At 42.9% G+C, this 72,089-nt stretch overlaps 1 protein-coding gene across 1 annotated transcript; it reads left to right on the top strand.

Moving 5' to 3' along the window:
- The first annotated feature begins 19,056 nt into the window (after positions 1–19,056).
- LOC148021924 (thioredoxin-like protein YLS8) lies at positions 19,057–60,257 on the top strand. The gene is made up of 3 exons (XM_087697461.1): positions 19,057–19,353; positions 56,844–57,201; positions 57,565–60,257. The coding sequence occupies exons 1-2, from the start codon at positions 19,234–19,236 to the stop codon at positions 57,150–57,152; spliced, it is 429 nt and encodes a 142-aa protein (XP_087553587.1). The 5' UTR covers positions 19,057–19,233; the 3' UTR covers positions 57,153–57,201; positions 57,565–60,257.
- Positions 60,258–72,089: the final 11,832 nt, after the last annotated feature.

Here is a 72,089-nt window from a genome sequence, read left to right as displayed (position 1 = left end):
GATCAGTGAAGATAGAAAGGTGGAGGTGGCAGCCATCTACTTGGAGGAGGATGTTGCTAGTTGGTACCTGCTATTGGAACAAAAGTAGGGTCACACACCATCTTTTCATGGGAAGAACTCCAGAAGGAACTTGAAGATTACTTCATTCCAAAGATGGAGAAATTCAAAGTTAGAGATGAATGGAGAAACCTCAAGCAAACACAAGGGAAGATGAAGGAGTACATCAACAAATACATACAAATCATGCTACAACTACCAAACATGGACATTGACACCAAATTGCATGGATTTTTATTTAGGATGCAAGAATGGACCAGAAGAGATGTAGAGAGATAGGAGCCAACTAGCTTAGTAGAGGCTAGGAGAATGGCCGAAAGGCTAGTAGACTTGGAAGGTAGGAGAACAACCCAAGGGAACCAGAATAGATTCAACACCAACCTCAACAACAATTTCTGGACCCCAAGACCCAATGCCCCTAGAGGCCCATTCACAGACATGCAAAGCCAAACTTCCACCATAACACTAGCCGCACCACAGTCCGCATTAGTGCCAAGAGGAGTAATAAGCAGATGGGGGAACAACCACTACAGGCCAACTCCCAGTGCATCATATGGCCCCACAGGATCAAACACATCATGGTGAAGACCCCCAAGCCCAACCACAGGGATCAGATGTTTAGAATGCGGGGGACCACACTATCAAAACAAATGCCTCATGGATAATACATCCTCATCAAACGGGTCGAGGGTGAATGATACTAGCGTGTATGGAGGAGAGGAACCACAACCCCTGCACATCCAAGAAATCCCAAGCAGAAGTGATGAAAGCATGGACCACCCAGAGTGAGAACTGTCATTGCATGACCTCAATGAATGGCGTCCTGTGTAGCAGCAGTCCATCACCTATACATCAAAGGCAGACTGAGTGAAGGGAACCAAGCTATCATGGTGGACACATGGGCCACTCACAACTTATCACCTCAAAGTGTGCAGCTAAATATGGATTGAAATTGTTTAAGGCCCCAAAAGGATTAACAGTAACATTCGCACAAGGAGAGGCCAAAGAAGTAAAACAGGTCTTTGCAGTACAAGTAGAAGTTGGAGAATGGAAAGCAAAACTCAACTTCTTAGCAATCCCCATGGATGAATTTGAAGTTATCCTAGGCTTGGAATTCTATGACAAATATGTCATTGCAATGTTTGGAAAGGGAGTTAATGAGATGATGCTAGATATGCAAGAAGAAGGCGTCAGAGTACCCTGCGAAAGAATGCAGTTGCCAGGCAGGACACCAATCAAAGTGCAAATGAAGGAGAACAAGCCAGGAGTCTCATGCCAAATAGTGAAGTCAAGTCCGAATCAACCAAGAGTGCCAACCTAAGCAACCCTGAGTCAGGGGAACCTTATTAGGCCACACATCATGACGTGCAGTGCCAAGCAAGTGGAGAAATCAATCAAGCAAGGAGACATGGTTTACCTATGTATGATTCAACCCATTGAGCAAGAGGACACCAAGGTGTCACTAAATTGATTGCTTATTACGCATTCTCTATTTAATAATTTCATGTCAATAAATTAATGACTTGCTTTTCTTTAAGTGTTGATGATGATCTAGCATGGCCCTGAGACCATTTAGAGACCAGCATTTCTAGTGTATCACTTAATGGGGTGATCAAGGCACTATGACGGGGATATCTAGAACAGGCAGTACAAGTTATGAAGGGGGAAAGAAGTGTCTGCCAAGTGTAAGAGTGTACATAAGAACCAAGGAGTTACACATAAATGAAGATGGATTGAGTTTTAAGAAGAGGAAGTGCATTAGCATTGTGTTATGTATTTATGTGTGCATCTAGGGACACATGGGAATGTTTTACTTGTGTGTAATGAGCATTGCATTCATTTGGGGTCATCCTCTCCCCTACAAGTCAAGGTTTAAGGTCTTTTCTTTCATTAAGAAAGACAAGAGAGGGAATTCTCTCACTAAAAAAGACGAGAGAACGTAATCCTCTGGAAGTGAGAAGAGAAGTGATTTTCTCTTTCTAAGGTCTAAAATGACACAAGATTTTGTGTGGAATTCAATCTTAAGGTTGAGGCCCAAGGTAATCTAATGAACTCTCCTTATCTATGACTCAAAGTGGTTACATGGACCACAAGTTAAGAGTACAGTTTAAAAAGCTACTTTTTGGAAAATCCATTTTTAAAATATCTCATAATAGAAAAACAATCTCTAAAAATAGGTCATGTGGGTTATCGGAAACAACGAGATCTACAACTTTCGTGTTGGACGTTTTTTCATCCAAACAAGGCACAAAGAGATATCTCAAAATTAGTGTTGCAGAGTGGAACAACCACATCTTGCATGAAGAACAACTCAACTCTCTCTCCAAGAAGAGAAGCTCTTGGATGCCTATAAAAGAGGAGACTCTCTTTGGGTGTAAGGGAGGGGTGAAGGAAGCATCACTTTGCACATATCCAAGAGGAGAAGAGAAGGTGCAAGTATTGCGGAAGCCCTGTTGAAATCAAGTGTTGTGGAAACTCTAGTGAAATCAAGTTCCAAGAGGAGAAGAGAAGGTGCAAGTGCTGCGGAAGCTCTGCTGAAATCAAGTTCCAAGAGGAGAAGAGAAGGTGCAAGTGCTGTGGAAGCTCTACTAAAATCAAATTCTAAGAGGGGAAGAGAAGGTGATGCGAAAGCTCTGCTAAAATCAAGCGCTAAGAGGAGAGCCCTACACATATTGTGTAGGAGAGAAGGAGACTCAAGAAGGATCAAAAGGTGCCAACTTCCAAGTTGTGCAAGTGTTAGCCAGTTGTATACCGTGCAAGGAACCGTGATCTTGTTTCCAAGGTCTACAAGTAAGAACTGGCTTATGTGTAACGGAGGAGCTTGCTCCTTGTCAATAATATAACTCCACAAGGGGGGGGATTGGCCCATCTTCCAGTCCCTAGTGTGTTGCCAATTTCTCTACCTCTCTCTCTACATCTTTCTTTTCTCTTATCTATTCTTCCTCTGTGCCAACATAATATTCACCATATATATTTTAAGTATATAAGAAAGTCGAGTGTGTATCTCAGATTTTATAACAGTGGTATCAGAGTAGGTCTCTTTGCTTTTCTCAAAGTAAAGGTGATCCTTGCAAGAAGAAGGTAAAAATGGCAACTGATGAAGCACCCACAAGTGAGCAATTACATGCTCAATTGATAAAGTATCGTAGCTTGTTGGAGATTCCCGAAGTACATCAAGTGATTGACAGCTTAAGGGCAAGGGAATAAGCTACTTATGAAGGACCGAATCCACCAAAAGATGGTGATACTAGAGGAAACACCATTGCACCAATTGATGGTGAAGATGCAAAGCATCCATTTGCTGAGAAGCTTCCTAAAAGGAAGAAGGATTCTCCGGTGAAGAAGAGTAAAAAGACCTCACCTCGAGTGAGGTGGATAAGGAGGGAGTCATCTCCCTCAGCAACCAGCTACTCCCATAATTACTCGAGCTCCTCCTCCTCCTCCTCATCTTCTAGTTTATACTCTATTGGTTCTAAGTCTCATGTGATCCACAAACGGACAAAGAGGGACCATAAGAGGAGCAAGCTTAAGAAGACTAAGACTTTCAAGTCTGGGGATAAGGACATATAGTTTGACTCTTACTCCAGTAAGAGAGATCCTGCTAAGGCATTAGCCTTTGTCAGGCAATTTGAAGTTGCTTTTTCTGATGGTAATTTCTCAGAAAAGTCCAAGCTAAGGCAGGTAGGCATACACTTGAAAGACACCGCTAGCAATTGGTGGTTGACTCTCATTTTGGAGGGAAGGAAACCTACGACTCAAGAAGGAGTGGGATTGGCTAGGCCAGAAAGAGCATGAAAAGGTCACTAGTTATGTGGACAAGTTTTGGTCTACTCTTCTCAAGGTTACTCCTTTCATGGAAATCAGCGATGAAGAGAAGAAAAGGAAGTTTGAAGCTGGCCTACTCCCTCATTTACACAGAACCATGAAGGTGTATCCACATGAAACCTTATCTCGCATGATGGAGTCTGCCATCATAGCTGAAAGTTTGCATACACCAGGTACATCTCGAAAGTTGGAGATGAGTTCTTATAGAGCTAAACAAGAGCAGCTCTATGATCAACCAAGAGACAGGACTAATCGAAGAAGACCTACCTTTACCCATGACCAATATTCAAAGCGAGAGGGTAACAAGAAGAAGTGCAAGTATCTCTCGCCATTTGAGATACAAAAGTACAAAGAGGAAGGAAGGTGCTTTCTTTGTGGTGAGTTAGGGCATATGAAGCTTGATTGTCCTCACAAAAGGAAGGAAGCAAATGTGGTTAAAGATCCTCCTCCACCATCCTCAAATTCTGTTCCAGATGTGCAAGCTAACATGCATTCAAATGAGAAGAAAAGACAATTCTTAAAGGGTTGGGGGACACTCAACAATCAACGAGTTTTTGATACTCTTTGATCCAGGGTCCACAGATAATTTTGTATCAACAGAGACTGTTGAAAGGCTACCAATTCCATCGGATCAATTGGGAATACCAATTGGATCAGGTTCGGCATTTGAAGGACTTACAACCAATTCTACTTCTATTAAAGGGAAGTTGAATCTTAGAATTGGGGATTACCGCGACCAAGAATCTTTTCTACTTGCACCCATAGGTAGCTGTGATGTTATCTTAGGCATGCCTTGGCATTACAAGATTAGACCTCTTCTAGATTTTGTTAAGAAGACCCTTGCATTTCAATTCAAGGGTCGGAACATATTATGCATTGCTGATGCTCGAGATTGGCCTGTGCCAATGGTTAGTCATGTTAGCATTTCTAAAGAAATGAAGAAAGTTATTTCTGCGTACATGATTTTTGTGAGAGAGTCAAAAGAAACTAATGATTCAAGGGTACTTGGTGCCTCTAATGAACACACAATACCAACTAATGCTTCTAAGTCTCAGACTTTAAAAGAACCCCTCTCTTTAATTGACCAAGCTAGACATGATTTTGTTAAACAATATGAAGATTGTTTTAGTGATTCACTCCCAGGAGAGTTACCTCCTGAGCACCCAGAAGATCACACAATTGATCTTATCCCAAGCAGTTCACCACCTAACCAACCCCCTTACCGAGTAAGTGCAAGTCAGCAAGAGGAGATCCTAACACAAGTAAACAAATTATTGGAAAAAGGGTTAGTTCAACCTAGCTCTTCTCCATACTACTCTCCAGTCTTACTTGTTCAAAAGAAAGACGGTTCTTTCCATATGTGCATAGACTACAGATCTTTGAACAAGATCACAATCAAGAATCGTTTTTCTATCCCAAGGATAGATGATATCTTGGATAAGTTGCAAGGGGCTAGTATCTTTAGTCGCATTGATCTTAAGAGCGGCTATGACCAGATATGGATAGCACATGAAGATGTTCATAAGACAGCTTTTTGTACAACATTTGGACTATACGAGTTCTTAGTCATGCCATTTGGTTTGACTAATACACCTGCCACATTCAATCGAATGATGGAGAGAATTTTCAGACCTCACTCAAAGTTCACAGGTGTCTTCTTTGATGACATTCTAATATTTTCACGGTCTGAAGAAGAGCATAGAAAACATATATCTATTGTTTTTCAAGAGCTTTGCAAGCATAGACTACAGGTCAATGCTAAGAAGAGTGAATTTTTTCTTTCGGAAATTCATTACTTAGGCCATATTGTTTCTCACAATTTGGTGAGAATGGATCCTCAAAAGATTCGACCCATTGTTGAATGGCCTACACCTACTTCTGTACATGAAGCTAGAAGTTTCTTGGGCCTATGTTCATACTATAGGAGGTTCATATGAGGTTTTGCATATGTTGCATCTCCTCTATATGATCTTACTAAGAAGTGAATGCCTTTTTGCTGGGGATCAAGGCAACTACAAGCCTTTGAAAGAATTAAGTTTCTTGTGACTCAAGAACCAGTTCTCATAGTTCCAGATCTTCAAAAACCTTTTGAAGTTCACTGCGATGCTTCTAGAGATTGCATTAGAGCTGTGCTTAACCAAGAGCATCATGTAGTAGCATTTGAGAGCCGATGCCTCAAGGATGATGAGCTACATGCTCCAATATATGAGAAAGAGCTTATGGTGGTGGTACATGCTCTTCAAGTATGGAAACACTATTTACTTGGTGCAGATTTTGTTATCAAAATAGATCACCAAAGTCTAAGATACTTCCTCACTTAGAAGAAGCTCTCAGAGAAACAGATGCGTTGGGAAAATTTCTTATCTATGTTTCATTCTCAAATCTTTCACACATATAGAACTAAGAATGTGGTAGCAAATGCTCTATCACGGTGACCTCGAGTGAATTCAATCACAACTGTTTACCATAACGAGTTCATGGATTTACCCAAAATGTATACAACTGATTCCAACTTCTCAACCATATGGGATCAGCTTAACTCAGGTTAGTCGATTATACCTTATTCGATTCGAGATGGTTATTTGTATCATCATCAAGCAATTTGTGTAGCATTACCATTGCGACACAAGGTAATGGATGAAGCACACACATCTCCATATGTTGGACATAGGGGTATTCTATCCAGTACTCAAGCATTGGAAATATATTTCTTTTGGCCCACTCTTAGAGTTGACATTGAAAGATATGTCCGCGAGTGCAAGATATGCCAAAAAGTAAAGTATGACATACATAAACCAACTGGTCTATTGAAGCCATTACCTATTCCCAATGAGCCTTGGGAAAGTATAGCCATGGACTTTATCATGGAGCTTCCTCGCACACAAGCAGGCAATGATGCAATTTGGACTATCATTGATAGATTCAGTAAGCAAGCTCACTTTATACCTGTGCGAAAGACAATCAAAGCCGATCATATGGCTAAGCTATTCATTGCTCATATTTTCAAGCATCATGGCATGCCTAACTCTATTATAAGTGATCGAGATCCCTGCATGACCAACCTCTTTTGGCAAGCTCTCTTCGAGAACCTCGGGACAAAGTTAAAGTTTTCATCCTCTTATCATCCTCAAACGGATGGGTAGAGTGAAAGTGCTAATTCTATTGTTTTGGACCTTTTGAAATCCTATGTCTCTAATAATCAAAGAGAATGGGAAAAGTATTTGCCTTTAGTAGAGTTTGCATACAATAATACGGTGCACTCTAGTACTGGCAAGGCACCCTTTGAGATTATCTATGGTAAGCCTCATTTACCACCCATTTTTCTTACGAAGGATAAGATCTTTGCAGCAGATGAGCTTGTTAGAGACATTGATACAACTTTCACTCAAGTAAAAGTTGCTATCCAAAGGACACAAGAGAAGCATAAACGCGAAGCAGATAAGCATCGTCGTAAGTTAGATCTCAAGTTGGGACAATGTGTTCTTCTTAAGTTTGTGAAGGCTCGCTTGAAGAAGCAGAAATGTCAAAAGGGTAAAGTGGTTAAGCTTTCTAATCGCTATTATGGCCCTTTCAAGATCACAGATAAGATAAGCGATGTGACTTTTTGTTTGGATCTACCAAGTCATTGGAACATTCATAATGCTTTCCATATAAGTTTGCTATGTCCCTATATTGGAGAACCTCCAATGGAACCAATCAAGGAAGATTTACCTGACATAGAAGAAATAGAAGAGTTGCTTGTGCCTGAAAGAATTTTACACCATCAGGACAATACTCTAAGGTCAGGTAAGGTATTATGGAAGTATCTGGTTAATTGGACGCTCAGTTTATGATAGAGAGAACTACAAGACTTTCCATATCTTCTTAAGGACTATGTATCCCCTCTACAGTTGAGGTTAACTATTTAGAAGCCAGAGGGATGTCACTAAATTGATTGCTTATTACACATTCTCTATTTAATAAATTCATGTCAATAAATTAATGACTCACTTTTCTTTAAGTGTTGATGATGATCTAGCATGGTCATGAGACCATTTAGAGACCAGTATTCCTAGTGTATCACTTAATGGGGTGATCAAAGCACTATGACGGGGATATCTAGAACAGGCAGTACAAGTTATGAAGGGGAAAAGAAGTGCCTGCCAAGTGTAAGAGTGTACACAAGAACCAAGGAGTTACACATAAATGAAGATGGATTGACTTCTAAGAAGAGGAAGTGCATTAGCATTGTGTTATGTATTTATGTGTGCATCCAGGGATGCTTGGGAATGTTTTACTTGTGTGTAATGAGCATTGCGTTCATTTGGGATCATTCTCTCTCCTACCAGTCAAGGTTTAAGGTCTTTTCTTTCATTAAGAAAGACGAGAGAGGGAATTCTCTCACTAAGAAAGACGAGAGAACGTGATCCTTTGGAAGTGAGGAGAGAAGTGATTTTCTCTTTCTAAGGTCTAAAATGACACAAGATTTTGTGTGGAATTCAATCTTAAGGTTGAGACCCAAGGCAATTTAATGAACTCTCCTTATCTATGACTCAAAGTGGTTACATGGACCACAAGTTAAGAGTACAGTTTAAAAAGCTATTTTTTGAAAATTCCATTTTTAAAATATCTTACAATAAGAAAAATGATCTCTAAAAACGGGCCATGAAGGTTATCAGAAACAGCGAGATCTACAACTTTCATGTTGGATGTTTTTTCATCCAAACAACGCACAAAGAGATATCTCAAAATTAGTGCTGCAAAGTGGAACAACCACATCTTGCATGAAGAACAACTCAACTCTCTCTCCAAGAAGAGAAGCTCTTGGATGCCTATAAAAGAGGAGACTCTCTTTGGGTGTAAGGGAGGGGTGAAGGAAGCATCACTTTGCACATATCCAAGAGGAGAAGAGAAGGTGCAAGTGCTACGAAAGCCCTGCTGAAATCAAGTGCTATGGAAGCTCTGGTGAAATCAAGTTCCAAGAGGAGAAGAGAAGGTGCAAGTGCTGCGGAAGCTCTGCTAAAATCAAGCTCCAAGAGAAGAAGAGAAGGTGCAAGTGCTGTGGAAGCTCTACTGAAATCAAGTTCCAAGAGGGGAAGAGAAGGTGCAAGTGCTGCGAAAGCTCTGCTAAAATCAAGCGCCAAGAGGAGAGCCCTACACATATTGTGTAGGAGAGAATGAGACTCAAGAAGGATCAAAAGGTGCTAACTTCCAAGTTGTGCAAGTGTTAGCCGGTTGTATATCGTGCAAGAAACCGTGATCTTGTTTCCAAGATCTACAAGTAAGAACTGGCTTATATGTAATGGAGGAGCTTGCTCCTTGTCAATAATATAACTCCACAAGGGGGGGGGACTGGCCCATCTTCCAGTACCTAGTGTGTTGCCAATTTCTCTACCTCTCTCTCTACATCTTTCTTGTCTCTCATCTATTCTTCCTCTGTGCCAACATAATATTCGCCATATATATTTTAAGTATATAAGAAAGTCAAGCATGTATCTCGGATTTTATAACACCAAGGTGCCCAAACATCAAACCAGCAGTATAGAAGTGGCAGAGATACTTGACGAGTTCAAAGATAATGCTAGCAGAGCTACCCAAGGGTCTACCACCCAGAAGGGATGTGGATCATAAAATGGAACTTAGTCTAGGATCTGCCCACCAGCCAGAGCACCCTATCGCATGAATCACACTGAACTCATGGAATTGAAGAAGCAGTTGCATGAATTAGAAGAACAAGGTTTCATCTGCCCCAACAAATCTCCCTTTGGTGCCCCAATGTTATTTGTTAAGAAGAAGGATGGGGGACTTAGACTGTGTGTAGATTATAGGGCCCTTAACAAAATCACCATAAAAAACAAATATCCCATGCCCCTAGTGGAGGATTTCTTAGATAGGCTACATGGAGTCAAGTACTTTAGCTGCATAGACCTTAGGTCAGGTTACCATAAGATTTGCATAGCAGAAGAAGATATCCCTAAAATAGCTTTCTACACCTGATATGGTAGCTTTGAATGGTTAGTCTTAGGATTTCGCCTAAGCAATGGGCTAGGCACATTTTGTGGCCTCATGGATGGAGTCTTTAGACCCGAAATAGATGTCTTTGTCATTATCTATATTGACGATCTACTAGTCTATAGCAAGACCCTAGAAGAACACAAGCAACACTTACACTTAGTCTTTGAGAAGCTGCGGCAACAGAAGCTATATGCCAAACCAGAAAAATGTGAGTTTGCAGTAAAGGAGTTAGAATTTTTGGGCTTCATTGTAGGAGCAGCTAGTATCAAAGTGGACCCTAAGAAAGTGGAAGCTGTCCAAAAATGGCATGTACTGAAGACTGTAAGGGAAGTGCGGGAGTTCCTCCGCTTCATAGTATTTTGTAGAAGGTTCATCAAGGATACAGCCTCATCATCACCCCACTCTCCCACCTCACCAAAGAAGATAACACTTTTACATGGAAAAGCGCACAAGAGGAAGCTTTTGAACAGACGAAGAAATGCATGAGCCAAACCCCATCTTGAAGGTATTGAACTTCACCAAACCCTTCGAGATCTCCACATATGCATCTGATTATGGCATTGGGGGCATAATGGTGCAAGAAGGCCACCCCATAGCTTATGAATCCAAGAAGTTCACAGATGTTGAAACTAGGTGGAGCACACATGAGAAGGAAATGCTTGCAGTCATCCATTGCCTCAGAAAATGGAAGCATTATGTTCAAGACAAGTACATAGTAGTCTTCACCAACAACATCTCCCTCAAACAGTTTCGATCCCAACCCAAGCTATCGGCAAAACAAGCTTGTTGGCTAGACTTCCTAGTTGGATTTGACTTGGAGATAAAACACAAGCTCGGCTCCACCAATAAGATAGTAGATGCCTTAAGCCGTAAAGGTGACTTGAAAGCCATTAGTGTGGTCAGTAGCAACTTTTTGGAGCTAGTGAAGGAAGCCTTGGAACAGGATCAAGACATGCACAAAATTATACAAGATGTGGAAGCTGACAAGACCCCACATGGAATGTACACCCTCGAGAAGGGAATCCCATTTGCAGGAAAGAGATTGTATATCCCCAACAATGTGGAGCTGAAGAAACTTCTCCTACATGAAGTACATGATGGAAAACAAGGAGCACACAAAGGACAGAGCAAAACCCTGGAGGCCCTTAGGAAGCAATTCTTTTGGCCCAACATGAAAGAAGAAGTCATTGACTACATCAAGACATGTCCTACTTGCCAACTTGTAAAAGCACCATGCTCAAAGCCAATGGGATTACTTCAACCTATGCGCATACCAAGCTACCCATGGGATTTAATCAGTATGGATTTCATTGTGGAGCTCCCCGAATCCCATGGTTACACCATCATTTTTGTAGTGGTGGACTATTTCTCTAAGAAAGCCCACTTCATCCCTACCAAACCACCATTGAACGCCAAGGAGGTAGCCCGCCTCTTCTTCACACACGTGTTCAAACTACATGGCCTATCCTTAGCCATAGTGTTAGATAGAGATGGAAGATTCACGAGCAACATGTGGAAGGAAATCTTCAAGAATCTGGAAACACAATTGAGATTCTCATCATCCTTCCACCCTGAAGCAGATGGACAAATAAAACGAGTCAACCAAGGCATTGAAGATTACCTCAAGAGTAATGCCCGGGTGGATAAAAAAGATTGGACATTGTACCTTGATGTGTTGGAATTTCACTACAATAGCTCCATCCACTCTGCCACGGGTTACACACCCTTTGATTTGGCCTTTGGAAAAGAAGTCATCACCCCACTTGCCTTAGCATCTGGAGCAGCCAAAGCTGAAGATCATGATGCGGAGGAATTCTTGAAGAAATGGAGAGATCAGAATGTGGTGGCCAAGCAGAGCCTAGAACAAAGCAAAGTCACCATGACTGAGTAAGTCAACAAAAAGAGGAAGGCCATACTATTCACTAAAGGCGACATGATCCTAGTCAGCTCTAAGAATATGCCACTCCCCAAGAATATGAGCCCCAAGTTTAATCACTGCTACTATGGAGCCTATTGTGTCACCCAAGTGCTGAATGAAGTCACCTACAAACTTGACCTGCTAGAAAATGTATGTGTTCATAATGCTTTTCATGCTCGCGTCTTGTGCATAGGTTCTATCCCGACAACCAATGGGGATGGCATGTACCAATGCTCCATTCCAACGGTCCCTTCGAAGTAGAAGCAATTCCTCGACACTGGGAACAAAAAGGATATCCTGAGTATCTCACCAAGCGGTGCAGGTGTCCCCTCAAGGAAGCCACTTGGATTTTAGAAGCAGAGGCATGTAAGTGTAGCAAAGACGCCTCCATCATCTGGCTCAAGGAGAACCCCACTACTCCTTCTAATGTCCCTTGAGCCTCTTCAAATGAATGGTTCTCAATCATCGGCCCAATAACACCTCCACTCCTCAAATGTACTTGAGTCGAGGGTGGACTCGCGTCGTAACCCCAAAAAACAATAAACTCAAAAGATCCCTACTAAGTCTACATGGGCATACACTGACTAGCTTGCTAGAAAAAATTGTGTTAAGACCCCCAAGTCCTAGTGCGGCAGACACTGACCAGTCTTATAGTATAGACTGTGTTAAGATCCCCCAATCATCTCACCAAACGTCCTAGACCGGAAGACACTGGCCAACTTGTTGGAAAAAGCTGTGTTAAGACCCCGGATGAGTCAAATAAATGCTACCCTTAGATTGCTAAGGGTATAGTAATCTAGTAAGTGGGAGTGAGTGTAAGGGATTTGTAGCTATACCATGCCGTTATTATCGAAAACACCTATATAAGGAGTAGTAGTGACTTTGATATCTGCTTGGTTTTCACTCTCCGTGTGATTCCCTGTACCCAGTGAACCCTCTTATGTGCTGTTAGCCTGGTCTAGTTCAGTGTCAGTCTGTCATCTCCTGGTTGTGAGCTCCTGTCAGAGTCTGGCAGGAGATAGAGGAGCTCTGTCAGATTAGTTATAGCTGTTTCTTGTGGCAGTCAGCCTTTAGAGGCTACTTGTTGGTGCAGTCGGCCAGTTTGGCCAAGTCGGCAAGCTTTTTTGGCCAGTCGGCCAGATTTATGGCTCGGGGGCTATATATAACTGCCCCCCTCATCAGCCATATACATTGTTTTTCAGGTTTAGCGCAGTCTCTCTCCTCTCCCACTCCGGCATCGGTTCTGCCCTTGTTGCCAGCCTAATCTGGTGCCCTCACTGACGCTTCAGGATGCGTGCAAGGACTGATCAGTCCATTTCAGAGTATTCAGCATCCATTTCAGTCAGTGCAGATCTTCTTCCTTCATTCTCTGCTTTCACTCTGTCTCTCCTCTATGTTCGTGTTTTCTTCTTCCGTTGCGCACTCTCACATGGTATCATCGCCTAATTGAGAGCACGGAGGATCTTCCCCGACAGAGAGACACCATCCCCTTCTTCTGCTGCTGTCGATTCCTTCCCCACAGCCAAGGCGGCTCCTACTAGCGGCTCCAACTCTTGCGTTTGCTGTAGGCGACTGTTTCTGAGGCTGCCACATCATCAACACTCCTCTCCTAGGTGCATTTTCTGCCCGCTGGCCATCTCTACAGCTAGGCGACACTACTCCAGGCTGCGTTGTTTCACTTTTTGTGGGCCATTTTCTTGTTGGCGGAAATCTCCTAGGCTTCGACTTATGTTTGGCGGTTTCTGTCTAGGTGATCTTCATCAAACATCATTGCGTTTTGCAGCTCCAGGTGTTTGTCGGCCTCCACAATTTACGTTTTGGTGGTTGGTGACCCTTCTGCTAGTCATCCTTCGGCATCAGCAAAGATTTCTGTGGTGTATTCGGTGTTTGCACATTTGGAAGATGTCTCATTAGTTTTTAGGCTTTGACGACTCCGAGGATGAACTTCTTTCACATCATTCCTCTGAGCGGAGACGGGATTATTAGGAGTTTCGCAATTGATGACAGGAGGAGTCTCCTTGCACCTGTCCTTCTTCAATCCATGCATCTCAGAAGGTTCCATTGGTGAAGACTTCTTCAGATGTCCGCATGCCTTCCTTGATTCCCTCGATACAGGTGCCCATACTTCCTTCCTTTCCAAAGGAAGACAAGTTGGATGGTTCCCACTATTCCCTCTGGTCATGCAAGGTGGAGTGCATCCTCAATACATTCGACCTATGGGAGCTTGTTTCTTCACCCATCGACCAGCCCCCCGTGGATTCGTCCGATGGAAGTTCTATGGACCGTGCAGCCTTGTGGGATCGGCTCAACTCTAGAGCCCGTTCCTTTCTCTTTATGAGTCTTCACGACTCGGTTCTTGTTCATGTTCACAGGTTACAGACGGCGACGACAGTGTGGAAGAAGCTTGCATCTTTGTACCAACATAAGACGTTCGCCCACAAGATTTCTTTGGAGAAGAAGTTGCGGATGCTCAGTCTTGATGATTCTTCTTCCATTGTCTTGATGATTCTTCTTCCATGAAGGAGCACATCACGAAGATGGAGGACATGCGAGGTGAGCTAGCCTCTCTTGGTCGGGTGATTTCATCCGAGGATATGGCGATGATTCTCTTGACTCAGTTGCCGTCTCCCCGATATGATGTTTTCTACACCAGCCTCATCACCTCGAGGACCCGCGAGAAACTTCTAGGGGAGGAACTTTCCCCGCTTGTCTTGGAGCATGACGAGCGTCTCAGAGAGGTGGGTGCCAGTGGCTCCACCAAGGCTTTTACTGCCGGTACCAGTGGCGGCAAGAAGTAGAAGCACCGAAAGGCGAAGGCCAAGGACAAGAAGGCAGAGGACGAGAAGGATGCGAAGGAGAAGAAGCCCAAGTGCCCACACTATGGGAAGGGCACTCATCCCAAGGAGAAGTGATGGCAAAAGTACCCCCATCTGAAGCCCAAGGAGAAGGACTCCAAGGCGGCCCCAGCCACGACAGAGTCTGCTTTTATGCGTGTCTTTGTTGAGGAGGATACCACCCTAGCTTCTACCACTTAGGAGAAGCGTTGGCTCGTGGACAGCGGAGTATCTTCTCATATGACCTTCAAATCGGATTGGCTTCAGGATCTTCGTTCGAGAGGGGGCACTGTCACCATTGGTGACAACTCTACAGTTCCTATTCGCGGCATGAGGACTTTACCTATGTTTTTTGATAGGCAATCTTCTTCCGCCAAAGTTCTTTATGTACCTGATTTGGGTTTTAACCTATTGTCTGTGCATGGTCTTACTCAACTAGGTACCCAAGTCATTTTTACGCAGGATGCACTCACAGTGGAGGATGCTTCTACAGGTGATGCTCTTTGGACAGGTACACAGAAGGGTGGGCTCTACCAGCTCACAGCCTTGGCTGCGAGGGCCTCCCATGAGCTTGGGCTGCTTTGGCATGCTCGTTATGGGCATCTGAATCTTGATTATATTCGACAGGCTTCAGGGAGGAAGATGGTGGAGGGACTTCCCGATTTCCCTTCTCTCCACACCTTATGCCCTAGCTGCTTGAGGGGCAAGCAGCATCGGCAGCCTCACCCATAGGTTGCTTCCAAGAGGGCTTCTTCTCTGCTTGAGTTGGTTCACATTGACCTTTGTGGACCTATGGGCACGGCCTCCCTTGGGAAGGCCCAGTATTTGATGCTGATTGTGGATGATTTCAGTCGTTATGTGTGGCCTTATTTTTTGGAGTACAAGAGTGAGGCGTACTCCCGTTTCTGTGAGTGGAAAGTTTTTGTGGAGACTCTAACAACTTCAAAGTTCATGGTGTCCGAGCTGATCAAGGTGGCAAATTCACTTCTCACCTTTTCTCTCAGTTTTGCAGGGATCACGGCATTCAGGTGGAGTATTCCCATCCGAATACACCATCAGAGAATGGTGTTGTAGAACGTGCGAATCGGACTATGGTGGAGATGGCCCGAGCATCGGAGTCTTCCTCATTTCCTTTGGGGTGAGGCGGTGGCTACAACGGTGCATATTCACAATCGCTCTCCGACTTCGGCATTGTAGGACATGACTCCCTATGAGGCTTTCTTTGGGAGGAAGCCTTCAGTGTCCCACTTTCGCATCTTTGGTTGTGCTGCTTTTGTCCATATGGACAAGAAGAAGAGAAAGTCGAAGCTCGCCTCTAAGCCGCGAAAGCTTATCTTCATGGGCTATAGCATGACCACGAAGGGATATCAGCTCTACGACCCGACTACACGGAAGATTGAGGTGAGCAAGGATGTAATCTTCAATGAGGCTTCGGCCTCTGAGGATCCGATTGATGGATCTCTTCGAGGTGCTTCTTCGACATCGACAGACCCTCTCCCCCCTTCTCTCCCTTCCCTTCCTTCCAGGATACCTTTGGGCACCCCTCCTTCTTCGGCTCTCCCCCCCCCCCCCCCCCCCCCCCCCTTCCTCCTACTTCAGCTTCTCCTCCCCCTTTGGCGGAAGTGACTCCTTCTTCTTCGAGTACTTCCACCCCTTCAGCCTCCCTTTCGGAGTCTTCTAGGGATCCACAGCCATACGATGGGGAGCCTTCTTCAGATGAGGAGGATCTACCTTACCCTGGTATAGGGGAGTCCCTTTCAGAGACGGGTGCTTTACAGGTTCCGGAGGCTACTCAGTCTCCCTCGCAGGAGGAGGAGTCTCTTAGGATTCCTTTGTGGTTGATGCCAGGAGGCATATTCCACGGTGGATTCCGTGAGGTTTTACGGTGGATTCCGTAAACTTAGATGACCGGGGCTCATACACAAAGAGGATTCTTTGTGCGAGAAGTTGATGGGGACGCCTGTCCTTTTCGAGCATTTCATTAATTTAGTGTGTACGTGGGTGATTCCATAGTGGGTGATTCCGCAAAATGCATATTAAATTAATAAACGTTTATGAGTTTAGAGTGCGCACTCGTAATAAATTAAGGTTAGGATTTATTTCTAACCAGTTGATTTATTTATATAGCTGAAGACTGCTAGGTATTCACTTTTGTCGGCTTAATTGTATTATTTTACTAACGATTGTGAATGCTTCAGTTGATGTGTAGAGATAGCAGCAGTGGCGGAGGAAAGCATTGGAGTTTAGCGAGTATTCGACCTTTGGACTATATTTTGATAGGCGCCACGCCTATATTTTGTTATGTCTATTGAGACATTGATTATTGATTATTATTTTGTATGCGCCTATGCGCCCGGATATGTTATTTCTATTTGGACATTGAGATTGGGCGTGCCAGACTCTATGGGCACCGTCCATTAGCTTTATTTTCCTATTTTTGTAGAAAGCAAACTCAAAAGCTAAAAGCTTGTCATATTTTTGTAATTGGGCTATTATTGAGCATGAAGATTGGAAATATACATAAAATACATGCTTTGTGAAGCGCTCACACAAGGCATGGGGGAGATTGAACCCAATTTGTCTCTTGCCTCTTGTCGTGCATGCTTTTACATTGTTTTTTGTGCAAAAAGGTAGAGTTCATTGTTCTTGGGGACCTTCAGGGATTCACTACGTGAGCTATCTGCGACCGATCTGCGCACCAGTGGTATCAGAGCGGAGCAGAGATCAAGAGCTTCCAATCTCTACCAATCTCGGGCGAAGGCGGAGCTCCAGGAACAAACGGGCTCTACAGTCAATCTCATCGCAAACCGTCGATACAGGCAGACTTCTGGCGATCAAGAACCCCTGTTTCTACTGTCAGATCGCGAAGGACCAGGCTCTGCAGGCGGAGGACCACTCCTACATCCTCACATACAAGTCGTGAAGAAACAATGAGAAAAACTCTTAATCCTCTTAATCAAAAGCTTAATCTTAAGCTTATAAGCCTTAAAGAAGCTTAATAAGCTTCATAATTCAAAATCGTGGAGAAACGGCATCATTCCGTGATTTTCGGCACAAAAAAACGCGCCCCCCCCCCCCTCCCCCCGAAAATTTGACGTCGCCCTGCTTATCTTCATTAAGCTTATTAAGCTTAAGCTTAATCACTTAAGCTTAAGTTATTAAGCTCTCTATAAGTCTGACCAGATACACAAGTTGGCAAACTCCAGGTCCTGCACTGCAAAAGTCAAGTTCAGTAAGTCAAGTGGAATCAAGTCCTGTAAGTTCTGCAAGTCGGCCTAAGTTCAGCAAGTCAACAACTCTGCAAGTCTGCTAAGTCTGCAACTCTGCAAGTCAGACTAAATCAGAACTGACTAGTGCTTAAAACTCATAGAAGACTTGTTCGTATGCAAAAACTCTGAACTGGCAAGTTTGGCCAAGTCGGCCAGCTTTTGGCCAATCGGTCAGCTTTTTGGTCATTCGGCCAGCTTTTTGGCCAGTTGGCCAGATTTATGGCTGGGGGACTATATATAGCAGCCCCCTCATCAGCCATATACATTGTTTTTTAGGTTTAGCGTAGTCTCTCTCCTGTCCCACTCTGGCATCGGTTCTGCCCTTATTTCTAGCCTGATCTGGTGCCCTCACTGACGCTTCGGGCTGCGTGCAGGGACTGATCAGTCCATTTTAGAGTATTCAACATCCATTTCAGTCAGTGCAGTTCTTCCTTCATTCTCTGCTTTCACTCTGTCTCTCCTCTGTGTTTGTGTTTTCTTCTTCCGTTGCGCACTCTCATATGTACAGCGTCACGAGGGTGTAGTCCTGGGATGTGCCTATGTTGTACAGTTTCTTTGATTGAATAATACAAGAGTATATCTTGCTCTCACATATCATGTTACCTTTCTGTGTTGTATTGAGTAACATCACATATGAAGAGAGAGAGAGAATAAGAAGAAGAAAAAAAAGAAGAAGAGATAGAGAGAGAAGAGAAGAGAAAAGAGAGAGAGAGAGAGAGAGAGAGAGAGTCAGGAAAGGAAAAAAATAAACTAAAATAAAAGGCAGAGAGAGAGAGAGAGAGAGAGAGAGAGAGAGAGAGAGAGAGAGAGAATTTAAAAATTAGAAACAAAGAGGAAAAGGAAGAAAGAGAAAGATGAGAAATGGATTATTGAGCGCAACTTCGAGAAAATGAAACTGTTGCAAAGTGACATAACATGCGCATGAAACGCTAATATATATTATCAACAAAATATTTGCGTAAGCGGCTCATTCATCTTTACTATTAGTTAAGGGGAGGATGGGGACGGGTGCCACATGGCAGCCCCCAACCTCCCTACAAAGAAACATGGGGGCGGGTGCCACGCGTACCAGCACCTGCCCTCGCTGTGAAAATCGTGCCCGCGTCTAAGCAGGGAGCGCCTACTAGAACCCCTTGTGAGGAAAACTCAATGGCCATAAGTTCACTCCAAACTTTGCCCCGAGCGAAGCTCCTCTTTTATTGGCCTTTCAACGTAATACACAACTGTATCATAGCATTTCCCACATTTTATTATTCTGCAGCCATACGAGCATCCAGTTTTCGCAAAGGCCGTCGTTCGGGACCACAGAGAGAGAGAGACACACACACAGAGGGGAATGTCGTACCTTCTCCCTCACCTCCATTCCGGATGGGCAGTTGATCAAGCCATCCTTGCGGAGGAGGAGCGCACCGTTGTCATCAGATTCGGCCATGACTGGGACGAAACTTGTATGCAGGTATTCTGTCTGTGCCTTATTTTTACTTCCACTTGCCTCTTTTCCTCAAGGCTTAGGTCTAAGTTGCCGAAAGATGTCCATATCTCGTGGGAATAGTTGGTTGGGAAAGCATACTGTACAAGGGCGAAGGTCATCCTTGAACTTAGTGACTTAGGTTAAACATGTTAGGGCTCTTCAGGGACTGACAGACAAGACCAGGTGATCAAATAACTGCGATTTAAAATTCATGTCCTATACTACCAGTAGCTTCACCATTTCAAAGTGACTTGTGAACGAGCCTTTGAGAGCAGTTGACGGCCCTACATCTCATGCAAAGCGGTGCCTTCTACCCTACTTTCCTAGAGGGAACTGTGAGAGCCTTCATACGTAAGCTAAGTTGCTTCAGTATAGTTCTAATATTGTACTAGACCACTTCATTTTCTTCTAATAGAAAGGTTGAGCTGATGGTGCCTAAGACTTGACCTTAGGAGAGAAACCACTAGCTCAATGTCTCCATGTTGGTAAGAGTGCGAAGGCATAGGCACCAAGTCGTGGCTGAGAAATTGTCACAAGGACGTGAAAAAATGATGCTTTGCTTATGTTTAATTGGCATTTGATTAAAGGATTAATCAAATGTGCAATTAAAAGATGCACATGTGAGGTGCAAGCTACTTTTTCACAGTTGAAGACCGAAGAACCTTATGAAAAAGATGGGTGTCAAAGGCAAAAGTTGTAACAAGTTACACTTATTAGATTCTAGGTGAAATTTGGTGTCAATTTGTCCCTAGGACCATTAATTGGCCATTAAGTGTCAGTGGTGACACTAGGGACTAGGCATTAATTAATGGATTAGTGCTTGTCCAAGGGTCAATTAATGCATGGGACCACTTTGGGTTGCAAATGGCCTAGCCAATTAATTTTTGGATGGGCAAGGTCAAATTTCTGGGCATGGATTAAGGGTTGAATTAATTTTCATTAATTCTGAAAAATTAATTAAATGGCTGGAAATTGCTGAAAATGGATTAAGAAAGCTGCCACTTGGCAAAACTTCCCATGCAAGTGGGGAAAATGCTAAATAGGGCTGAAGGGAGAGGAAAATCTCGTTTTTTCATTTTGGAGCTGTTGGAAAGAGGTGTTGGACTGTGGCTGCCAGCTTTTGGGGCCATTTCCCAGCCATTGGAGACCATTTCGGTGATGGAGATTGCAGATTCTTGACCTTGGGAAGGTGGCAATTGCTGTTGATACACTTTCTCCTGAGGATCACAGTCTCTGATGCTCCTATTGTTGTTGGTGCATCAGAGTTGGTGTGTGCCATGAGGACGTGTATTTTGGTGCTTAGCTTTGGCATTATTAAGTTGTACACATGTGAAGTGCAAGTTGGTTAAATCACGGTGGTGGCCTAAGGAGGCCAAGTGAATCGTGGGTGACATTGGTGAAAATTGTCCAAAGGTATGTTAGCCAAGTACTTGTGGCTATTTGTTAGTTTGGGGTCTAGGTCATTAAATGTCCAATAGTGACATTGTGCGACTAGGCATTAATTAATGAATTAATGTTAGTCTAAGGCCAATTAACATTGGGACCATTAAATGTTCCATGGGGCTTAGCACATTAATTGTGAATGGGCACTAGCTAGTTATTGGGCAGGGTCAAATGAATAATTACCTAATTTTTAGAATTTCAATTCTGATAATTAATCAGTAAAATCTGGAAATTACAATTAGAAGGTTGCCAAGTGGCAAAATATGTTGCCACTTGTCAAAATTATCCATTCAAATCGGAAGAGAGCTTTTTGGAGACTAGCTAAGGGTTGGAGAGAGAGAGAGAGTGTGTGTGCTGTTACTACACGAATTGGTAGGAAGAGGCCATTTTGAGCCAACAAGAAGATTGTCCATAGAGCTAGAGGACAATTAGCATGAGACGCTAACATTTTGGGGTTGTACATATGTGAAGTTCAAGTTAGTTCAGTCATGGTGGTGGCCTAAGTACCCAAGTGAACAGTGGTGACATTAGCAAAAGTTGTACAAAGTTATGCTAGGCAGGTACTTGTGGGTAAGTGGTGTTAGTTTGGGGTCTAGGTATTAATTGGGCCATTAAATGTCCAATGATGAGATTGTGGGACTAGGCATTAATTAATAAATTAATGCTAGTCCAAGGCCAATGAATACTGGGACCATTAAATGTCCCATGGAGGTTAGCACATTAATTGTGAATGGGAACTAGCTAGTTATTGGGCAAGGTCAAGTGGATACTTAATTAATTTTTAGAATCTAAATCATGAAAAATAATTAATTAAAACTAGAAATTACAATTGGAAGGTTGCCAAGGAGGCGGCCATTTCCAGTTAACTAGAAGGTCATCCACAATAGGTGATTGTTGCTAGAGGTGATTAGCATCAGGCAATAAGGGATGTTCTTAGGCAATCCAAATGCATTGGACAATTACTGCAATGTTTTTAGCTTGAAGACTACAAACTTGTCTCTACTCTAGTTGAGTTAGGCTTTCGTTTTTCTCTTGAGGATGATGGTGATCCTTTTGACACTTCTCTTTATTAGTAGGTAGTTGAATGTTCGATCTGTTTGTGCAATAAACGGCCAGGTATTCAATATGGTACGAAATTACAATTAGAAGGTTACAAGGAGGCGGCCATTTCCAGTTAGCTAGAAGGTCATTCACAGGAAGTGATTGTTGCTAGAGGTGATTAGCATCAGGCAATAAGGGGTGTTGTTTTGAGGCAATCCAAGTGCATTGAACAATTATTGCAACGTTTTTAGCTTGAAGACTATAAACCTGTCTCTACTCTAGTTGAGTCAGGCTTTCGTTTTTCTCGAGGATGTTGGTGATCCTTTTGACACTTCTCTTTATTAGTAGGTAGTTGAATGTTCGATCTGTTTGTGCAATACATGGCCAGGTATTCAATATGCTATATCCTAGTTGAGTAGATTTATGCAAAGCCCATGCTTACGGCATTGGCAAGCAGTTTAGGGTGTCTTCTGATATCTGAAAGGCACATAGGCTTTGGGGCTATTTTACCCTTGTAGCACTTCTACTTTCTTGCATGATTTTATAGATAGTGATTGGGCAAGATGTTTTGACATGATAGTGTCCACTAGTGGAAACTATTTTTTACTCAATGATGCTTGCATCTATTGGTTTAGTAAGAAGCAACCTATAGTGGCCACTTTGAACTGTGAAGCTGAATATAGGGCAACTTTTACAACTACAATGGGGTGTGTTTGGCTAAGACACTTTTTATCAGGCATGCATAGTGCACTTTCATCAACTACATGTATCTACATTGACAGTTAGAGTGCATTGGGAGTTACACAAAATCCAATATCTCATGCGTGAATTGAGTCCATTATCATTGTCTGAGAGTCTCTCCATGTAGCGGAGATTGATTTGCTCTATGTGCCTAGACAAGACAACATAGTAGACATATTCACCAAGGCTCTATCCAAAGAAAAGTGTGAAGCTTTTTGCAAAGCTTTACACTTACGTCCATTGGGGGATTGATGAGTGACATCCTTGTTTCATTCACATCATTCACTCTGAGGGGGGTTTGTTAAATACACCTTGTATTTTCCTCCAACCGTCATGGTGTGAATGCAAACTATCCACGGGCACTTTTTGCCCTCTTGCATGGGAGGGGTTTTTTTGTTGTGTGAACACACTTTATTGTGTAGGTCTATATAACCTTAGGGCTGTACCTTGTACATTCATTCTTTTGATTCATTTTAGTGAAGGTACTTTTGCATGCTTCTTTGTGTGTCTACTCTCAGTCGTGCTCTCTACTCCACTTCTTACCTATTGAGCTGCCCATTTGATCCAACATTCACACTAGATATTCATCATTTATAGCCAGTGCATTATAGGTTTTAGGTTGCCAACTACGTGCGTTCACAAGGTAAACGATTGCGATTAGTTTTGGATTCCTGTGACTAGTCAATCAGTTTTTGTGTGGGCGACCAGCATTTAATGCTGATTGGTTAGTTTTACTGCATCCTCAGGCAGTAGTTGGCCAGTTTTGAGCTACATTGCCTATTTAAGGCAGCCCCTATCACTTGGCTCGTCACGATTCTCATTCGACCTTTGTAGGTTTGGCACGCTCTCCATCATTTGGTGCATTCTTCATCATTAGCCAAACGTGATGCCCTCTTCAGTGCTTCGGGCTACGTGCAAGGACTGATTAGTTAGCTTTGTATTCAGCATTTTGTTAAGATCAATGCAGTTCTTTCCTTCTATTTTCTGCATTTATATCAATCTTTCTCTTCCCTTCTCTCCCTCTGAGCATGTTCTTCCATTGCGCACTCTCACAGCGTAAAAGGTTTTCACATTTTTGACACATTTACATACCTAAGGTGTGTTCCTACAGGGATGAATAACTAACTAAGAAACCCTCCTTTGGGTCATGGGTGATTGAATCCATGACATTAAACATAGATAACTGAAAATGGGAAGGTGTTACCTCGAAGAGGTAGTGTCTAACCCTGTACAATGATTTTAGAAAAGAAATGCGCAAATGAGAGAGGTGCAACATGATTATGGGTATGACATGGTCTATTGACAAGCTCAGGGACCTGAAGTAGAGTGTGGTTTAGTGGTGCGTGTGTATATCTCAAAGGTTGATCAAAAGGCAGCATAGCTTAGAGGCATTGGCACATGACCAAAATCTGAATATCCAAGTATAGCGTTTGGGCTTAATTGAGAGGTCATGTGTAAAGTGGTTATAAACCCCCTTAAAACATAACTTCTAGTAGAATCATAAAAAGAAAAATATAGATATTTTCGGATAGAAATCCGAGTAGAGTATCCCACACATGAACATAGTTGCCCTCATACAACATATGGACTTGTCCATTCCATACGGTAGGGTATGTATTCATATGGATCCGTATGAAAAACATGCCACTTTTGGCCATCTCGTTTGGTGTGTTTTTGTGTAGCGAAAATGTGTTTTGGGTGCATCTTTGTGCATTTGTATCGTCTTGCTGCTGCCTGCTTGGCATTTTAGGATGGAAAAGCCTTGGATACTACAATCCACCCCCTTTTTCAGCTATGTACTCCTCTCCCAGCCCCCTTGGATTCCATCCAGCCTTCTTTGACTATTTGATCCTTCTTGAATTTCTCTTTTTTTTTAAAGACTGTTCTCTCATCTACAAAAGATGCTCCTCTTCTCCATGCTTCTCTCTTAAGCTCTTAGTCATGTGTGGATTGGTTGCCTTTTTTAGAGAGAGGTAACGACTTGTGGGCATTGAAATTGCATACATGGTGATTGAGCGCAATCTTTCATTCAATGTCCTAAAGCAAGAGCAATGGAAGGTGCCATTGCAAATGTGGATCCAAGTGAAGGATGGACCGGTGTCACATAGAATTATGAGGATGAAAAATATTGATGAAGAGAAGGAGAGGATTGATAGTGTAACCGGTCTATGATTCACATAAAGCGGTAGTTCCTACAATTAACACTCGGTCTTTTCACACGCACACAAACAGAGACCTCACTCCCTCGCTCAACACTGGATTGGCCTCGAAGACCGGCGCCCCTCTCAGTATTTCTTTATCAATTAAAAGATGGAAAGTTACATAAATGAAATGTTCCAAAATACATAACGTGTGAACAATTGATTTTCATCTTTTCTGAGTAACTAAGTGAATCCCAGTTGCATAAGGACAATACAACATGCCTTTTGGGAAAGCATTTTTTGTGACCATAACTCAATGATTCATGTGCAGAATTGCAGTTTGTAGAACTCAGTATTCGCTATTCTTACTGTCCAACATATCCAGAATCAACATCCTTTTTACTTGGTATCATTCCAGCAGTAAAACAGTCCCAGAAACAACACTGAATTAGAGCTGAAAAATCTTGTTCCTGTGTGGCATGGTCATCACTTTCTTTAGTTCTTGCATTGGAGAAGCTAGCAGCTGCTCTTGAACCTAGACAATGAGGCTCTTGCCTTAGTAGAAGTGCAAAGAAAACACACAACTGTACCTTCGATGGAATCAACCCATAGATGATGAACTTGTAGCAATTTGCCCTCAGCTCCTCAAAACTTCATTCTCAGATTTGCCCCGTATGCCTATTATGTTTTTTTTAATGCTCTCTCTCTCTCTCTCTCTTTTGGGAATTTGTGCCACATGGCATACATGTAACAATTTTCCCGTTTAAACCTTCCGGTCTAAAATTCTCCATGTTCGGTGCAAAATTTGACTTCGATACAGACCAGAGAATTAATGATGCGAACAGATTCTAGGGTCCAAAAATAGTAACTCTCTAAATTTTAGGGATGGTGACCCTTGCATTCCTCAAGTTGTTCTAAGCAACTTTTATCATTGCAACCACATTAAAAAGTGTAATGTGGCTCAATTACGGCGACTTTTATTCCGTGAGCATTCTCACATGTGCATCTTTTGTCTTGGCCAGGCTCATTGTCCTATACCATCTCTAGTGGCTAAGCACACAGTCCCAAACCACTGGCATTCTATTCTTCAGTGCCCATTCAATATGGAACCAGTCTTAAGGCTCAGACAAACCATTAGTTCAATTTGTCCCAATGGTTGCCTCTTCTGACTATGCAAAGATCCCGGCTTAATCCAAGAGAACTCTAGGGGTAAAAAGCAATAGCAACTAAAGAAAATTAAAAAAAAATATTTATATAAGTAAATAAGGAAAGCAATTGCAAAAAGTATCACCACTTCGTGAGTCGGTGACATATCCCCCTTTGAAAGAAGCAAGCGACCTTGATTGCATGCAACACATGCTAACGGATGACACAGGACGATAACAAGATTCTCCATGTTATTAGTGCCATCGCATATATCATTTGCTAACAGGTGACACGGGGCGATAGTAGGAGTTTCCTCACGACCATTTGTATCATTGCAAGTTCAAGTCTCACATAGGTGGAGGATCACATCCTGTATCCAACTATGATTACTAGGAGTCTTTCTAATATACATGTTTTTGAATGCAACACAAGGCGATAGCACATATCCTCGAACTATTAGTGTCACAATTTGTATAATCATTCAACTGAAGTGTAACAAATACAACTTCAAAGCACTGAGATTTCATTCAATGATACACATGTTAATGCTAAGTGTAAACCATACATTGTGCATTATTCAATGAGATGCAATATTCAACTGCACAATAGAGAATGTACATTGCTTTAAAAAGCATTCTAAGTCACTGTAGATTCCAGTAAGAAAGCTTCTCGGTAAATTTGTAATAATTGAGGTGAATCTGCCAATTCAGCCTCTTCCATCCATTTGGCATCCATTGGTGAATAGTTCTTGAACTTCACCAAAAATTTTCTTATAACTCTACCTTTCACTTTCCTATCCTTATGTGCAAGGATCTGCTATGGAACTAGAATCTCATCTAATTCTTCTACTTCAAGCTGTTCCTCTTGAATCATATCTCTAGCACTTCATCAATAAAAGGCCTCAATAGGCTTATATGGAATGCATTATGAATTTTTCAATTCTCTGGCAATTTCAGCCTATATGCCACGTCATTGATCTTCTTTGAGACTTGAAAAGGGCCATAGTAACGCATACTCAGCTTTGGAAACAAACGTTCCTTGCCCTTTTGTTTTCTCAAATGTGCCTTTTCAAAATGCAATAAGACCCAATCATCCTTTTTGAACAAGAGTTTCCGATGATGACTATCAACAGCTCTTTTCTATTTAGCTTGTGACTTTTCTAAGGTATACTTGACCTTTTTATATGCTTCTTTCCAATCTTTTACATAATGATCTGCTTCAAAAATGTTATCTTTTGTTTGCAAAATGGGAGGCAGTTTCTTTCCACCTTCCACAATCTCAAAAGGTGCTTTGCCAATAGATGAGTGCACAGTATTATTGTATGGATACTCAACCAATGGCAAGTAGTGTTCCCAAGAAGTGTTATGATCTGAAACATAACACTTCAGTAAATCTAAAACAATCGAATTTGCTTCTTCAGACTGTTTATCAGTTTGTGGATGGAAAGAAGATGAAAATTTCAGCGTAGTGCCCATGTTTTCAAACAATGCTTTCCAAAACAAGCTAGTCATTCTTGGGTCTCTATTACTCACAATTGATCGTGGCATTCCATGGTACTTGAAGATATTATGCATAAATATCTTTACCATGTGTTCTGACTTAACCTTTTTCCTTAAGGAATGAAACCTGCCTGTTTGCTGAATTTGCAAATGATAGTCCAGATTCCATCATTCCCTAAAGAAGTTCTTGGAAGATAAAAAATGAAATCCATGGCAATACTTTCCCATGGCGTTTCTGGAATAGGTAGTGGTTGCAATAACCCTGGTGCCTTTTGTCTATCAAATTTGATTTTGGCATACAAGGTAAGATCTGACATATTCATCAACATTAGATCTCAAGGCTGGCCAATAGAAGAAAGTCTTTACCACTTTAACTATAGCATCAATACCATGGTGTCTTGCATACGATGGAGTATGACTTTCTAATAAAACTTTTGGCCTTAGCTATTTTGTAACGCATAGTCTTCCATGCATCATGATAAAGCCTTCTTTGAGCACATAATGATCATGATGTTGGCCATTGATCAATTGTTCATAGATTTCAAAGAAATCTTCGTCATCAGCATTCTGTTCTTTCATATCATCCAATTTATGGTGATAAGAAATTGAAACAACTGACACCTGTGTTTTGCGAGATAAAGCATCTGCAACTACATTTTTCTTGCCTTTCACATGCACTATGTGAAAACGAAACATAGATAGGAAATTTGCCCAATGCATGTGTTTCTTTGACAATTTAGCTTGTGTGAGAAAGTATCTAAGTGTTTGACGATCCGTTTGCACTACAAAATCAGCACCAAGCAAATAGTGCTTCCAACTAGAGAGTGCATGGATCACAACCAATAACTCTTTTTCATAAATTTGGTAAGTCCTTTCAACGACAGAGAGTACTCTACTCTCGTATGCCACAAGTTGGCCATTCTGCATTAATACAGCACCAATGCTGTTTCCATATACATCACACTGTACTACGAATGGCTTAGACAGATCTGGCAAAATAAGTACTGGATCTGTAGTTATTTTCCCCTTCAAACATCTAAATGCTGATTTTTCTTTGTCAGTCCATTGCCATTTGAGATCCTTCTTTTCAAGGGCATGTAAAGGAGAAGCAATCTTTGCAAAGTGTCTTACAAATCTTCTGTAGTAAGAGAATAGGCCAAGGAAACTGCGGACATCATGAACGGTTTTCGAGTCTGGCCAAGAGACAGTTGCTTCTATCTTTGTAGGATCCATCTTCACACCATCTTTAGAACTATGTGCCCAAGGAAGTGAATTTCCTTCCAATAGAATTCACTCTTCTTGCCATTAATGAGCAATCTGTTATGCTTAAGCTCATAAAAGACTGTAACTAAGTGTTTTCTATGCTCCTTTTCATTCTTTGAAAAGATAATCATATCATCAAAGAATGTGCCAACAAAACTTCGATAAGGGTGGAAAATTCTATCCATCATCTTATTAAACGTAGCAGGAGCACTGGTCAACCCAAATGGCATGACTAAAAATTCATAGAGACCAAATGTCGTCCTAAAAGCAGTCTTATGGATATCCTCTGACATGATTTTGATCTGATGGCACCCACTTTTCAAATCTATCCTGCTAAACATTCATGCTCCCTGTAATCGATCAAGAATGTCATCTATCCTCGGAATTGAAAACCTATTCTTGATCGTGTTCTTATTCAAGGCTCTGTAGTCAATACACATTCGCCAAGAGCCATCCTTTTTTTGAACCAGCAACATAGGTCAATAAAACGGAGAACTACTGGGCTGAATTAGTCCCTTCTCTAAAAGCTCATTAACGTGTATCATAATCCCTTTCTATTGCGCTGCACTGACCCTGTACGGTGGGCCTATTGGGCGGACTAGTCCCTAGAATAAGATCTATGGTATGATCTCTAGGCCTCTCAAGGGGTAACTCTCCTCGTAACGAATCTGAGAAACAATCTCTGAATTTATCCAAGAAAGCCCTTCTACTTTCATCTAATACAGACACTTATTGTCAACTTCATTAACTTGCTTTGCAAAAACCAAGTACGCAGAAATATGATTTTTCATTACAGAAGCAATTGCAAAAGCAGAAACAATTGGGACAGACTGTCCTTTAAGCTTCACATCTAACACATGAGTCTTGCTTCTATGTACAAGAGTAATCATTCTATTGTAAGTATCCAAGACAGCGTGCTTCCTGTGGCACCATGGAATACCCAACAGAACATCACAGCCCTCTAAAGGCATAATATGAAACTCCTCTGTGTCCACATAGCTGTGAATGTGTGTCATGAGGACGTGAAAATTTGATGCTTTGCTTATGTTTAATTGACATTTGGTTAAAGGATTAATCAAATGTGTAATTAAAAGATGCACATGTGAGGTGCAAGCTACTTTTTTTTACAGTTGAAGGCCCAAGGACCCTGTGAAAAAGATGGGTGTCAAAGGCAAAAGTTGTAATCAGTTTGCCCCTAGGACCATTAATTGGCCATTAAGTGTTAGTAGTGACACTAGGGACTAGGCATTAATTAATTGATTAATGCTTGTCCAAGGGTCGATTAATGCATGGGATCACTTTGGGTTGCAAATGGCCTAGCCAATTAATTTTTGGATGGGCAAGGTTAATTTTCTAGGCATGGATTAAGGGCTGAATTAATCTTCAGAATTAATTAATTCTGAAAACTAATTAAATGGCTGGAAATTGCTGAAAATGGATTAAGAAAGCTGCCACTTGGCAAAACTTTCCCATGCAAGTGGGGGAAAGGCTAAATAGGGTTGAAGGGAGAGGGAAATCTTGTTTTGCCATTTTGGAGTTGTTGGGAAGAGGTGTTGGACTGTTGCTGCTAGCTTTTGGGGCCATTTCCCAGCCAATGGAGACCATTTTGGTGATGGAGATTGCATATTCTTGACCTTGGGAAGGTGGCAATTGTTGCTGATGCACTTTCTCTTGAAGATCACAGTCTCTGATGCTCCTATTATTGTTGATACATCCGTTTGGGGCTGGTACAGCAGGGCAGCTGCTGCTGATTTTGATCAGTTCTTCGCGACAAATCTCAGAATTTTCTCTTTCTACAGCATTCTCTCATCTCCTTCAGCCTATGTTCAGCCATTCTCAGCAATTCTTAGCCATTCGGAGGAGATCTCAGCCATTTTTGGTGGGCCGATCTGTCATTTCTGCAATAAACCCTAATTTGCAGCAGAAATTAGGGTTTAGCAGCCACCTTGGGATCCGTGCCAAAGGTTGAAAGCTCAAGGGACTGAAATCAGCAGCTGATAATTAAAGATTATCAAGGGATTTCAGGAGCTAGCCCATCCCAAATTGATTTGGGGCAGCATTTGGCCAGCGAAGGGTCAAATTGGAGAAGAAGTCCTGGGTGAATCAAGGGGCAAATGACCCAAAAGGCTTGCTGGTCATTTATGACAGCAAGAGCAATTGGTTAGCAGGAGGAAATTGAAGAATCTCGAGTTGTACTCCTTCCAATTGAATGAAAGCTAAAGAAATACCGCAAGGGGCGCCGATTTTGGGGCCAACAGGGAGTCTACTGTCCAAGAATGTTATGGTAAAGTGTGTATTTCATTTTATGTGCATTTATTTATTGCTGTAATTAACTCTTAAATCGGGTTATCACCACCCATTCCAAGAAGGAAGGTTGGTTTCAATGTGCATATGGAGTTTGCCAAGAATGGGGGTGACAGGTTTGATATGTCCTAGGCATGCCAAATCAGCCTGCCCAACTAGTCCCATTTCCTCGGGATGTATACCCAGCTTAGTTGCCAATGCTGGTGAGATAAAGTTTGCACGAGCCCGAGGATCAAAGAAAATAAGCATTGTGGAATCTTTGATCTTTCCCCAAGCTCTGCACAATTCTGTAGCATCATCAACTGATTGATCTCGCACCATATCAGGCACTAAGCCAATGCTGGGCTTCTTTTTACTTGGCGCATCTTTATCCTCCGCATCTTTAGAAGATTGCTGTGGACACTTAGAAGCAATATGACCTTTTTGTTCACATATAAAGCATTTCCCAGCCATCATTAAAGCCTTTCTTTCTTCAAATGATTTGCCAAAAAGTGGTCTCTTCTGTTCTTTGCCCTGTTTAAAATAAGTCTGAGGTTGCTGCTGAAATCTTTTCTTCCAAAAAGATTTTTTTATAAAGCTGGTATTTTTTGGAAATTGCTTTTTCTTCTTGCCAAGATCGTGCTTAAACTAAGAATCCTTCTTTTCAGTGCCTTTAAAGCTGTCAGCTTTTCCTTTCAATAATGCATTTGCCACACCAGCATTTTCAATTAACTGTACCATATTTGTAACCCTAGTCTTGGTACAATAATCCCTGAGGGCTTTGGGCAAACCGCAACAGTACTTTTCAATTTGTTTTGATAGGGGCACTGTCTAGTAAGAACTCACGGGCAAAAGTGCTTCCCAAAATTTTTCTTATTGTACTCTTCTAAATCCGCACAATTTGCTACGTCTAATTTATGCCATGCAGTCATGACATCTACTTCAAACGTGTTAGATAACCATGAGGCTGCAAAAAAGTGTTTAAAATGGACCCAAGTGGTAGGTGCATATCCTTGCATCAACAATATGTTCCTGTGAGAGTGCGCAACGGAAGAAGAACACGAACACAGAGGAGAGGAGAGAGAAAGTAGAGAATGAAGGAAGAAAGTCTGCACTGACTGAGATGAATGCTGAATACACTGAAATGGACAGAGCAGTCCCTGCACGCAGCCCGGAGCGTTAGTGAGGGAACTAGGACAGACTGGAAGCAATGGCAGCACCAATGCCGGAGACGGAGATGACGGAGGCAGTGCTGAACCTGCAGAGTACAATGCTGGAATGACTGGGGGGGCTGCTATATATAGTCCCCAGGCCAGAAAACTGGCCGACCTGCCAAATCTGGCCGACCTGGCCAGATTTGGCCGACCAGCCAGATCTGGCCGACTTTGGCCAGATCTGGCCGACCTGCCCAGAAAATGGGCCGACTGCACAATAACAGCCCAGAATGGGCTGTATGACACCCAGAGGCTGCAGACTGACAAGGACAGCCACTAAATGAACTGACAGAGCTCCTCTGTCTCCTGTCAGACTCTGACAGGAGCTCACAACCAGGAGATGACAGACTGAGAATGATAAAGAGCAGGCTAACACCCCCTCTCAGATCCTGGGAGAGTCTGAAGACCCAAGAACCGCATGTGATGAAGCAAAGAAGCCTGAGGCAAAGGCTTCGTAAAGAGATCAGCTGCATTGGCCGCCGTAGGACAATAGACCACCACCAGCTCCGAATCCACGATCTGCTCTCGAACATAGTGATACTGAACCTCAATGTGCTTCGTGCGAGCATGAAACACCGGGTTCTTGGCCAGAGCAAGAGCACTCTGGTTATCCACGCGCAGCTCTGTAGGTCCGGTCTGGGAAAAGCCAATCTCCGCGAGTAAGCAACGGAGCCAAACTGCCTTCATAGCGGTCGAACATAGGGCCCGATACTCAGCCTCTGTAGAAGAAAGTGCCACAGTAGGCTGCTTCTTGCTGCTCCAAGAGACAGCACCGGATCCAAGGGTGAAAGCATAACCTGTAGTGGATCGTCTCGAATCCACATCACCTGCCCAATCAGAATCACTCCATCCAGAAAGGGTAATCCCATCTCCATACATGATCCCGAAGGATCGAGTCCCCTGTAAATAGCGAAGAACCCTCAAGGCTGCCTGCCAGTGATCCTGGGTAGGAGTCTGCATAAAAGAAGACAATAAAGCCACCACAAAAGAGATATCCGGCTGAGTGTGAAGCAGCCAGATAAGAGAGCCGACAAGGCACCTGTAACGGGTGGGATCTGGAAGGGGAACTCCAGCTGTCAAAAGCTTGGACTCGGGGTCCATGTGTTAGCAGAGTATTTGTCAGCTCATGTGTGAGTCTGAGCTTGATCTGGGCTGGGCATTTTTATTAGGTATTTTAGGTATTTTTTTGGTATGGCATTTTATGTCATTGGGGCATTTTTATGCACCAGTCGGCCAGTATTAATGCTGTCCGACCAGCATTATTGCTCCCCACTTTTTCAGCCTATTTATACTCAGTGGCTCCTCCTAAGTCAGTCACTTCATCTTCACCATCTGCAGACTCTGTGGAGAGAGGAGCCAGTGCCAGTGCCCATGCAGCCAGTGACTCACTGTTGTATGCGACTGTCGCGTGTTCAGATATATGGTTTCCATTTCCCGTGCATACATCTGAGTTCTCATCTGTATCGTGTTCTTTCTTTTCTCTTTTTGTCTTGTGTTTCAGCAGTTTATTTCAGCACATGTTTATGCTTCCACCGCTGCTCCACTTCTGACATGGTATCAGTTTTCAGGATTTGTGTTTCTGCTGTGTTTTCTTGCTGATTTCAGGACTGTTTTGTACCCCTGCTGATTAGACGACTGCTATCGCAGCCAGGCGACCTGTTTTGGGGCTGTTTTCAGCCTGCGTTTTTTGCAGTTTTGCCATCGCCTGCTGCCTCCGCACCCTCTGCTGCCTACGCACCCTCTGCTGCCTGCGTTTTTCATCTGCAGCTGCTGGCGACAGTTTTCTACCTGTTTTCTCCAGTTTACAGCCTGCGTTTTGCTGATTCAGCATCTCTCGTGGCTGGGTGACTGTTCCTTCAGGCCGTTTTTGCTGTTTTTGGTAGTTTTTGACTGATTTTTTGACTTTCTGCAGCAGATTTTGTCTTCTATTGATCAGATTTTGGGTTATATTGCATGTGAACTCTCATTTTCTGTAGTCTGTGCTTGTGTTTTGGCTGTGTTTCCTCTCTAAATTCCATCTCTTCTCTACTTCTCTTCTTATCCTCTCCATATGGCTCCTCCGTGTGCTTCCACTGATGATAAGTTACATGGACCTGATTATCTCACATGGAGTGCTGTCATGAAAGCTTGGTTTGTGCAGAAGCGGCTATGGTACATCGTCTGTGGAGCTACTCCTCGTCCTCTCCGTCCTTTTCCTCTTTCTGAAGACTTTGATGAGGACAACCATGAGGAAGCGGTGCTCACATGGGACTCGGACGATGCCGTGCTTACTCGGCGTTGCTTCGGTGTATTTCTAAAGCGGTCTTACCGGCGGTTACCTCCTGTAGGACATCTCCTGAAGTATGGCAAAAGTTGCAACAGATGTACGAGGCACCTTCCACCATGCGGGCCGTCACACTTTATGGCCAGCTCCAGTAGATGAAGTTTGAGCTGAAAGATACTATTCAGTCTTTTCTTCTTCGTGTTACGCAGGTACAGGACCAGCTTCGGCACATGCAATCTGCTCTTCCCGAGGTGCATCTTGTCGGGACGGTCCTCTACAAGCTCCCCCCGGAGTTTGATGGTGTGGCCAATGCTTTGCGGGCGCAGCCATCATCGACTCCTGTCAGTTTTACACATATGACCTCGATGCTTCTTGAGCATGAGGCATCCTTGAGATTACAGAGGCACCTTCCGTCACATTATGGAGGTGAGGCTTATGTAGCTTTAGAGAGGGGTGACGGGAAGAAGAAGTCGAAGGCCCAGTGTTACCACTGTGGCAAGAAGGGACATTTGCGGAAGGACTGCAAGAAGTTAGCGGCTTCCAGGAAGAAGGAGCAGAAGACGAAGCGGGATGCTGACTCTACCGATGAGTCCTCTCCTTCATCAGACTCCAACTCCGATCCTCCGACCAAGGTGAAGTCCAAGGCGCGGAAGGGATCCTCTTCTTCGGATCGCGGGAAGGGCTTGGTGGCCCCTTCCTCGGCTGCTTTCTAGTGGTGGTGATGAGGTCATCCCTCACGACTCTCTTGTGCCAGAGAGGGAGTGTGAGCGGGTGTTCAGATGGGGCAGCCTCGCCTCATCTATACTTTTATACAGGTGCACAGGTTCCAAAGAGGGACGTCCCTGCCGCATCGACTTTCAATCTGGCGGAATTAAATCCTGGAGCTGGGATTGACATCTAGGTTCATGATGAGCTGGTCATCTGACAGAGAGCGGGAGGCTTTCGTCTGGAGCTCAGATGAGGAGACACTTTGGCGATCTGGCCAAAGGCGGGGAATCCATGGTCACATATGTTCAGAGGCATTTTTTACAGGATGGTCTTGTATGCTACTGAGAGATATTGGTGATGGACACAGAGACATGCTCTTCTCTATTTTCAGGTGTTTGGTACGATCGACATCGACATCAGGTTCTCTCCGAGGCACCTTGGTCGTGGCTTGATCACCCACTGCTTGGGTATCCATGGTTCTACTTGGTGGTTCTATGTTGTATAGTTTCTGATCCCTTTTCATTGTACTATTGTATTGTATCAGATCACTCATGATCTGAGAGAGGGTGTTAGCAGAGTATTTGTCAGCTCATGTGTGAGTCTGAGCTTGATCTGGGCTGGGCATTTTTATTAGGTATTTTAGGTATTTTTTTGGTATGGCATTTTATGTCATTGGGGCATTTTTATGCATCAGTCGGCTAGTATTAATGCTGTCCGACCAACATTATTGCTCCCCACTTTTTCAGCCTATTTATACTCAGTGGCTCCTCCTCAGTCAGTCACTTCATCTTCACCATCTGCAGACTCTGTGGAGAGAGGAGCCAGTGCCAGTGCCCACGCAGCCAGTGACTCACTGTTGTATGCGACTGTCGCCTGTTCAGATATATGGATTCCATTTCCCGTGCATACATCTGAGTTCTCATCTGTATCGTGTTCTTTCTTTTCTCTTTTTGTCTTGTGTTTCAGCAGTTTATTTCAGCACATGTTTATGCTTCCACCGCTGCTCCACTTCTGACACCATGGGGCATGAGATAGACTGACTCTCAGCCATATCAAACTCCGAAAGAAGCTCGGAGATGTACCTGTGCTGCGAGATAAAAATGCCCTGTGCCATCTGATAGATCTCCAGGCCTAGAAAGAAGTGAAGGATCCCTAGATCCGTCATGTCAAACTCCTGCTGAAGAATGGACCGTGTATGCTCCACCTGCTGAGTGTCGCTCCCTGTAGTGATAAGATCATCCACATACAAGATAAGGAACACTGAAAGAGAATCCACAACCCGTAAGTAGAGGTTGGGATCATAAGCGGAGCACGCAAAGCCACTCTGTAGAAAGAAGCGGTCAATCCGCTGGTATCAAGCACGAGGAGCCTGCTTCAAGCCATAAAGAGCCTTCCACAGCCTGTAGACATGATCCTCCTTCCCCTGCACAAGAAAACTAGGAGGCTGTGAAACATAAATCTCCTCCTCAAGAACGCCATTCAGAAAAGCAGACTGACGTCCATCTGATAGACAGGCCAACGGTGGTGAGCAGCAAGAGCCAAAAGAACTCGAATGGTGGACATCCTAGCTGTAGGAGCAAAAGTCTCGAAGTAGTCCAAGCCTGCACGCTATGCAAAACCCTTGGCAACAAGCCTAGCCTTATGCTTGTCCAAGGAGCCATCTGCAAGATACTTGGTCTTAAATACCCATTTCACACCAATCACCTTCTGTTTCGTGGGACGCAGAACAAGCTCCCACGTATGGTTTCGCTCGATGGAATCGAGCTCGGCCTGCATAGCCTGTCTCCAAATATCTTGTGCAAGAGTCTCCTCCACAGTGGAAGGCTCGGAATCCTGAAGAATGTGTGACATAAGAGCATAGTTCACACATAGTGAACTATCCCGCTGGGCCTGTAAATGCGCTGATCGACGTGGACCTGTAGAAGAAGCAGGAAAGTGAGTAACACCTGAATCCTGCATGAGCCGGTGATACCATAAAGGAATCCTGAGAGACTCCGGCTGTTGTGAGGGAGACCGGGGGGTCTCCGGAACCTGCAAAGCACCCAAATCGGAGAGGGACTCCCCCTCACCGAGTGAAGGTAGATCCTCCGCATCAGAAGAAGGCTGTGTATCCCGTGAAGATCCCGAAGTGGTGGTGGAAGAGCTCGTAGAAGACGGAGTCATATCCACCAAAGGGGAAAGGGAAGCCGAAGGAGGAGGAATAGGGGGGGTGCTAAGGGGCATCCTGGAAGGAAGTGAAGGGAGAGAAGGTGGGGGGGGGGGGTCTGTCGATGACGAAGAAACATCTGTAATGGAACCATCAATCGGATCCTCAGAGGCCGAAGCCTCATCAAAGATCACATCCCTGCTCACCTCAACCTTCCGCGTCATCGGGTCGTAGAGCCGATATCCCTTCGTGGTCGTACTATAACCAACGAAGATAAGCTTTCTCGACTTAGAGTCGAACTTCGTCTTCCTCTTCTTCTTGTCCACATGGACAAAAGCATCGCACCCAAAGATGCGAAAATGGAACACGGAAGGCTTATTCCCAAAGAAAGCCTCATACGGAGTCATGTCCTGTAACGCCGAAGTCGGAGAGCGGTTGCGAATATGCACCGCTGTAGCCACCGCCTCACCCCAAAGGAAATGAGGAAGACTCCTATGCTCCAGCGTAGATCGGGCCATCTCTACCATGGTCCGATTCGCACGCTCCACCACACCATTCTCTGATGGTGTGTTCGGATGGGAATACTCCACCCGAATACCATGATCCCTGCAAAACCGAGAGAAAAGGTGAGAAGTGAACTCGCCATCGTGATCAGCTCGAACGCCACGAACCTTGGAAGTTGTTTGGGTCTCCACAAACACGTGCCACTCACAGAAACGGGAGTACGCCTCGCTCTTGTACTCCAAGAAATAAGGCCACACATAACGACTAAAGTCGTCCACAATCAGCATCAAATACCTGGCCTTCCCAAGGGAGGCCGTGCCCATAGGTCCGCAAAGGTCGGTGTGAACCAACTCAAGCGGAGAAGTAGCCCTCCTAGAAGCAACCTGCGGGTGAGGCTGCCGGTGCTGCTTGCCTCTCAAGCAGCTAGGGCACAAAGTGTGAAGAGGAGGGAAATCAGGAAGTCCCTCCACCATCTTCCTCCTAGAAGCCCGACGAAGAGAATCGAGGTTCAAATGACCATACCGAGCATGCCAAAGCAGCCCAAGCTCATGGGAAGTCCGCGCAGCCAAGGCTGTGAGCGTATAAAGCCCACCCTCCTGTGTACCTGTCCAAAGAGCATCACCTGTAGAAGCATCCTCCACTGTGACTGCATCCTGTGTAAAAATGACTCGGGTACCTAGCTGAGTAAGGCCATGCACAGATAATAGGTTAAAACCCAAATCAGGGACATAGAGAACTTTGGCGGAGGAAGACCGCCTGTCAGAAAACATAGGTAAAGTCCCCACGCCTCGAACAGGGACTGTAGAATTGTCACCAATGGTGACTGTACCCCCTCTGGAACGAAGATCCTGAAGCCAATCCTGACGGAAGGTCATATGTGAAGATGCTCCACTGTCGACGAGCCAAGGCTTCTCCTGTGTGGTAGAAGCTAGGGCTGTATCCTCCTCAACAAAGACATGCACAAACGCAGATTCTGTTGTGGCTGGGGCCGCCTTCGAGTCCTTCTCCTTAGGCTTCAAATGGGGATACTTGTGCCAACACTTCTCCTCGGGATGAGTGTCCTTCCCACAATGGGGACACTTGGGCTTCTTCTCCTTCGCATCCTTCTTGTCCTCCTCCTTCTTGTCCTTGGCCTTCTCCTTCTTTTGTTTCTTCTTCTTGCCGCCACCTGTGCCGGCCGTAAATGCCTTGGTGGAGCCACTGGCTCCCACCTCTTTGAGTCGCTCGTCATGCTCCAAGACAAGTGGGGAAAGCTCCTCCCATAGGAGTGTCTCACGGGTCCTCGAAGTGATGAGGCTGGTGTAGAAGACATCATAACGGGGTGATGGCAGCTGAGTCAACAGAATCATCGCCATATCCTCAGACGATATCAGACGACCAAGAGAGGCTAGCTTGCCTCGCATATCCTCCATCTTCGTGATGTGCTCCTTCATGGAAGGAGAACCATCAAGACTGAGCATCCGCAACTTCTTCTCCAAGGAAATCTTGTGGGCAAATGTCTTGTGCTGATACAAAGACGCAAGCTTTGTCCACACTTTCGCCGCGGTCTGTAACCTGTGAACATGTACAAGAACAGAATCATGGAGACTCATAAAAAGAAAGGAACGAGCTCGAGAGTTGAGCCGATCCCATAAGGCTGCACGGTCAAGAGAGGTGCCATCGGACGAATCCACGGGGGGACGGTCGATGGGTGAAGAAACAAGCTCCCAAAGGTCAAATGTATCGAGGATGCAGGCCACCTTGCATGACCAGAGGGAGTAGTTGGAACCATCCAACTTATCTTCCTTCGGAAAGGAAGGGAGAATCGGCACCTGAATAGAGGGAATCAAGGAAGGCATCCGCACATCTGAAGCAGTCTTCACGGAAGAAACCTTCGTGGTAGATGGAACCCTCTGAGATGCATGGACTGAAGAAGGACGAGTGCGAGGAGGTTCTTCCCGACGTCGAACCTCACGATAATCCCGCCTTCGCTCAGAGGAATGATGAGAAAGAAGTTCATCCTCTGAGTCATCAAAGCCTGAAAACTGGTAAGACATCTTTCAATTTGCAAAATACCAAAGAAAGTTGTGCCGATGTCGAAATATGACCAGCAATGTGGTCACCAACCACCAAGATGCAGGCAGAGAATGCCTACAAACACCTGGATCTACAAAACGCAAAGATAACTGATGTCGAGCACCAGAGAAGAGACCACCAGCACCAGGAAACAGCCCGGACAGAAGTCGCCAGCAGGAAATGTGCCACCTGGAGTGGTAGCGACCAGCAGAACACAAAACGCAGCCTGTAGGGAGGTCGCCCAGCAGAAGGAGGGACAGCCTGGTGGAAAACGCAGGGTTTCTGCATCGCTGGATGACGTGGCAGCCTCTGCAGTCAGCGTGGGCAGCAAAACGCAGGCTGAAAGGCCTCTTGTAGAAGTCGCCTGGCAGTTGTTGATCAGTTGGCAGCAGCAGTAGGGTATCTCACTCCTGAGGGTATGTCCTCCGTGCTCTCAATCAGGCAATGATACCATGTGAGAGTGCGCAACGGAAGAACACGAACACAGAGGAGAGGAGAGAGAAAGCAGAGAATGAAGGAAGAAAGTCTGCACTGACTGAGATGAATGCTGAATACACTGAAATGGACAGAGCAGTCCCTGCACGCAGCCCGGAGCGTCAGTGAGGGGACCAGGACAGACTGGAAGCAATGGCAGCACCAATGCCGGAGACGGAGATGACGGAGGCAGTGCTGAACCTGCAGAGTACAATGCTGGAATGATTGGGGGGGCTGCTATATATAGCCCCCAGGCCAGAAAACTGGCCGACCTGCCAAATCTGGCCGACCTGGCCAGATTTGGCCGACCAGCCAGATCTGGCCGACTTTGGCTAGATCTGGCCGACCTGCCCAGAAAATGGGCCGACTGCACAATAACAGCCCAGAATGGGCTGTATGACACCCAGAGGCTGCAGACTGACAAGGACAGCCACTAAATGAACTGATAGAGCTCCTCTGTCTCCTGTCGGACTCTGACAGGAGCTCACAACCAGGAGATGACAGACTGAGAATGATAAAGAGCAGGCTAATAGTTCCACCATTGCAAAGCATTACCTTTCAAAAAAGTTGCAGTCTTCCGCACCTTAGAAGTCTTAGTAAAATTCCCTCCAGTGTAAGCTACATCAAATTGCTGTATAAATGTCAAAGCTTTTAGCTTATCTTGCATACCAGTGAAGGTTTCAAAATTTAATGCATGACCACCCTCTTTATAGTCTTTAGGCTTTTCACTTTTTGGTGTTAGGTTGTCATAGACAGGTGGCTGTAAAAAGGGGAGTCCCTTAGGCGCATTATCAACATTCATTTCACCTGTCTTAGCTGCCATATGCGCACTAGATTGAAAAAAACCAGCCGCTGCATTTTGTATTCCAAGCATCAAATAAGGACTTTGCAAAGTCTGATAACTGGACTGTAGATCAATATTAGCGTAAAGTGGGTTCACTGCCTCAATAGGCATCATTCTTGGCAACCCTCTAGGCAAGAATCCCTGATAACCCGTGGGTAATCCAGCCATTGCTTGAAAAACTGACCCACCACCAAAGTAACCAGGATAAGTAGCAAACTGAGGAGGAATAGTCTGCTGTGCCACTTGTGCATTATTGCCTTGACAATTCACTCCAAGTCTTATGCTTGTGCTTTTTGTTGCACTGGACCTGTCTCCATGTTTGGTGTCTTTTCCACATGCTCACACACATTAGAGGTTTGCCTTTTTGAGCGCTCCATGGTATGATGTGATGACTCAGCTTGAGAATCCTCTGTGAAGGAAACTGCTAGGGTTTTCACTGAGGACACAGAGAGTGTACGACCACGACAGAAACACAAAGAGACAGACACAGAGGGCAAAACTCAAACCCTAAATGCAAAACTCAAAACTAACTCTAAATGTAAAACTCAAAACTCAAACCCTAAACGCAAAACTCAAAACTCAAACACAAAGAGAAGAAGGGAGAGAGAGAACACAACTCTGAAGTGAATGAATGCTGTAAATGAATGTAAGAGTGTACAGTGTGCTCAAGGGCAGAGCAATGTCGGGGTGTGATGTCCACTGAAGACGGATCCCAAGTCTGTGACCACCAGTCGGAGTGTAGGAGTGCTGAATAGTGAATGGCAGCAGGCTGGAGGCTGGAAACTAGTAAACGCAGCAGTGTACCACTGATTGGAGGCTGGATGTGCACAGTCTGCTGTAAATAGCAAGCTGAAACAGTGTCTGAGAGTGTTAGGGCCTGCAATGCTGAAAACGTAGGCTGGCTGACCCTGGAGATGATGGACAGCACGCTAAATAGCAGTCTGGGACAGTCTGGAGTAGTTGCCACCAGCTGAGAGCTGTCGCCTACAGCAATGGACAGGCTGAAGATAATGTGGCTGCAGTCGATGATGGCTGGACAGCAAATGGAGGCGGGCTGCAGGCTGGAAACTGAGCGCCAACAACAACAGAGGGTGTGTGGGCTGGTGTAACCTGCAAACAAGGATAATCGTTGAATGGGGGCATCCTATCTATTTATAGATGTGGAAGGGCACCCCAAAAATTAGGGTTTTTTCTAAACTCTCTTAAACCACTCCTCGTTTTAGGGTTTCCACTGAACTCTCTCGAACCGCTCCCCATTTTAGGGTTTTACTCTAAAAGAGCATTTTTAGTGTGTTTTGGGGCTGTTTAAGAGGCTAATCAGCAAGTAATGTATATTTTAGGGTGTGTGCTGGTGTAACTTGCAAACAAGGATAATCGCTGAATGGGGGCAGCTTGTCTATTTATAGATGTGGAAGGGCGCCCCAAAAATTAGGGTTTTCTCTAAACTCTCTTGAACCGCTCCCCTTTTAGGGTTTCCACTGAACTCTCTCGAACCGCTCCCCATTTTAGGGTTTTACTCTAAAAGAGCATTTTTAGGGTGTTTTGGGGTTGTTTAAGAGGCGAATCAGCAAGTAATGCATATTTTAGCTCATCATCCCCTCTCAGGCCCAAAATTGAGCTAAAAGGTTAGGCTAGCCATTGTAATGTTTATGTATCCCAAGGCGTTCCACCCCAAAGCAACCAAGGCATCAGACAAAGATTGTATATCAGCTGCCTAGTGGCCTACCAAGACTATAGAGGCGATGGTTATCGTACCAAGGGAATCCAAATAGTCACCCCAGAGAGAACAGGGCATCGGACAGAGGGTGCATGTCGGTTGCCCAGTGGCCTACCAAGCCCTACAAAGGCAGATGGAACTACATGGAATGTTATTTTTTTATTTTTTATTTTTGAATAAGTGAAGTAAATTTGATGGGATGCGGCCGATTGAGTAAAAGTGACCCAGATGACGGGAGTAGGGAGGGTACACCCAACACATCACAAAATAGTACAAGCTAACCCATCCACTCAGGGTATCGATGATGAGGAAAATCAGGTGATGAGGTATCCATGTGATGAAGAAGGAGGGTGGTGTGGTAACAACAGCCGTCGGTGGAAACAGCTTAGGATCCACGCAAGTGGTGCTCTGCACAAGGAGATGCAAAGTATGCTACATGCTGAAGAATGCTCATGCTGCAGGTGCCACTTGGATAGTGTCTCTTGTGGAAAAATTGTTTACTTGCCCAAGTCCCCTAGTACAAGGATGATGGAATCATGCAATGCAAAGGGTAAGATACAACAGGGAGAAGAAGCCGATGTCGAAGACAAAGTGCTGAAGCCTGTAGAATACCAAGAAGTGTAGAAACCCCCTCTCAACCTGGATATAGACGTTGAAGAAGGAAGAGAAGCCTGATGTCGGTCTTCATATGGTGTCGAGAACCATAAGGAATGAAAGAAGATAAAGTGGATGAAGCACCCCGCTAGAAGAGTAAGGTAGAAGTCACCGCCATGATAGCATCGAGAGAGATGCTGTACGATCCGCCTTGGGAGGGGAAACCACCATGCTGAAAGAAAAGCAAGCACTCCTAGGATGATGAGACCATGAAAGGAACGGTATGCATCCCCACGGCTCTAGCCCATGTAGGACCAAAGCAAGCTGTAAGTTAGCCCTACACTGAAAGACAAAACCCTACAAAAGAGATGAGAATCTGCAAACACAGAGGTCAGTGGTAAGATACTCCAAAGCAAAATAGAACAGAAAGAAAATCTAACTCAAAATAAATGCGATGAATGTGTATGTGTGTGAATAAATGCAGCGGAAGACAAAAAAAGTGAAAAAACTAAGGATAATGAATCCTATGGGCCTGACTCTAAGAGTGCGAAAAATGAATGCTAGACTGACCTAGGGTTTTCGAAAGGACCTAGAGGCGTGCGAGTCGAAGAAGGTAGCTACCATCGCGTATGTCCAGTAGCAGGGCTCTGCCAAGGGAACACTTGACGCGGTGGAGAGGAAGGTAAGATGAATGCATGAAGTGCAACGGGATCAGAACCGGCAGACCAATGAGCCAATCCCTTAGGGGCAGTGAAAGAGATGGGCTGCTGAGGTTATACTCGAGCCACATGTCCAACAACAGTAACAATGGGTGCTGAAGGAGCAGATGAAGCAGGAGCGGAGGGTGTAGCCCCACTGGACTGTGCATTCGCGGCGGTTTGCTGAGGCTTTTTAGGTGGAAGACCTTGGGCCTTGGAGCGACAATTCTCGTCCACATGGCCTGCTTTCTGGCAATGTGTGCAAAACCGGTTTTTCTTAGGGAGTTATTGCCAGATAGGTCTAGATTCTTTGGTTCCATCTGAGGAAGAGGAGTCACACTTTGATTGGCTTGCCTTCGTATCTAGCGAGTTCTTGCCACTTGTGGTTGTCCCTCCTGAAGAAGAGGCAACCAACCCCCTTTGCTCTGAATAAGGCTGTGATGAGGATTTTTTGTGGACTTGATCATAAAGCCTCGTGTAACGCAAGAACTGGCACTCAAACTCGTAGAAGGTTGGCAATCTAGGTTGGGAGATGATGTGTTGAATGAAATTGAAGTACTTGTCCAGCAACTTATTCAAGAAGAATGTAACCTGATCGTCATCTGACTTTGGAGGGCCAGTAGTGGCGAACTTGGCAAGTAACCGCCTATATTCAGCCAGCTTGACTTTCAGATCATCCCCTTCCTTAATAGAGAATTCTTGAAGCTCAAAGTCGAGATCGATGTGCCGAGTACGATCACGAGCCGCATAGCGGTCAAGAAGGTGATGCCAATGCTTTGACACGAGCGGGAAGTGCTGCAACTGAGAGTGAAACTCAGGAAGCAATCCGTGCATCAGCTCAACATTGGTTGTGGCATTGCGGGCTCTCCATTGACGGATGTAATCAGGGTGAGCTAGTCGGGGGTCCGGCATAGGCTCTAGACCAATGACAAGGTCCCAAAGACCCTGAGACTCAAGCACTCGTTGCATGAAATTAAACCAAGTGGTGAAATTTGACCCGTTATAACGTGTCTTATCCGTGAAGGCATTCTTGGCCGTTGCAACAGGAGTGGTAGTGCTCGGAGATGGATAGTGTGAAAAAGTGTAGTGTGGGTAGGATGGGGGAGTGGAGTACACTTGGGAATGGGCCCCAGAGTGCCCACCAGGCATGTGTAGTGTACAAGGTGGATCCATAGGTAGGGATGGATTGACTAGGCATGGGCATGGTAGCCACATGAGGAACCCAAGGAGTTGGGATGGGAACACGGTGAGTAGAAGATGGGAATCCCTGCGTAGGTGTAACCCAAGGAGAGTGTGAAGACGCACCATAAGCTGAGGATAGAAACCCCTGCATATGAGTGGTCATGGGAGGTGTGAAGTTGGGGATAGTGAGGGGAATGCCCGTCACAGTCGTGGTTATGGGTGTGTTCATGTGCTGAAAGGTGAGAGGCACTGTGTTAAAGGGTGGTATTCCCCCTAACCAAGTACCATGGTGCAAAGAGATAGAGAATGGGGTTGAGAAGGAAAAGGTGCTAGGAGCGGAGATGGAAGATCCAACCCCTAGGGTGTGTGATGCAGATGTGGAGTGTAATCCAAGGTTTTGGAAAGATGATGAGAGGTGTGATATAGAAGAGGGTGGGATGGGAGGGAAGTGAAAAGTGTGTGTGATATGCTCAAATGAAACAGAAGTTGTAGATGTATTTGGATTTTGTCTGCTTCGTGAGCCCCCTCTATTGAAGTTTACGTACGCAAAGCCATCCGGATCCTGTACCTCAAACGAAGAAACAAGTGAGGGTTTTGATTCATGCAACGCAAAAGAATTGTACAAACCTGACATTGGACCTGGCTGAGATGATGAAGATGGATCACTAGACGTTTCGAATGCTGTATGTCCTCCATGATCGGAGAGGTGGCCAGCCTCACCAACCGGTCTAGATGTGGTAGCAAAAGTGGTAGGAGGGGTGTAAACATCACCATATATGTTGTGATAGTACTCCTCAAAGTCCTCTGTCATGTTAGTGAAATTTGGTGAAGGTGGAGTGTCGTCCTCCTCACCGAGTCCATAATGCCGTCTCAGGGTCTCCAATGATGGAGAAGCCTGATAAGACATCATAGGAACTAGAGAATAAGGTGTTTGAAACTCAAACTCTAAACGCAAAACTCAAAACTCAAGCACAAAACTCAAACACAAATAGAAGAAGGGAGAGAGAGAATACAACTCTGAAGTGAATGAGTGCTGTAAATGAATGTAAGAGTGTACAGTGTGCTCAAGGGCAGAGCAATGTCGGAGTGTGATGTCCACCAAAGACGGATCCCAAGTCTGTGACCACTAGTCGGAGTGTAGGAGTGCTGAATAGTGAATGGCAGCAGGCTGGTCACCAAAACACAGCAGTCTGGAGGCTGGAAATTGGTAAACGCAGCAGTGTACCACCGATCGGAGGCTGGAAACTGTGCACAGTCTGCTCTAAACAGCAGGCTGAAACAGTGTCTGAGAGTGTTAGGGCCTGCAATGCTGAAAACACAGGCTGGTTGACCCTGAAGATGATGGACTGCAGGCTGATCAGCAGTCTGGGACAGTTTGGAGCAGTCGCCAGCAGCTGAGAGCTATCGCTTACAGCAATGGACAGGCTGAAGATAATGTGCTGCAGTCGATGATGGCTGGACAGCAGATGGAGGCAGACTGCAGGCTGGAAACTAGGCGCCAACAGCAAAAGAGGGTGTGTGGGCTGGTGTAACCTGCAAACAAGGATAATTGTTGAATGGGGGCAGCCTGTCTATTTATAGATGTGGAAGGGCGCCCCAAAAATTAGGGTTTCCACTGAACTCTCTCGAACCGCTCCCCGTTTTAGGGTTTCCATTGAACTCTCTCGAACCACTCCCCGTTTTAGGGTTTTACTCTAAAAGAGCATTTTTAGTGTGTTTTGGGAATGTTTAAGAGGCTAATAAAAAAGTAATGCATATTTTAGCTCAACATCCTCATTATGTGACTTCAAATTTTTTTGCATCAGAGGATTCTTTACAAGCTGTTGGAAAGAGCCAACCATACTGAGGAGTTGTGCCATAAACAAGTCCTCCTGTTCTTACTCCTCATCTTGTGGTTCAATGTCGGTTCTAGAAGGTGCTGACACTTGTGCACCAATACTCTCTCTTCGGTGTCTATGAGCAGAAGAAAAACTCTCTTTTTCATGAGGGAGTTTTCCTTTGCCTTTGTCCATGTCTGCCATCTCTCTAGTCCTGTAATCTCTGTAAAACTTGTGTGTATGGCCTTTTCACCGAAAACTGTTCGAGCTTAAATTCTTACAAAAAAGAATTCAAATCCTGGAGATGGATCCATGTAACCAGTCTGTGACTCACATAAAGTGGTAGTTCCTTCAATTAACACTTGGTCTTTTCACACACACACACACACACACACACATACACAAACAAAGATCTCACTCCCTCGCTCAACACTAGATTGGCCCCAAAGACCGGCGCTCCTCTCGGTATTTCTTTATCAATTAAAGATGGAAAGTTATAAAAATGAAATGTTCCAAAATACATAATATGTGAACAATTGATTTTCATCTTTTCTGAGTAATTGAGTAAATCCCAGCTGCATAAGGACACTATAGCATGACCATAACAACATGCCTTTTAGGAAAGCATTTTTTGTGACCATAACTCATTGATTCATGTGCAGAATTCTAGTTTGTAGAACTTTGTATTCATTGTTCTTACTGTCCAGCATATCCAGAACAACATCCCTTTTACCTGGCATTATTCTAGCAGTAAAACAATCCCACAAATAGCACTAAATCAGAGCTGAAAAATCCTGTTCCTGTGTGGCATGGTCATCACTTTCTTTAGTTCTTGCATTGGAGAAGCTAACAACAGCTCTTGAACCTGGACAATGAGGCTCTTGCCTCAGTCATCACTTTCTTTAGTTCTTGCATTGGAGAAGCCAACAACTGCTCTTGAACCTGGACAGTGAGGCTCTTGTCTCAGCAGAAGTGCAAAGAAAACACAGAACTATACCTTCGATGGAATCAACCCATCATGCAGAGCATTTCCTCTGAGAATAGAGAGAGAGTTGACTAGAGGGAGCAAGCTCTACCTTCGTACATGAGTGAGAGACGAAGAAGTACTCTCCATAGTTGATGAACTTGTAGCAATCTGCCCTTAGCTCCTCAGAACTTCATTCTCAGATCTGCCCCTTATGCCTATTGTGTTTTTTTTAATGCTCTCTCTCTCTCTCTCTCTCTCTTTTGGGAATTTGTGCCACATGGCATACATGTAACAATTTTCCCGTTTAAACCTTTTAGTCTAAAATTCTCCATGTTCGGTGTAAAATTTGACCTCGGCACTGACCAAAGAATTAATCCCCGTGCAAAAATGAAGATAATGACACGAACAGATTATGGGGTCCAAAAATAGTAACTCCCTAAATTTTAGAGATGGTAATCCTTGTATTCCTCAAGTTGTTATGAGCAACTTTTATCATTGCAACCACATCAAAAAGTGTAATGTAGCTCAATTACGGTGGCTTTTATTTCGTGAGCATTCTCACATGTGCATCTTTTGTCTTGGCTAGGCTCATTTTTCTATACCATCTTCAGTGGCTAAGCACAGAGTTCCAAACCACTGGCATTCCAATGGCTGCCTCTTTTGCCATGCAAAGATCCCGGCTTAATCCAAGAGAACTCTGGGGGTAAAAAGCTGTAGTGAGGGAGAGGCACGGAGATCGAGACAGACTGTCGATACGCTCAGGGAGAAACAAAGAGTATGTGTGTGAGCAGAGTAGAGAGTGAGCTTGTTTTCAGGTACAATGACGAGTGTGTACCTTCAGGTTTTTAGATAGATATATATGTGTAAGTACAAGTGCTAAGGGTGTGTTCACACCTGAGCACATTTAAAAGGCACGAGGCCTTTATTCCCAACAACCTCCCACCTAAAGGCAATGTGCCTTAAGAGAAGAAAATAATCAGCTAAGTCTAGGTATGTACAAAGCTGAAATACATATATTTATCCAACTCCCATCATTTGTCGGCAATGAGCAAACCGCTCTGCTGGAAGACCCTTTATGAGAAGGTCTGCAGGGTTATCATCTGTATGCACTTTGACAAGCTCAATGCTCTTGCTGTCAAGTACATCTCTAATGAAGTGGTACTTCACCTGTATGTGCTTTGTCTTTGCATGAAAGATAGGATTCCGTGCTAGCATGATAGCACTCTGACTATCACAATGGAGAACAAGTAACTCTGAGATGCCAAGCTCTCCAAGACGTGAAAGCCATAAAGCCTCCTTGCATGCCTCAGTGGCAGCCACACACTCTGCCTCTGTAGTAGACAATGCAACACGCTTTTGTACCGTGGAGATCCAAGAGATTGCTTCTCCTATGAAAGTAAAAACATACCCAGAAGTGGACTTCCTACAGTCTGCATGACCAGCATAGTCTGCATCCGTAAAGCCAACAACAGATGCCTTCGACTTTCCAAAGCAGATGCATAACTCCTTTGTGCCTTTGAGGTATCTCATAATATCTTTCACTGCATCCCGATGCTTTTTGCCAGGGGTTGCCATATATTTGCTAACCACTCTCACTGCAAAGGCAATGTCAAGACGTGTAGCAACCATAGCATACATAAAACTGCCAACAACTGAAGCATATGGTATCTTGGCCATTTCAGCCTTCTCATCATCAGATGTAGGGTTGGCCTCTGTACTAAGTTTCACATATGGAGGCAATGGAACCCCAATTGTTTACCCCTCCCCCCCCCATATTGAAACGTTGCAAAACTTTGAAGATATACTCTTGCTGAGATAGATAGAGTAAGCCTTTCGATCTATCTCTGAGTATTCGCATGCCAAGAATGTGATTTGCATCACCAAGATCCTTCATGTCAAAGCTGCCATGAAGACTTTGCTTCAATGAATTCAAGGCATGAGTGTCCCTGCCACAGCAATCAACATGTCATCAACATATAAAACCAAGATAATCAGGCTGCCATTTGCTACCTTCTTGGTATACAAGCAGTGATCCACTTGACTTCTATGAAAGCCTTGGGACTGCATGAATGTATCGAACTTATGATACCATTCTCTTGGTGCTTGTTTCAGCCCATACAAACTCCTTTGAGTTTACATACCATTTTTTCCTTCCCTTGTTCAAGAAACCCTTCAGGTTGCTGCATATATATGCCTTTATGCAGATCACCATGTAAAAACGTAGTCTTTACATCCATCTGTATGAGCTCCATATCCTCAACTGCAACCAAGCCCAAAATGATTCTCAATATAGTCATCTTGACTATAGGAGAGAAAATCTCATCAAAGTCAATTTCATGCTCTCTCTTTATTCCTTTGTTGTCACAAAATGCTTGAATGGCCTTGGATACATATTCCCCACCATTGTCAGAGCGAAGACACTTAAGTGTCTTATCTGTCTGATTTTCAGCCAATGCCAAGAATTTTTTAAACTTGTCAAGTACTTCATCCTTGCTACGAATAGGGTAAACCTATACTTTCCGTGTAGCATCATCGACAAAGGTGACAAACTATTTCTTTCCTCCTAAAGATAATCCTGGCATTTGACATATATCCGAATGTATTAACTCTAGAGGAGAAGATTTCAAAGAAATAGATTTTTTGTGAGACGTCTGTGCATGTTTGCCATAAATGCAATGATCATAATGCTCAAAATCAGCATAACGAAGACAAGGCAAGTAACCCAAACGAGAAAGCACTTTCATTTTTGTTTGACTCATGTGTCCTAACCGGCCATGCCACAAAGAAATGCTTGGCTGCTCGGTCACGGCAACAACATGGTCACGTACACTAGATACATGAAGTGGATACAAAGTATCACTCTTGCAACCTTTGGCAATAATCCTAGATCCCTTACAGATCTTCCATTTGCCATCACCAAAGGTGGTATGAAAACCATCATCATCTAGCTGCCTTGTGCTAATCAAGCTCTTCTTGAGCTGAGGTACATGCCGTATATGCTGAAGTGTAAAGACAGAGCCATGCTGAAACTGTAATTGCACAGTGCCAATACCTGCAATCTCACATGCATAGTTGTTCTCAAGATGGACAACACCATGTCGACCCCCTGTATAGATGGAAAACCACTCGCAATGAGGGGTGACATGAAAGGAAGCATCTGAATCAAGAATGCAGGTATGCATGTCATCATTTGTATCTGTAAGTAAAGCATGTGCACCAAAGTGTGAAGAGACAAAGAGTACGTCACTCCCATTGTCACATTTATGAGTGACTACATTCACCTCTTCAATTTTCACAGTGCTCTTCTTAGGCTAACTGTCCTTCTTCTCTTCCTTGCTATCATCTGATTTCTTGCCTTTTTCTTTCTCTTTCTTCCATTTATAGCAGTCACGTTTAAAGTGACCCTTCTTGCCACAATGATGGCGTTCAACATCTTTGCCATGTGATTTATTGCGTCCCTTGCCATCATATTTGCCCTTTTGCTGTGATCTGCCCCTAGTATGCAAAGCACTGGAAGACTTACTAGATGCATTGTTTTGCCGATTCATCTCTTTCATAAGTAGAGCACTCTCTGCATCATCATACAAAAGGATCACATTAGAATTGCTCATAGTAGTCGTGAATGTATTCCAACTCTCTGGTAGAGTGCAAAGCAAGAAAGTAGCTTTTAATTCCTCATCAATTATGAACTTCAAGGCAACTAGCTGGCTGAAAATGGAGCTAAACTCACTCAAGTGAGTAGACATTGCTGTACCCTCTTTCATATACAAATCCATAAGCTTTTTCAACCAATACACTTTGCTTGCAGCACTCTTTTGTGCATATAGTTCTTCCAATCTAGTCCATATAGCATATGCAGAATCCAAGCCTTCAATGTTGTAGAGCAAGGCATCAGAAATTGATAGCTCTATGGTTGAGCGTGCAAGCTTATTTAACTCATCTCAATCATCGTGATCCATGTCTGCGGGCTTTGCCCCTTTGGTTTTGCTCGGCTTTGCTTGCTGCTTTTGTAACAGGATATTGTAGCACCGCTTTTGCCAAATTGCAAAATTATGTGCACCTTCAAGCTTCTTTATGTGCATCAGATTACTGCTGTCATTGCTGCCAGCCATGATTTTCAGCCCAAATGTGACCAAAAACCAGCAAATGGAGGCCCAAACAGTCACCCAAGTGACCAAGGTACAAACAAGTCTGCGGGCTTTGCCCCTCTGGTTTTGATCGGCTTTGCCTGCTTCTTTTGTAACAGGATATTGTAGCACTGCTTTTGCCAAATTGCAAAATTATGTGCGCCTTTAAGCTTCTTTATGTGCATCAGATTACTGCTGTCATTGCTGCCAGCCATGATTCTCAGCCCAAATGTGACCAAAAACCAGCAAATGGAGGCCCAACTGTCACCCAAGTGACCAAGGTACAAACAAGTACCAATCGGCAATAAATGACCACGCAGAAGCACAGATTTCAGATCTGTAATTAAATTTTCAGAAGCACCAAACCATGTGCTACAGCATTATCCATCTGATTACAGCTGTTCCAAGGGCATGTGCATCACATTACATGAGGAATCCCAAAATTTCAGCTGCAATTTCTGTTGTACATGTACCCACGGGCATAAAATTTGACACGAACGGTTAAAAGCCCCAAAATTTTGTGCTCAAAGTATCAAACACACATTGTTGAGAAATTTCACTCAGATGAGCAAAATTTCAATAATTGTGGCGAAAATCCCAATTCAAATGTGCACAATGTCTGCAATTTTTGACACAGATGCCTCAATTTTGCATGAACAGTACTCTGTCTGGAGAAGCCCCAAATTTATGGCTCTAAACTTACACAGATTTGCACACTGTGCTTGCACGTGCGAACACCCGAAGGAGAGAAGACAAATTCAAAGAGATTTTGAAGAAATAGAATCTCTCTCCCCCTTTTTTTCTGTTTGAAAGATGTGATGGAGTCTGACAGGGTCCGTTGACCCCGTTCGACTGTCCCGCCACGCATTGCGCCTCGAGTCCCGTGCAGCACACCCGTCAGCTGCTACCAACCACGTACCGGTTGCTACCCGATGGTCACACTAGCGCCTGGTCGCTGGCGCTTGGTCGCGTTTGTCACGTCTACACAGTGGTTGTCTCGTCTTGTCCAGTTGTTGGAGGAGAGAGTCACTTGTGAAGGCTCTCTTTAGGTGGCAAAACTTTGGATACGTGCTAGAGAGACTTCAACCCTTGGCCATGAGAGTCCTTGCTCAGGATTGCTCTTCGGGTGCATGTGAGAGAAATTGGATTGCCTATTCTCTCATTCAGAGGAAGATTCACCATTGGCTTAGTATATGATAGGTAGAGGGGCTAGTCTATTGTTGCACTAACTTATGCAAGATGAGAGCTATGATGAGTATAGGTGGTCCAAACCAGGTAAACACTTAGCCATACAATTTAAAAATTGTTGTTTTAAACTTTATACTCTAGTATTTACAATCTTATGTGTATTGTGTAGGTGAATGTTGATATATTCAAGTTGATGGGAGACACTCTTTGGAGTCTACATTAGGAGGTGGATGAGAAGGAAGGATCTTTGTGGAGGTCTATAGAGAGCTTATAGCAGCAGATACTTGTGACACTTGTAGTGAATGTGGTCATGGGTGAGGAGTTCGAGTAGATGGCAATAGGGGCATGGTCATTCAATGCCCTTCAATATTGAGGAGGGGTGGTTAAAGTGGCTTGCAAATATATGTGAGGTGGGGCTCTAGTAGTTCCCATCCCGTGCCTCATGATGGTGCTCATGGGTGAGGAGTTTGAGTAGATGGTAGTAGGGGCATGGTCATTCGGTGCCCTTCGATATTGAGGAGGGGTGGTTCAAGTGGCTTGCAAATATATGTGAGGTGGGGCTCTAGTAGCTCCCATCCCGTGCCTCATGATGACATCCCCTCCTTGCCTATACGATCAATGCCTAGAGAGCAGTCATTTGATGATGATAGTAAGTAACCTCATTAGTGAGAATGAGTATGAGAGTGTCTCATCATTGGATGCCGAGGAGTCATCTTCAGACTCTCTTGATGAGTACTCAGATGGTTTCGATGATGATGATGATAGTGATGCCTTATCATAGGCCTCTCTCTTTTTTGTATCATTGTATCCACTATGATCCATGTGTGTACTAGTTATATCGCATGGTCCATGCATCGCATGTGACCACAAGGGCCTAGGCTCTACCATATGCCAACTTCGGCATTTAATCTTATGTATTCATCTTATTTTGTAATGGCATTGGTATTTTCACTTTAAACATGCGTTCTGTCATTTATAGTTTAAAAAAAAATCAAGTTTTTTTTTTTTTTGGGGTACTAATATCTACCGCACCTTATAAATCATGAGGTACCATTTAGTACCATATTTTATCATACTGTATTGTATTGTACCTTTCGTACCTGACAACTATGCACATGAATAGATATGTTGGAAAGGTCTTAACACAGAGAGTAGCATGGACTTTTATTTTCACAACAAAATTTGGTTATTTGTGAGGGCTTACACTAAAATCTACTGTAATGTATGAATGACTATGGAGGAGGGAGCCTAAATAAATATGCCATAAATGTGATCAGATTAGCCAGCATTTAATGCTGGTCGGCCAGCAATAAATGCCTAAATCACCATAAAAGTGACCAATAAAGAATACCTAAAAAACACTACATTGCGGAGCCCACTTAACCACATGTCTAGACTCACTCATGAGCTAACTATATTGCTAACACATGGCAGCTTAGCTCTAGGACTAGGGTGGGCTGAATAAGTGGCAGCTAATTGCGTATTGCTGGTAGAGGGAGAGTTGCAATGGCTGAGATGAGTGGCTTTGATACCATTGTTGGGTGGAGCTAAGGTGGATAAAGCCCTATAGTAGAGAGAGAGAGAGAGAGAGAGAGAGAGAGAGAGAGAGAGAGCGCTTGCAAGTACATCAAAGAGGATAAATTGATGTGATGGTTTTATGATGAAAGTACAATACTTAGGGTCTCATTATATAGGCCTAGGGTTTCTCGAAAACCTTTGATCTCTATTTAATGCTGGGTATTCATACATGGGGACGACTAACACACACACACACACACAAATTTTAGTTGTCATCACCAACTCACTAGGTATCATTGAAAGAAAAGTTATAGCAAGAAACTTGCTTGCTCAAGTGACAATGTTGGGGGAGAAATAATTAACTCAAATGGAGGGACTGTCAAAAGTGGGTGGAGTGATGGAGGCGTAGAGGATTGCTGCAATAGATTGCACAACACAAGAGGGAAGAGAAAACAAAAGAACAAAGGAACGTTGCAAAGAGAGATATGCTCGGAAAATGGAATCCATATACCAAACATGAGATAGTCGTGTACAATAGTGAGTCACTGACTGTGCGAGTTTTGGTACTAGCTCCCTTTGTCTAATAGGACTTGCTCTAGAAGATTGCAAGTGAATAATGATTGAGGAGGAGGGAGCCCACAAATAAACAGACATTAAAAAATACTTCAAATACATCAGGTCAAGCAGCCTCATAATGGCCTAAAAATATAGTCGGCTAGCTAAGAAATGCTAGAAACCATAAAAATAAGCACTAGAAAAATACCTAAAACAATCCCTTTGTGTCTAGCCCACAAATACACACGCACAAACTCACTCATGAGCTGACTAATTTGCTAACACTCTCTCTTAGACCATGGGTGATGTGATACGATACAATGATAATGACTTATCATAGCCTGCACGACAAGATAATTAGAATAGGACCATGGATACCCAAGTAGTGGGTGATCAAGCCAACACCAAGGTGCCTTGGAGAGAACTTGATGTCAGTGTCAATCATTTACTAACTTCTAAAAATAGAGAACAATCATATCAGTTCTCAATGTGTGTCAACAATGCCTGTGAGCATACATAAACATGGATTTCCTGCCTTCAGCTAGACTGCTAAAGTGTCCCCTCATGTGAGCTTGGACTAGGAGCCAAGCCTTCCCTTAGTTAAGAAACAATCCATTATGAACCTAGATGTCAATCCTAGCTCTAGGATCTCAAAATATGCTATTCTTCAGTTGATAGGGAAGGGAAGTCTCTCTCTGGATCCTTTGCACTTGTATATGTGTAGAGATGAGGCTCACTTGCCCCACCTCACAACCCCCTCACTCTTTGGTAATAGAGAGTCATGAGGGATGGCCGCATCTCTTGCACTAAAGAGTAGTAGGAGCAACCAACTCCTTTCGCTTCTCAAAAGAAGAATATCCCTTCCGTGCCTTGGTCTTCACCTTCGCTAGAGGATCTGAATTGGAGTCAGAGGAGGATACATCAAACTCTGAAGGGAGCTTATAGAGCACAGTCCCAACTAGATGAGCCTCTGGAAGTGCGGATTGGACATGTTGAAGCCGATTGTGTACCTATGTAACACAAGGTAAGAAAGATTGGATAGTATCTTTAGGCTCACCAATGCATGTGAAGATAATTACCTAGGTTCTTACTGTGTTAAGATTGTTACAAAGTGTGCCATAAATTTTCTTCTCATAATGTAAATTTGTTAACTGTATATTTAAGTGTTGCAAATAATTTTTGTAGCTTATGTTCTAGAGATGTTGAAGTATTTTAACATGTAAAGCGAGCTATTTGCATTTAATTATTGAGGCCTGAACATCTTGAAAGTATTCTTTTTTGTGCACGTTTGAATCGGATTGCTACATATACTTTCTTAACACGCCCTAAACATTCCATGCTTTTCAGATGGATGAAGTGCTTGCTTCAGTCGCAGAAACAATAAAGAATTTTGCAGTCATATATCTGGTGGATATCACAGAGGTCCCAGATTTTAACACAATGTATGAGCTTTATGATCCATGCACAGTAATGTTTTTCTTCCGTAACAAGCACATCATGATTGATCTGGGGACTGGAAACAATAACAAGATAAACTGGGCTCTGAAGGACAAACAAGAGTTCATAGATATTGTTGAGACAGTGTACAGGGGTGCGAGAAAAGGTCGTGGGTTGGTGGTTTCTCCAAAGGACTATTCTACAAAGTACAGATACTAACACTCTGAATGTGACTTATTGGCGAGTGGTGACTACAGTTTCAGCTCATGTAAGTTTGTCACCATACATCACTCTATTGAGCTGTCTAGTTATTGATGTTTGTGCCTACTCTGATGGCTAAAACTATTGGATGTATAGTAGCTTCACCTTGCAAACTGGCAAGTTGCTATTGCCAAACAAAATGGTTTCTGTGATGCTTCAGTTATGTGTAAATTATGCAGTAATGATTGCAAAGTTTGTGAGGCTGCTTTTTTTTTTCTCATAGGCTAGGAAGCTTTAACTAATGGAAAGCTATAGCTCAGCAGTTGTGAAAGCAATAAGTTACTGTGGTTGCTCAACTTTAGGGAATGTTGTGCAAATTATGCAGTAATGATTGAAAACTTTGTGAGGTAGCTTTTCTTTTTCCTTTTAGGCAAGGAAGCTTCAAGTACTGGAAAGCTACTGCTCAGCAGTTGTGAAAGCAATAAGTTACCATGGTTGCTCTGCTTTGTGTGCCTCAAGAAGAGATAGCCGGATAAGCTGGAGTACCTATATGTGTCTGATTTTTCAATTCAATTAGTATGTGGAAGGAAGTTTTCTGTACAGGTAAAAAGTTTTACTATGTAGTTTAATTCTGGTTCATGTAAGCGAGTCCCATTCTGCCACACTTATTATGATGCTCTAGTCACACCGATCAGGATAGCAATGATGGATTTGGAAAATGGGATGAATTCAAATAAGATGCTTTGCTAAACTTAAAGGAGTCACGCTATGGAGTTTCTTTTTAGTCATACCCTAAATAAAAGGAAGTCATTAGATCTAGACCAGTTGGGAGTACTCGTAGATATTGAGACGAACTTTCATTTGATCCTGGCAGTTTGGAAAATTATAATAGCATAGTGAGATTACTGCCAGGCTTAGAAGATTTGCCTTAGGTTTGTAATGTGCAATCTAAAAAGTAAGTCTCTTTTGACAAGTTACTCCCATTAGGATGATATAAAATTTGTAAGGCAACACCCATACACGTATTATTTCTCCAGTCTTGAATGTAGCTGCCATGCGTGAATGGTTCCCTAGTAGAAGCTCAAAGTATGTGCCAGGATTTTATATGTTTCTTACAATGTGGAAATGTGGGCACTCCCATATAACTAACGCATGCCTATTATTTGTTGGCATGGGCTGAAATGCATATACTGTTACAATGGCAAGGTGAATTTCAAAAAGTACTTGTTTAAGTGGCATTAAGAGTCTTACTAAAGTTGAATTTCTTGGTGATTTGTGTGATGAGGTAAGTTTTTTTGTTTAGAAATAAACATGGTACTAAATTATTGTAATTTTAGTAGTCTTTCAACATGATATTTGTTCACTGGGGGATAGAGAGAGAAAGATATTAATGTCTACAAAAGACCAAAGCGGTTTACGAGATCAAAATGTTACATCTGAAAGTTGGGGAATTTTCCCTCCAAGTCCCAAAACTAGCTGCCATCTAATGCTGTGACTAACTTAATGGAGAATAAAGAATACATAGTTGATGAATATAAAATAATGTCAAAACTAGATACAATACGGAATTACTATGGGGGTGCTTTCATCCCAGGATATCTCTTATGGCTCTATCTTACATAGAGAGGCTAAAGTGGTGATGTAGGGTTCCCCAATGACGATGTAACATCCTTTGTATTTGTAGACAATGCCTCCTATGGGAGTGTGGACTGGTTGGGCTTGGACAGTGGGCTTTACATTTTTCAATGGTAAGGTCTAGGGTGACTCCTTGGGGTGTGGAGAGAGAGAGAGAGAATCAAAGTCATTAACATATACAAAATACCAAAATGGCCTAGGACAAATTTATGTGAAATTGATTGCTTTGCCGAATGCAAGGAGAAAACCAAATGATCTAAACAAAAAAAATATGTACAAATATACATTGAAACTAGAGTTACAGCATTAGAACATTCTAAAAGCTAGGCTAAGTAAAGTTTTAGGTTGGAAGCCACAACAAAATCGTATTTATGATGATGGATGATCATTGGTGCATATCTCCTAACTAAAAAGGTCTCATGGGGGGTATTGAAGATGTAAAGAGGTCCCAAAGCCAAAATAAGCATATCTATATCTATACTAATCTATTATTTTTGTTGTTGGTTTGGTGTGGTCTTCGAACCTCCATAAGGCCCCCTCTGTCTGTCTCTCTGTCTCTTCGTGCACATGAAGTTGCAGCGCGTGTGGAGTGAGCGAGTGGCAATGTGTGGTGGAGTGGAGTGCATGTGGTTTGGTGGAGAGGGTGTGGGATATCCAATGCCTGCCCTTCCGCTCCTCGCAGCCTGCATGGAAGCTCCTGATGCTCGCCTTCTGGCTCCTGGCTCAGGCCCCTCTGCATCAAGCACGCCTTCGAGGCCCAGGGCATCCAATGCCTGCCCTTCCTGCCCCCACGTGCCAACCAGCCGGAGCTCGTTTCCCTCTTCCAGGCCACGCGTGCAAGTCCCATGTCCGAGATCTCCCGTGACATCGTCCACCGCACCCTCCCTCACCTCCACCACTGGTCCAAGGCTCTACCATCTTCCAACTTCTTGTTCCGCTATGACTCAATGCCCATTCTTGAGTCTCTGTGACTGCTCCATTCAAGGTTTCTTGTGCCGATTGATCGTGTATGCTGTTTTGTGTCTACTGCCAACAGAGATTCGATGATAACATTCTGATCTGCGTCCCTCTTCCCCCAAGTGATCTGCATCCCACAGGCGACCTGTCCAGATCTCCCCGCAGTGACCCTACCTCCCTCTCTCTCTCTCTCTCTCTCTCATGGCCCTGAATGCCCCCATGTAAAACTCAACTTCCAAGGTTTTCAATTTCCAAACCTGCAGCAAGATCTGGAAGATTGGATTTTTTGTCCAACACAAATAGAACACTAGAACATTAGCATCAATAGTACTTTGTCCACAAGGCAAAGTAATGTATCAAATCCCGAATTTATTTCTTCAAACTTACAAGTCTTTTATGGATGTGAAAATTTTCACATGCCAATTGTATGAATGATATTTCCACATGTGCTAACACCAAGATAAAATCATTCTATTCATTCCATGCATACCTTGTATCTTGCTATTATATTTACAAAAAAATGTATAGAAATCCTTTTTGAAGAACTAAAATTTACACAATATGTTGCAAAGAATGGCTAAGCTTCTAACTTAAACATGGATACTGTGATTTTGATGTAATGTGTGGTTTACAAATAGAATAATGTCATTCATCTATATAGCCTCAATGTCTAATTTATGAGCAATGCCCTCAAAATGTACCCAATGTCCAGTCCACAAAAGTGTCATTAATCTTGAGCCACATTTGATATGTGCACAATTTGTAATGCTTCGGGTTTTCATATAGATTTTGGATAGTGTTCACTTTTGCCATGATCAATCTAAAATGCCCAAATGTTTGCGATCACTTCGAAAAGCTTAAATTGTTGATTTGACATAAAAAATGAGTCATTTGATTGTGTATTAGTCCAAGTTTGGAGATGTGTATCAACCCCTTTGTCTTTATTCCTTAGATTTAAGGTCTTTAAAAATCATTGGATGATTGTCTTTATCCCTTAGATTCAAGGTCTTTAAAACTCATTTTCATCCAACTGCAAATGATGTTGCTACCATGAGTTCTACAAACTTATACTCGAGTAAAGACATCGGCAAGAATTGGTGTTTAACTTTAGCACCTAGGTTTTTGATGAGGCATAGATGTAGTAACATGAATACATAGAAATTCAATTACATAAAGTGATGGTGTTAACTTGAGAACCAAAGGGTATGATGAGATATGAATGTAATTACATGAAGTCATAGATGTGAATATGTCATTACATAAAGGCATATATGCAATTATGCAAAGACCTCATTACATATATCAACATCAAATAGTTAAGGAAACCTAGCAATATATATATATATATATATATATATATAGAGAGAGAGAGAGAGCTCTAAGTTTGTGAAGATGTGCTCTTGCTACCATAAGTGCTATAACTTATGCTCAAGTAAAGACATCGAGAAGCGATGGTGTTTAACTTCAACACCCAAGTGTATGATAAGACATAGATGTAATTACATATATATATATATACATATATATATATATATATATATGTATATATATATATATACATATATATATATATGTATATATATATATATATACATATATATATATATGTATATATATATATATATACATATATATATATATGTATATATATATATATATACATATATATATATATGTATATATATATATATATACATATATATATATATATGTATGTCTGTATGTATGAGAGAGAGAGATGGTCACTCCAAGGATAATGTAAAACATTATGCAAATACTAGAAAATTTCAGCATCAAATGGTTGTGAAAACCAAACAAATGTAAATCCTCAAAAGTCAATGCCATGTAAAGATATGTCCATATGTGTCGATGCAAGCAATATATCCATTAACTTGAAGCTTGCCCTGTTGCTTCATCCTCACATGCCTTGTCTAATTTGTCTTGCATTGTTGCCTTCACTTTTTTAGGATGCTTTGGGAAAGAGGGAAGAGCCCTTAACTACTCTTTCCGCCTCAAAACTTTCTTACGATAACCAAGCTCAAAGAATGGCCGCGCTCTAGCTAGAGAATTTCCAAAGGCATCCTCAATAGGGTGCAACCTACTAAGTGGATGCGCTAGTTGCAACTTTGATGCCTTTGCTTGTTGGATAGGCATTTGCATTTGAAGAGCGAGATGTCGAACAAACTCCAATAGCTCCAAATCACCATTTGCCAAGCACCCATTGTTTCAAGATACCAATAATATCCATTGTAGATCAATGACGAATGATCATAGCCAATACCTATCACATTGGGAAAGTGTCTAATCAACAATTTGGTGTACTTGTGCAACCTTATCCTCATTTGACATCGTTGATGAGCCTAGTAAAAAACCACTTTCCATTAATGAATGTTAACTTGTAATAATTTGACAATGATGGTTTAGAGTCATCTAGGTTGATGAGCCTAGTAAAAAACCACTTTCCATTAATGAACGTTAACTTGTAATAATTTGACAATGATGGTTTAGAGTCATCTATACCTACAATGACCCCATGGGGAGACATAGGAAGTGGCTCCTCAACATCAATAGGGTCAAATTAGCATAAGAATCCATGACCTACAAATATTTTCAAAGTTGGACAAGTTTTACAAGTCCATGGATTCCTTGATGACATGGGAAAAGTGTATACCATTAATCATCATCACCTTGGCATGATGTTTGCAAAGGTTGCCACGCATGGCCTATTCACAAGAGCAACATGCCCACTCGCAATTTGCATTCTCCACTTTGTGCCATAGATCACTCTTTCTCTGGCTCTTGACCAAGGCAACCGTATGCTCAACATCTAAGAACCTTACATTGTCATCAAAGATTTCTTGGGCAGGTTGCACGGAGCTCGCAACAAGGTCCAATATATATATATATATATTTTGAACCCAACCTCCTTCAACATGTCTTGATACCAATAATAGGAATAACAAGGACCCAAAAGCTTTTGTAGGAGCCAACCGACCATGAATTGTCTTGTGACCAATAAGAAATCGTGATTTTAGAATACCATGATAGGACTCAATGCTACCATTTGTCTCCTGATTTGAGTGTGGTAGGTTGCCAGTTGCTTGAATCCACATTCCTTAAAGAGAAAAAAAAAAGTTAGTCAAATAAGAGAGCCAAAAGTATTAGCTAAACTACAAATCCTTACCTATTGATGCCATCCACTGGTCCTTAAAGTACTTGATGAAGTTCTCCTCTTCCTTATACGTATGCAAGAAATCATCCACCAAGTCCATAGCTTCTCGCTCAGTACTCACCTGATTGGTGCTCGCTTGGCTTCACACGTTCATCATTTGACCTAGTGCTTTGAGCATGTGTGCTCGTTTCGAGGCATTGGAAATCTTCTTGATCAAATTCTTTAACCAAGCCTGCTAAACATGCCAAATGCAAAGGTATAATAGCACACCAAAGACGTCCCTATTGCCAACAAAATACAAAGAGTCCCCAAATGAACATCTAATTCCAAACACAATGCAACATAAAGTCCCATAAAATAACACATTATATAGAGTAATTAATCTATGCATAGCTTACCTAATGGCTTGTATTTCTGCAAGGGCGTCGTTGACCATAAATGCATTAGGTTGCCATGATTTTTGGGCATCAAGCAATTGATTTCGAAAGGCCACCAACCACAGATAAATGTCAACCATGGCGCAAGAAGATGTAATAATCTGGGCAATAGGGACGCCATTCCGATGAGAGTCAAACACCAAGATTGTGCATAGGTGAAACTGCAAAAGACCATTCTAGTCAACATTAATTACATTTGTTTCAATGCACACAATAATTACAATATAATAACTTATATTTATTGGTGCCAAAGGTGGCATCCATTGCTAGCAACCCATTGTCCCCATGTGTTTTTGCCATCTCTAGTTGCCAATCGGTTTGCACACCAAGCACAAATGCACGCCCTTTTGCTTCATCAAAGATCTGATTAAAAAAAGTTGGCTCTTATTTGTGATGGCCCAATTGTGCATGCTACATGCATCATCTTGGTTCGTTTGCAAGGTGATGGTTTCCAACTTGCTTGAAATATTTACAATATCCCGCAATGTAAGAAAAGTATCTCTCGTGGTCTTCAAGCTACTATCTCTAGCACACCTTTGTATTGTGTGTATGTGATGTTGCAATACATGTTGCAGTGTGAACCCTTTGTGAAGCATGTCACAAATCCATGATCGCATCCCCATTGACAACCATGGTGCAAAGGCCATCCTCGCACTAGATTGTCTTGTGTACAATGCACCATGGCACACATTTCCTTTTGCATCAACATGCTCATATTGAATACAATTCAAACGGAAAATTGTGGGCCAAAGGTATAGTTGTGTAGCCACAAAATGACACTTACAGCCTATATCATAGGTTTGGGACTCACCCTTGTGTTTGTCTGCCTTCTTTTGAGCTTTCATTGTTGGTGGGTTATCACGAACATCAGTGGGGCCAAAGTTGCAACAATACCTATATAATATAATAGAACATTTAATACCATTGGGAAAATTACTCCACATTGGGAAAAAATGCTTAATTAGTGTATGTTACATTGTGCTTTGGAAGTATGGATTTACTCGATAAGTTGCATGTGACTATCTACCTCGGACGAAATATTTTACCTGGTGCGTTCTTTGATGTCCATTGCTTGCAAAAGCCAGTAGGTGCATCCTCTCTTTGAGATTCACCACATATGAAATCATCCAATCGATCCCATGGAATGTAGGCAATGTTTTGGACCCCAAACTTTGATGATGGATTGGTACGTGCCTCCCATTGAAGATTCGAGGCATCAAATGGACTTAATTATTGGATTTGTGATAGTAGGGATCGCATGTTTGACAATGACGGGAATCATGAAGAATTGTGTAAACACATGCAAAAATAGCATTAGGTGTGAAGGCAAACTTTGCTAAGACTTTCAAAAAAGGAAACTTGAAGAAAGGACTGCTTAAAAAATGGTAGAAGTGATAGCTTTGCAATGTTACATGGGGAGGGGAAGAGCTTGTTGCTGAATGGAGAAGGAGAGGAACTTGAAAAGGAAACTTGAAAAAAGGATTGCATAAAGAATAGAGAGGAATGGAGAAGGAAGGTGTGTTGCTAAATGGAGGAGGGGAAGAGTGTGAAGAACGAATCTTCTTCATTAGAATTGGGAGGAATTTACGTATTTCAGTTTTGGGTTGGTAGACTTTGAAAGCACTTGGTTTTAATTATTTAATATTTAGGCTCATTAAAAGGCATAACATCCTGAATTTCAGACCGAACTCTATCGATGTAGACCCCACCAGGCTGAAGCTTGTGATTGTGATGGTGCAGCTATGATGCGCATAAAAACACTGATCTTCACTCGAAAGATGGGAAAATAATAAAGCATCACACCCTCATGATCATTAGTTTCACTTTTCCTTGCATAGAACATGACACTGCGGTTAAGAGCCGTCTCATTATTGCTTTCTTTACCAAAATAAGCTCATCCTTCTCTATCTATTGGCTTTGGGTTTAGTAGAGCACATAGAGCCGCCACAAAACTTTGATTCCTGGACATTGAGTTATTGTCCTCGTCTAATTGCAATTAGGTTTCCATGTTCAGTGCAAAGCTTTTCACGAAGCTTCATGTTAAGTGGTGATGTTCCTATATGAGAAAAACAACTTTGAGCAAAGAAGTTTCCTAGGTTGATGTCGATGGTAGGCGTGCTTCCCTCCTTGATTTTCATGAAGCTCTCAAGGAGGAAGAATCATAAGGTCGTCCCCGTGGCGACTCTGTAATGTTGCTCATTCCTACCCAGTCACTTAGTGTTTTTCCACATAGAATTCTCTTTCTTCCCCCCATCATGTAGTTCAAAAAGCTTCCCTTTTTTTGAAATCCAAAACAAGTAGCCCTTTTTTTCATTGGGTCCCTTGTTCAAAAGTTGTTGGTTTGGTGATCTCGAAACCTCCACTAGGGTTGCTTAACTTGACACACGTACAAGCCTTGGGCCTTTTCAAAATTGAATCTGTAGTAATCTATTATTTTCATTGTTAGTTTGGTGATCTCTAAACCTCCACAAGGTTTCCCAAACTTAACACATGTTCAAGCCTTGGGCCCTTTCAAATTTGAATTTGAATTAACCATTTTAAAATTTAAAAAAAACTTTCCCTCTCTAACACTAACAAGCTCCTTAATGTTTCCCTCCTCCCTTCCCCCCTCTCTCTCTCTCTCTCTCTCTCTCTCTCTCTCTCTCTCTCTCTCTCTCTCTCTCTCTCTCTCTCTCTCTCTCTCTCTCTCTCTCTCTCTCTCTCTCTCTCTCTCTGTGCTTGGCAGTGATGCAATTGGCGAGCAGGGCGGTTGTAGATCAGGAGCAGGGCAGTGGTAGTTTGGGTGGTGGCAATGCGCGAGTAGGGCGATGGGCGTCCAGAGGATCTCTCTCTCTCTCACTACAGCAGGCTGAGGACCAGCGTACCCGACGCCACACAAGGATCCGTGGGTTTCAGACCCCACAGCCACACCGACAGGAGATCCGGAGGATTCTTGATCTACATCGACAGCAGACTGAGATCCGACGACACTCGACACATTGGATCTCAGATCTCCAGTTTGCTCTTTCTCCACCGCCGATGTACCACATCCTGCATCCAGGAGGGATCACTTGCTATTACAACTTCGACGACTGCTACTACATCCTAGGATAGTATATCTCCCTGCATCTGTTACATATACACATCGCACCACTTTATCACAGCCGACAGTTGTTCCCCTATCACAGCCGACATTTGTTCCCCTTTTGTAGCCATTATCTGGAGTACCAGAGCTACATACGCACATACACATACACGACACTTATCACACTCACAGCACCGTATTTTTAGTTTCCAGTTTTTAGCTTTTCATTCAGCACTTTTATTTTGGATAGCTGGACCTCATCAGTTGTATCACCGTTTGTCTCATAGGCCAGTTTTGGTCTTTAGAAGACGTTAATATAACTTTCTTTCTCTCTCTCTCTCTCTCTCTCTCTCTCTCTCTCTCTCTCTCTCTCTCTCTCTCTCTCTCTCTCTCTCTCTCTCTCTCTCTCTCTCTCTCTCTCTCTCTCTCTTTGGTGAGCAGTTTGCGAGTAGGGCTTTGGGTGGCAAAGAGAGGCCGAAGGTGGCTGTAGTTCAGAAGAAGCAAGAGGGCGGTGGTGTGCAAAGAACCTCTCTCACACACAACATGTGGCGGTTGTCGGCGATAGCAATCCAACGAGTGGGCAGTGAGTCATTGATAAGGCATTGTCAAAGGGCAATTGTATCAAGCCACAAATCCATAGAGAAACTTCAGTCAAAGCAAGATAGAAGAAGGTCTACTAGTAGTAATAAAGGACCCTTTTGTCAATTTTCTTTTAGACGATTGATAAAAATATCTCCTCGAAGTTGATGTGATGAAGAAGTAGATTGAAGGTATGATAGTATGGTGGAGAAGAAGTGGTATGAGAGTATAGAATAGGCTTTAATGTTCTATTTAGTACAAGCCTGGACGAAGATGAAGTCTGCCTTCATATACAAATGATTACTACACATTCAAAACACTGATCTTCACTTGAAAGATGGGAAAATAATCAAGCATCACACCCTCATGATCATCAGTTTCACTTTTCCTTGCATAGTTCATGATACTGCAGTAGTCAAGAAGGTTGACAATAATCAGCTCAAACTTGGCCGTCACTAGTGCTTTCTTTACCAAAATAAGATCCTCCTCCTCTATCTATTGGCTTTGGGTGTTTAGTAGAACACATACTAGAGTCGTCACAAATCTTGATGCTTGGACATTGAGTTATTGTCCTGGTCCAATTGCAATTAGGTTTCCACGATCGACGGAAAGCTTCTCAAGAAGCTTCATGTTAAGTGGTGGTGCTCCTATGAGAAAAACAACTTTGGGCAAAGAAGTTGCTTAGGTTGATGTCGATGGTAGGCATACTTCCTTCCTTGATTTTCATGAAGCTCTCAAAAGGAGGAAGAATCATAAGGTCATCCCCATGGCAACTCTGTAATGTTGCTCGTTCCTATCTTGCTTTAATATATCTCCACAAAATTCTCGCTCTTCCCCCATCATGCAGTTCAAAAAGCTTGCCTTTTTTTGAAATCCAAAACAAGTAGCCATTTTTTTCATTGAGTCCCTCATTCAAAAGATGGCTTGTTCATTTTGTAAGGCTTTTTAAAAATCTTATAGTTAACTCTTTTCTTTGTTATCTTATTTTAACTCTTCTCTTAGTCTCCAAAGTTTAATTAGTTTTGTGCCCACCTCTGTATACTCTTCAAGAAGATACACATACTAGAAAACGACTCCAAAGTCTCTAATTAGTCCTATATGTATTGTTTGTCATCATTATGCTTGCAGATAACCTCCACATATATTGAGAGCCGTAAAGAAAGTGGCTATGGGCTAAAAACTCCTTCAGCTTGACATGGTCAACTTCTCCATCTTTCTCAACTCGAAATCACCCATAAGAAATTGAAAGAAAAACACACAAATGAATGACATTACCTTATTTGAACTAGGCAAGAAGCAAATGCATGTTGCCCTAGGTTTTCAAGGTGTGAATGTGCAGGGTCATGACATGCACCCCCTCTAAACCTGCTCATCCCTTGGATGAGCCAGAGTCTACTCATCCACATCTCCTTTGAGATCTATAAACAAGGAGAGCTCCTCATCCACAATATCCAAGAGAGCATCATCTTCTATATCCTCATCAAGCTCTTGAGTTGTAGGCTCATCCTCAACTAAATTTTCCACTACATACTCAATTTCATCTCTCCTCTTGAAGATATTGATCTGCTTGCCTACAATAGGTGTCTTCAAGACTATCCCATCAAGCTTAGTCAGCTCATAAGTAGCATTATCATATGCATGCTTCACTTTGTAAGGCCAAAACCACCTTCTCACCATCTTGCGAACAGTGCTATGCGGATTGTCTAGGCTAGTATCATACATCGATACCTAGTCTCCCTCTTCCACTGCTCTAGGTCATCGTACCCTATGCTTGCCATCAAACCTGTCCTTATTCCGTGGTCTAGCTTCTTTGATATTTTTTATACATGACAAGTCCTTAACTCAAGTTGCCAAAATGCGAAGAGCTAAGAGCTCCTCTCTAGACATATCATTCTACCAAGGTAAAGCACTTCAAGTAAATGCACAAACCTTAGCATAACTGGCATTTACCCATACATCAACTCCAAAGGCATATAACATGTGGTAACACTGTGAGTAGTACAATTCACCCAAAGAGCATATGGCAACATCCTCGGTCAATCCCCAATCCTTTTACCACAAGCCTTGGCTAAAGCCTTTACTATAGGTGGATGACCTCTCTCACTCTTCCCATTTCCTTTTGGTTTATATGCATAAGTCAAAGCTAGTTTAATACCATGCCTAAAGAAGAATTTCTTAGCCTCATCTACATCCATCTCTCCACGATCTATAGTAATCTTAACCACATAACCATATATGCAAAAGATCTCCTCAAGCAAAAACTTGCATATGACACTAGTAGTCTTTGTTCTTAGTACTCTTCCCTCAACCTAATTAGTAAGATATTCCTTTCCAAGCAGAATATACCTCATTTGCCAAAGTCCAAGTGACATAGTAATCAAATCAACGATCCACTGTAGTGCATCTGAATGGTGGTGGAGTAGGAGCTGATGATATAGTCGAAGGTATAGGAACTGGCATAGGCATAGGGGTAGAAACGGGTGTAGGCATAGGGGCTAAAGAAGGCAAGTAAGGTGTAGGAAGAACACTCGTAGGCATATCATGGCAAGAGAAGGTACAAGAGTGGGTGTAGGTAGAGAGACTAGAGTTAAAGGTGGAGTGGAAGAAGACATAGTAGCAAGAAGGATTGTGGGTGACACAATGGCATTCTATAGATGCAACTTCCACATCTGTTGCTTCACCAAAGTGGTAGCAACATCCTTCACATCTTGCCAGTTAGTCCCAAACCCATAGGCTACATCCTATCCTCCAAAATCTCTCCTAGCTGTGCTTACAAAATGGGATCCACTGCTTGTAAGAATAACTTCACCTTTTCAAGCTCTAAGGCTGCTTACTCTACACCATGCATCTCATTAAATTTGGACTTGAACTCTCAAAGAAGCTCAGTCGTTGCCACCAAACCCTTGTTTGGCTTATGGACATATGGAAATTGCATCTTGTATCCATCCCAAGATCCTCCAAGAAATATTCCTCCTTCAAAGCTTTCTTAGAGGTAGCCCAAATAGGACTCATAGCATACAACTTGTTAATGCGTGACTTCAAAGAAGAAGTAACTAGTCACACAAAAACTAGCTCATCATGTGAAGAGGCACACCAAAGAACTCCATTTTTGACTCATAGAGCTTCAATTAGTTTGTAACATTGTGGCCATCAAAAAGTTGCCTCTAGCTTTCTATTGCCTCCATATATTTTAGAGCAATAGCTTCATATTGTGCTTGGCTTGTAGTTGCGTTTGTTGTAGCATCTGCTTTACTGATGATGCTGCTATTGTTGCTCCATAAGTGTGTGAATAAGCTAGTTCATCTCTTTAGACACAAATGGACATGTAGAAAACAAAGATTCTTCCATCTTGCCGACACTTTGGTAGTGGCTTCATGTCGGGTTCACTAGCAATGTCAAAGGACAATTGTGTCAAGCCACAAATACGTGGAGGGACTTGCATCAAAGCAAGATAGAAGAAGGTCTCCTAGTAGTATTAAAGGACCCTTTTTTCAACTGTCTTTTCAACCATTGATTAAAATATCTTCTTGAAGTTGATATGAAGAAGAAGTAGTAGATTGAAGATATGATAGTATGGTGGAGAAGAAGTGATATGAGAGTGTAGAATAGGCTTTAACGTTTTCTTTAGTACAAGAGATGAAGATGAAGCTTGCCTTCATATGCATATGATTATTACACATTCAAAATACTAATCTTCACTTGAAAGATTAGAAAACAATCAAGCATCACACCCTCATGATCATTAGTTTCACTTTTCATTGCATTGAATGTGATGCTACAATCGAAAAGGTTGACAACAGTTGGCTCAAACTTGGCCATTGCTAGTTCTTTCTTTACTAAAATAAGCTCCTTCTTCTCTATCTATTGGCTTTGGGTTCAGCAGAGCAGCACATAGAGCCATCACAAAAATTTTATGCCTGGACACTGAATTATTCTCTTGGTCCAATTCCAATTAGGTTTCCATGGTCGGCGAAAAGCTTCTCAGGAAGGTTTGTGTTAAGTGGTGATGCTCCTATGGGGAAAAGAGCTTTGGGCAAAGAAGTTGTTTAGGTTGATGTTGATAGCATGCGTGCTTCCTTCCTTGATTTGCATGAAGCTCTCAAGGAGGAACAATCATAAGGTCCTCCCCATGGTAGCTCTATATAATGTTACTTGTTCCTATCCCACTTAGCATCTTTCCAAATAGAATTCTCTTTCTTCCCTCGCATCATGTAGTTAAAAAGCTTTCCTTTTTTTAAAAATCCAGAACAAGCAACCCTTTTTTTTGTTGAGTCCCTTGTTCAAAAGTTGGCATGTTTGTTTTGTAAGCATTTTCTTAAAAAGCTTATAGTTAACTCTTCTCTTAATTACCTTATTTTAACTCTTCTCTTAGCCTCCAAAGGTTCATTTGTTTTGTGCCCACCTCCTCAGAGTCTACAACAAGATACACAAACTCGAAAATGACTCCAAACCCTCAAATTAATCCCATATGTATTGTTTGTCATCATTATGCTTGTGGATAACCTCCACATATGCTGAGAGCCATAAAGAAAGTGGCCATCAACTCAAAACTCCTCCTTTAGCTTGACATGGTCAACTTCTCCATCTTCCTCAACTCGAATGGCTTTGTCCATGTTGACTTGTTGCAAAAATGATTTGCTTGGGTCTCAGCGGCGGGTAGCCAACAAGGAAAGGAAAAATTAAATGGTGATTGCTGTGGTGAAGAAGCCTATAAGAATTCTATTTGGGCTTGGAGGTACGGGTCTCTTTGTAGCATTTGAGTTGAAGCAAGAACAACCCTAGACAACTTTAGTCCTCATACTTCAAGATTCAATGCAATGGTCCAAAGATCCATCCAAAAATGGTGGTAGTACCATCATCATCTCATCAATGCAATTGTATTCCATCATATCTTGTTGTTTTGTCCACCCACAAACCAATGCAAAGAGATTGTGTGAGGTATGTACTATGCATCCTTGTATGAATATGTTGAGAGAGAGAGAGAGAGAGAGAGAGAGCAAAGTGGCCTTGGAGACTAGCCATTACTTCGGATGGTGTCCTATCATGGAGTACACCTTAGTCATAACGATAGGAAAAAAGAGGAAGAAAATATATGTAATTAAATGAAACAA

This window comes from Lygodium microphyllum, chromosome 17 (assembly GCF_053477565.2).
Source record: "Lygodium microphyllum isolate KBCC chromosome 17, Lygodium_microphyllum_v1.1.10, whole genome shotgun sequence".
Lineage (NCBI taxonomy): Eukaryota > Viridiplantae > Streptophyta > Polypodiopsida > Schizaeales > Lygodiaceae > Lygodium > Lygodium microphyllum.
This window is presented reverse-complemented; position numbering and strand designations above follow the sequence as displayed.

Excerpts from the sequence above, each read along its gene's own strand:
- LOC148021924 (XM_087697461.1), top strand. The coding sequence starts at position 19,234 with ATGTCGTACCTTCTCCCTCACCTCCATTCCGGATGGGCAGTTGATCAA. Across the intron at positions 19,354-56,843 it reads GGGACGAAACTTGTATGCAG|ATGGATGAAGTGCTTGCTTC; the intron begins GTATTCTGTCTG and ends CATGCTTTTCAG.